Raw genomic sequence first — 69,241 nt, forward strand, 5'->3', positions numbered from 1 at the left:
TCCCCTTTCTAACTAAAAAACCCATCACATGAGAAACAACCTTGTGTAATGCAAATGAAGAACTTTAATAGGGAAGTGCTAATTCTCGCGCATTTCAAAGCAAGTGGTCATTGTGTGTGATCAGAGATCAAAGACTAAATGCACTCCTCTCTCTCTGCCATCAACGAAAGAGCCCATGTGGATAGCCAAACTGTCTATTGGTTTTTCTGTGAGAAGAAGCTATAAGTATGGACACAAGGAAAAGTTCTTCATCTCTGGATTGTTTGTATTCTAATAGGGCAGAATAGCTGAACGAGAAGAGGGAGATCCCCAGAGTTATTCTGGGTAGCCCTAAAAGACTTCTGAGAAAATGGCAGCTCGCTACATCTCTGCTACCATTTGAAATTATAGACTGTGACTCACCTGTACATATATTTGTACCTGCTTTAACCTCTCAATAACTCTCATCAGCCTCTAGTTAGCTTACTACAGAATTAGCTACCTGCATTGTCTTTGGTGTGAGACTAGGATGCAAATCGACCTGGATGAGTGACGGGTCTCTTGGGACTGGGTGTTATCTGAAATATTTTGTGATTTTTGGTATAAGTGACGGTTTATCACATAACACGACTTGCCTGGGTAGCAAAACAGACACTTCAATAAGGGGACTGTCTGTGACTCCATTATAAGACTGCTGTGGTACTTTGGGAGTTCCCATTTATTACTGGGTTGGGGGAATCTAATTATAGAACATACCACCAGTTTGGGGTGTCTGCCCTGCTTTTGACAGTCTGCCCTGAAGCAGGTGTGATGGGTTGGGTCACAGAAACCCCCTTGGGACTGCCACCGGATGTGCTAAGACTACCTCTGACTCCGTTTTCCCTGTCAGCTTGGGACTTCAGAACCTTGTCTTGTTGAGCCAGACACGCTAGCCTGCTGCAAACACAGACCCAGGTCTGAACCACGTCCCCCAAAAGCTGCAGACTTAACTGAAAACGGCTTAGAAAGTGTTCCTGTCTCTAGCACCCGGATACCCACTTCCCAATGGGATTCAAACCCCAAATAAATCCATTTTACTCTGTATAAAGCTTATACAGGGTAAACTCATAAATTGTCCGCCCTCTATAACACTGATAGAGAGAGTTGCACAGCTGTTTGCTCTCCAAGGTATTAATTACTTGCTCTGGGTTAATTAATAAGCAAAAAGTGATTTTATTAAGTATAAAAAGTAGGATTTAAGTGGTTCCAAGTAATAACAGACAGAACAAGTAAGTTACCAAGTAAAATAAAGCGAAACATGCAAGTCTAAGCCTAATACAGTAGGAAACTAAATGTAGGTAAATCTCACCCTCAGAGATGTTCCAATAAGCTTCTTTCACAGACTAGACTCCTACCTAGTCTGGGTCCAGCAATCACTCACACGCCCATAGTTACTGTCCTTTGTTCCAGTTTCTTTCAGGCATCTCTTTGGGGTGGAGATACTATCTTTTGGGCCAGCTGAAGACCAAATGGAGGGGTTTCTAGGGCCTTTTATATTCTCTCTTGTGGGCAGAAACACCTTTGTTCTCCTGTGCAAGATCACAGCAACAAGATGGAGCCTGTAGCCACCTGGGCAAGTCACATGGTACTATGGATGATTCAGCTTTTTGCAGGCCGACGCCATTGTTTACATGTTAGTTTGAACATTCCCAGGAAAGCTCAGATGTGGATTGGCATCTCCCAAAGTCCATTGTCAGTTAAGTGTTTCTTGATTGGACACTTACTGAGAATAAAGAACAGGAGTACTTGTGGCACCTTAGAGACTAACAAATTTATTAGAGCATAAGCTTTCGTGGGCTACAACCCACTTCTTCGGATGCGAAGAAGTGGGTTGTAGCCCACGAAAGCTTATGCTCTAACAAATTTGTTAGTCTCTAAGGTGCCACAAGTACTCCTGTTCTTTTTGCGGATACAGACTAACACGGCTGCTACTCTGAAACCTTACTGAGAATAGTCCTTTCTCAAGAAGCTGACCAAATACTTCACTGAGGCTACTTAGAATCAAACAAGTACATAGCCAATATTCATAACTTCAAATACAAAAATGATATACACACACAGACAGCATAATTATAACCAGCAAACTACAACCTTTCCATAGAGACCCCACTTGGCCTCCTCTGTACAAGAACCGGTGCAATCATAGGACCCTGGTGACAACAATGATCTATACGGTCACAGTTCATGTCAATAATGGGGATTAAATGGACTTTTTGATTCTGGAATTTCCATTGTATGCTCCTAGTCGGTTTATTCCGTTTTTTTAAATAAATAAACGTTTACTAAAATTTACCTGGTCTTTATTTCCATTCATTGGCATATATTACACATCTTGGTCTTAAATTATGCATGCAATTAAATCCTGTGAATTTGCCCAAAGGCTCAGCTACACTGTCTAAATTTGCACCGTGATGGAGTTATGGCCCGGAGCGTTTAGACTGAACTTCTAATCAGCTCACCGGGAATTCTGCGCTCAGTGGTGGCACGGTTGGGCCCGATGTTGCTTAAGTTCCAATTCAAGTGAAACAAAATGACTTGGGCAGTTGATACTTAACAACAACTAAATTATTAGGAATATCCACCCCCCTCCGGAAGATAAATTTGGTTATAAGCATCAAAAAGAAATAACCTCCTGTCTTTGAAATAAGTATAACATATAGTTTGTAACCACTCCATCTCAAAACATGTTCCCAGTTGTAAATTATGAGTTAGCATGACAATTTATCTTATATGAATGGGGAAAAAAGAGGATTCTTGCATAAGTCAAAATAATTTCCAGGTCAAACCCTGATTAGATGGGCCTTTTCTTTAGAGAAAATAGGGGAAAGCACATTAGAAGGTAGCGCCTCACTGTTCTTAAACTGAACGGATCACCTCAGTTGGAAAGGCACAGAGGAAGCCTGGGTCTGGTCCTATTCAGTGGAAAGAGATAAAGGCCTGGGGAAAGCCTGAATCCAAGGGAATTTACGGGGAGTGAAACTCCAGGTGGTCTAAGTATGCTCTCAGTTTCACCAGTGGTGCACATCAAAGGGAATGGAGTTCAGAAGTGAGATTAGAATCAGATCCCCGCTGTCTCAGAAGGCCCAGAAACTCATGTGCAATTCCAACTCTCCCACCTACACCCCTGCTTCCGTTCTCTCTGACACAAACACTTCTAATGCTGCACCCAGTTCAGAAGAGCAATACTTTCCCTCCCTGAGCCACAGAATTTTTTTCTCTAAATGCGTTTGACTCCTCCATGAAAGCGAGGTAGTTAACAGAACTGCCTTTGGCCAGATCCAATCTGAATAAAGGAGGGGCAAACTCCGCTTACGCACCTCAGCCCTGGCATGTAACACACCTGCTCTTCAGGCTGACTCTCTCCTGAGCAAACCACCAGTGGTGCCAAGTTATAGCGTGGGTTCATAAAGTGGGTCAAGAAGCCTCCCAGGGCTTCTGACTTGAGGGGGTTGTTTTGCGTTATGTAAAGTTCAGACATTTGACTGTCCCAACAGGAACTGTGGCCTATAGACAAGCTATTCTAGCAGTCTGCGTTCATTACATCACTGGTTGGCAACGCCACGGTGTTGACTGTTCTGCTGTACTGTACATAGGGGTTTAACACTGTAGCAAGATTGAGACTCACCAGCGCGGCGCCTCCTGCTGGTCGTCCTGGGAATTAGCTCTTCCAGCCCAGAGGGCCCTCTGCAGGCCGGTGTCTCACCTGCTGCTGGCCCTGTGTCCTTCCCAGACAACGGTGCCCTTTGCCCAGGGGTTCTGCCCACCGCATGTACCCCCTCACTCTGGGTCTCCCCTCTCAGGGAAACCCCCAGCTCCCTATCCCCACCTCGCCTCAGTGGCTACTGCCAGTCGCCATCTAGCCCCCACTCACTGGGGCAGATGGCAGTCTGTAAACCACTCATCATCGGCAAGTGGGGATTGGACCAGCTCCCTCTGCCTGTCTCTGGGCTGCCCCACTGCAGCCCCAGTACCTTTTGTGGGCCCTGAACTCGGCCTGTAGCCTGGGGCTCTGCTAGGCTGGAGCTCCCCAGCTCCCTCTGCCCTTCCCCAGCACTGCTCCACCCTAGGTACCCTGCTCAGCTTCCCAGGCAGCCAGGTCCTTCTCTCCCTCTCTAAGGAGCTAGAGCGAGTGTGTTTTTAGTCTCTGGCCCTCAGCCCTCTTATAGGGCCAGCTGGGCCCTGATTGAGCTGGCCCCACAGCTGTGGCCGCTTTTCCAACCAGCCCAGCTTTTCCCAGCCACAGCCCTCTCCAGGGCTGCTTTAACCCCTTCAGGGCCGGAGCGCGGTGACCACCCCACTACAAAAACTAATGAATTAGGGGAACAGATTACATAAAATCTTTGGAGCAGCGATTGTCTTCTTGTTGTGGGTCTGTACACTACCTGGCACAATGGGGTGCTGGTCCATGATTGGGGTTCCTAGGCAGCACCTCAATACAAATAACTAATAGTCAGACTGTAAGAGCCATCTCCCCCAGAAAGTCCCTGCACTGGAGGAGGAGAGGAGCATACACTGTAGCTCTTTATTCCTGCACACATTGGCCAAGGAAAGACGAGCTGAACAGTAGAGGACAGACACTTTGCAGGCAGCTCTGGCCATCAACAAGAGAGGATGGATGCAACAGGAAAACATGGAAACCACTTTAGGTATCAGCCTTTGAAACAAGACTGAGCCCCTCAGTGAAAGCAATGGTCGAACACCGCAAGGGAGAGAACACAATAGAGGGGGCTGCAATACGCTGTGTGGCTGCAAACAACAGACCCTGACGGCATCAGCTAAACGACACACATGGCATATCCCAGACTGAAGCCAGGAACGTTGACTTCAACACCACAGAGCCCCTGCCTCTGGTAGCTAAAGAAGAGCGTTGGTCAGCTGTGGTGTTCATACTATGGATTAGGCCTTCTGGGGTTGCAGTCACGAGCGAGCGACAGTTACGCGCACTTGAGCAGGTCTGACCTACAGCTGGCATCAACACACACACACACACACTTAGCCAATGAAACACACATTGTAGAAATTAAAAGGGGCACCTGATAGCCTGTTAGTGCTCAGATCCGAAAGACCACCAGCAATATTGACTGTATCTGCAAAAAAATGAAGGCTAGTGTCATAACTATAAAGGGAAGGGTAACAGCCCTCCTGTGTACAATACTATAAAATCCCTCCTGGCCAGAGACTCCAAAATCCTTTTACCTGTAAAGGGTTAAGAAGCTCAGGTAACCTGGCTGACACCTGACCCAAAGGACCAATAAGGGGACAAGATACTTTCAAATCTTGGTAGGGGGAAGGCTTTTGTTTGTGCTCTTTGTTTTGGTGGTTGTTCGCTCTTGGGACTAAGAGGGACCAGACATCAATCCAGGCTCTCCAAATCTTTCTGAACAAGTCTCTCATATTTCAACTTGTAAGTAAACAGCCAGGCAAGGCGTGTTAGTTTTATCTTTGTTTTCTCAACTTGTAAATGTACCTTTTACTAGGGTGTTTACCTCTGTTTGCTGTAACTTTGAACCTAAGGCTAGAGGGGGGTCCTCTGGGTTCTTTAAGTTTGATTACCCTGTAAAGTTATTTCCCATCCTGATTTTACAGAGATGATTTTTACCTTTTTCTTTAATTAAAAGCCTTCTTTTTAAGAACCTGATTGATTTTTCCTTGTTTTTAGATCCAAGGGGGTTGGATCTTGATCCACCAGGAGTTGGTAGGAGAAAGGAGGGGAGATGGTTAATTTCTCCTTGTTTTAAGTTCCAAGGGGTTTGGATCTGTATTCACCAGGGAATTGGTGAAGAGTCTCTCAAGGCTACCCAGGGAAAGGAATTAGTACATTGGGAGTGGTGGCAGCGGACCAGATCTAAGCTGGTAGTTAAGCTTAGAAGTTTTCATGCAGGCCCCCACATCTGTACCCTAAAGTTCAGAGTGGGGAAGCAGCCTTGACAGCTGGACTAGACGTGGAGACTGTCCTCTCATCCCTAGAGATGCTCTTTTGAGATCAGCAAAAGGAGAAGTGTGTAGAAGCTGACCTGATCACTGGATAAAGAGAGGGCTTTGTTCTACTGGGCTATTCAGCCAGTTTTTTCTTATGAACACAGGTTTTTAAATGTTTGAATAAATTTGGGAATAGATGGTTATGACAAATTGTGGCCTTTTGCTCTGTTTCCAGAGCCTGGGATGGCAGCTCTGTTATTGGTGGATAGGCCAGGATGAAAGATTCCAACCCAGGCTGAAGTGCAGTGGCTGAGGAGAACTCTATGAATAGAAGACTGGAATAGATGCCTATCCACCATGCTGTTGGTGTTGCCGTTCAGAACCACACCTGAAAAAAATAGAGCACTTCGGGCAAACTCTGGTGTCAACTGAAGTCAATGCTGGGTGCTCACTCAGCAATTTTGAAAACCAAGTTACTTAATACAGGCAACTAAATATATATTTAGGATCATAACTTTAGGCACCGTTAAAAAAAATCCATGACCTGTATTTCAAAGAGCTATGGGCCACCTTTTCAACGGAGTTCATCACATGCCAGCTCCTGTTTGGAAAATCTGGGCTCTCCCCTTGTGTTTAAAGTGGCCAGTATCCAGAAACTCCAGTGGATCTGTGGAGGGCAGAACTCTTTTGGAAATCTGACCATCTAGGTGTCTAAGTGGGAGCTGAGCGGTTTTGAAAATCCAGCCCAACGCTGCTTTGGCTGTATTCTTCTAAGGATACCCGAAGTGTCCACTACAACGGCATTCACTTACTGGGAACAGGGACAGGCCCTACCTTGTCCTGTGTCAAGGACGAACAAAGTTAGCACAGCCGCTTTCTGCTGCCCTAAGAAAAAAAAAAAAAAAAAGGCTTCATTCCCCATCCAGAGTGTGACAGCGACATGAAACAAATTACTGAGAAGTAGAAAATGTGGCTTGCACATTTACCCTTTGATTACAACATTCATTTTGTCCTCTCTGTGTCATCATTTCTAGCAGTTGACACGCTATCCCCCTACGAAGACGCATGCCTGTGTGGTTACTCCTGTTCCTGTGGTCTTCCCTGTTTCAGACACTTCAGCATGTCTGAGCATGAAATCTGATCCACTGTCCTTTGCTGTGCCAATTTTACCGATACAAGAGATTAATGTATTCACCACTTCTCACTGCTTTAATAGACACTGAACCACCCAGTCGCTCTCCTATTTCACCATCTCCTGGCTGTGTAACCAAGCATATGCATACATGGAGGCTTCTACTTATATAGTGGAAGAGTCTAATCATGAGCTAATCCCAGTTTGGGAATCTAGATGGTGTGCAGATAATTTTCTAGTGTCATGCAGCTCTCACCCTGGAAGGAGTTCACTCTTTCAGGATGACCACACAGTTGTGGTTTCTATTTAACTTTGTGGACAGTGCCTAACCCGAGGTGTGAGCCTGGGTTACATTGGGATGAGTGAGTCTCAAATGATTTGAAGGTTCCTTATCTGAAAACTCTTATTATTAATTGTTAATTATTAATCATTATTATTATTGCAGTAGCATCTCGAAACCATAGTCAAGGGCCCCATTCTGGTAGGTGCCATAGAAACATGGAGTAAAAAATAAAAAGACAACCTTTCTGGCCCCATGGAGCCTTCATGGGTTGGAATCCAGGCCCTAAGTCAACAAGAGTTTTGCCATTTGCTTCAGTAGGGCAGGATTTCACCTCTGATGTGTAACGAAAATGTACACAAATGCCTTTGGAGTAGAAAACCCACAAGATCAGATTCCAGCAGGCTCGAGGCAAGCTGGGGGAAGGACTGGGTAGCTGCCTCCTGGGGAAAATGGAAAGACAATAGATAAATGTAGGTGTCCATCATAAAAAAAAGTTGTTGGCCCCTCTCAGATCCTGTTCCCCACTTCATAGTGAAGATTGTCTCCTCTTTCCACCTCTCTGTCCCCATGACTGATCCTTTGCTAGGGCGTGCAGAGGTGCCGTGACAGTCAGCTGTGAAGTGGAGGGGTAACAAGAAGAGCCTGTCTGCGTTGAGTAGGTTGTCTTGCCATGTAGGAGCAGCACCACCCAGGGGATTTCATGAGGCCCCGGGGAAGAGCTCCTCACCTTGTTCTGCTATCAGGCAGCACAAAAAGCAGCACACAGGTAAGAGGAAGGTGATGCATGTGCAGAGCTCTTGTGTGATGGGGAAAGAGCACATAATTGTATTGGGGGGGCAGGGAGGTGGAGGGAGCAGGTTAGTAGCACAAGTGAGAAGTGGTTGGGAGAACCATGGCAGAGTGGACTGGAGAAGAGAACAAGCCTGGGCCTGGGAGAAGGGGGACCCAGCTAGGGATGATCAGAGATGGGGGAATGGGAAGAAGGTGGTGAGAAGCAGATATGGAGAGTGTGGAGACCAAAGAGGATGGGAGAGGGACAGGCAGGGCAGGGATGATGTGTGTGAGACAGAACAGCAAGGGCAAGGGAAGCAGAGGTGGGGAAAAAGGAAGAATGAACAGAAAACAGGGAAAGAGGGGGAGACAGAAACAAACAAGCTTCCCAGTCAGGCAAGAGGTGTTCCCTCTAGAAGAACTTAGACAAGTTTCAGAGCACCGGGGGGCTCAGCCACCTGAGGTAAAGCAAGAAAGCTGGACATGGGGTGGGAAGACAAAGGAGACACACCTGAGGGAGGCGATGTGGAGAGAGCTCCTTTCTCTCTGCGCTTGGCTCGGCTTCCCTTCCCCACCCCCATTCCCTCACCCATTGCATTGGGAGAAGCTGCCTCACCTCTGCCTGCCTACAGCTCCCTGGCAGGCTTCAGGCACTCAGCCTCCTTTTGGCTGCTAGCCGTGCTGGAGAGTTGTGTGACGTGTCTATTGCTGCCTCTGGCTCCAGGGTAATGTGCTTCCTTTATTCTCCGAGCTGTGGTTAAATAATTGGTGTTTTCTTGGTGGCTAACTGCTCTGCATTCTGTGGTTACGCACCATGATATGACTTACTTGGAGTGATCTAGTTCCTATTATTAGCTCCTTCTTTCCCGCCTTTCCTTTTCTCATCACTGGAATCATCTCGGTGTGTCTCCCACAAGGACGTTACGTTTGTTGCTTTGGGTTGGTTCACCACCTCGCTGCGAAACTGGGATGCCTTCTCCTCGGTTCGGTACGTTTGGGGGAGGACACAAAGCACAGGGCCTGCTCGTGTTCTGACCAGTCAGTGGGCCACACGTCCTCCTCCAAAGGGCTGTCTGTGGTAAGTAGGTTGTCTTGCCATGTAGGAGCAGCACCACCCAGGGTATTTCATGAGGCTCTGGGGAAGAGCTCCTCACCTTGCTCTGCTATCAGGCAGCAAAATCACCTTATGCGCGATGCTGTTGGTATCCTGACTCCAGGCCGTCTGGCTTAGTGTAGAGAACAGAGCTGTGGAGTCCTGTCCCCAGACACTGCATCACTCCACTGTCACGACTCTCAGATGAGCGATTTTGGAACCGCGCTCTAGAATACCGTCTACTTTTCTATACAAGGGATGGCACGTGCCTGTCCCCACTAGCCAGGGAGAAGATACCAGGACCTTGCCAGCAACAATTCATTTCAACTTCCCTTGAACGCCTCACAAGTGCTAATCATATTCCTCTTTTGGACAAAACTGGACAAAACGTAGTGAAAAGATCTTAAAAAACAATCGAAAGCGCCCCCAAACCTTTCCATCTCCAGCGTCAGCTCCTTCATAGCACAAGCCTCATTAAAGAACATTACGCACAGACCTCTGCTTCCACTAACAGCTCCTTTAAAGCCTGCAGTGTAATCTCAGGCTTTTTTCTAATACCATTTCAAAACCATGGTAGACAGTGCACGCTGGTTTTGGTTCATGGGGACAGAGAGGATGATGCTTATCATCAGACATTTCCTGTCTTGCTATTTCTAAATGGTTTCCACTGGGCCTGATTTTGACCCCATTCTGATGTGGGCCCGATGTGAAGGGCATTGAGCGCCGTTGCCCAAATTTTGACCCCGATGCCAGGGGATGGAAGAAGGATCCAAATAATAATGGATCCTTGGCCTCTACCCATCACCCATCCTGTCCACGCCTTCCCACCACCTGCGCTGCAACTCAGGCCCAGGTGAGAATACTCTGGTTTGACCCCTCACACCCAGGCTCCCTCGTCACATGGCAGAACCACGTCACTAATTCTGCCTGGCAAGCCTCCACACCTGTGAAGGAATAGGGCTGGGATTCACCGTCATAGCTTTTCTCAAAGTATTCCTGTTTCTAGTCCTGACTGCATCGTTAATGTGACAGTGTTACCGTACAGTCAATTTGTTCTAGATCCCCACTGTGCCTGATCCAGAGAGGACATGAGTCTGTTATTGCCTCCACTAGAGAACCTGGCTTTGATGTGACAACCACCAGCTTGGCTGACAAAACCGGTGTTGGACCTGGGATCTTCAGAGCTAAAAGCCATGAGCTACAGCAGCTTGAGCTACAGTCCCCTAGCTAGGCCTGTAGCAGACTCCTATCCTATGTAGATGGGGCATGGCCGGGGGGGGACCTGTAACACACACTCCCTAGTGGATTACACAAGCCCTACTGGTGTAAACATCCCCACATTGCAAATTCTTCTTCCTTGCACATCAGTAAAATCTGCAGTCTTATTGCTCCAACAGTCATGGAAAGTGAACGCAGAACGGGCATAAGCCTGGCCGAAGGGAATTCAGTTCAAGCAAATGTTTATTTACCATTTTTGCACTCTCAGTACATCTCTAATTTCTCTGTTATTCAGTGTGTGGTAGGTGTTCCTACAAGGCCTCAAAACTAGTTCAGTGTGGATTTAACTTTCAGGCCAAGGTTCAGGTCAATTCTTGGGCAAGTTAGACACTTTGGTCACAGGATTAAGACATTCTGACACGTATAATTGTCCTTCTGCCTTGCATTACGGCAAATGGGTTTAATTAGTTACAACACAGGAAAGTGAACTGGAAGTGACTGAAGAAATAGGCTCCTACTCCCTGAATAATATTGCTGAAGTTACATATTTGGTGACAAGTCATGTTTGCTGATCAAGGAGGTCTTCCTTCTAGATGTAATTAAGCTATCCCAAGGGTGTCTTTTAGCTCCTTCATGCAATGAGTGGCTGCTGCCTCTTTCGTGACTTAAGATTACTTCATTCCTGGAGTTGAAACTCAACTTCACCTTTAAAAAATGAATGTATCTTAAACAGAAGCGCTGATGAACTAATGCTGAATCATATTGGAATTCACCAAAAGGCAAGTTAGTGACACCACTTTTTCAGGATGAACCTTCTAGTAAGTAAGCGTCAGTTGATGTAGTAAGAATGATTTTTCCTTTAAAAAATGCACTGGCAATTTTGTCCCACATGGGATGGGAACTGTCCAGCAAGGACTGTAACTCATGTCAAAATAGGTTTTGCCAACTTTCCGTTCAGCTGTGTGAGACATTACAAAGCTGTTGCTGGAACTACAGTTATTCCATTAAAAGACAAAGTCCCATACTGAACTCTGGCCTCACTAGGGAATATCCCATTGTCCAAGATTTGGAAGTAGCATGGTTATTTTATTAAAAGTGACAGACTGTTTCACAATTCCTAGCAAAAATAGATTCCACTACAGGTGGCTTGGTTATGTTTATGTTTAAACTTAAAGAGCATTTTGTCATATACTAGAATTCTCAGCTATTCTTTTATCACAAAATATATCACTTACTAAATGCAAAAGCAGGACAATAAATAGTTTTGCTTGATGCTTTTTGTGATTTCAGCTTTGTATGATTTGCATGTCTAGTGCATTAGCTAAGTTACCTAATGCAGTAATTATTATTAATTTCTGACATAATTTTGTCGTCATACCTGCTATGGGGCATAAACTACTGCTTACGGGACTTTAAAGTTCTGTTCCTGCTACAGGGCATAAATCATTCTATATGCCAAAATTCCCCCTCTGTAAGAAACATATAAGAAAGTGGACTGCACTGCTCTACCAGCTGTAATTACTGTGGCCAGAATAGGCCCAACATGGATCATCCAAGAGCTTTCATGAAATTAAACTAAAAATAAAACCTGCTCCATTTAAGCATCAATTGTTTCTGCATTCTTTGCCCACCTAAAGCACCAACTGAAGTCAATGGTGAAACCCTGACCCCATTGATGTCTATGAGAGTCTTGCCACTGATTTCAATGAAGCCGGGATTTTGCTCACTGGCCCATTCTGCTCCTACTGAAACCAAAGGGAGTTTTGCTGTTAATTTTAATTGGACCTGGATTGAGCCCCAGAACAGACCTGCTATTGATTTGTTATTTTGAAATGGGAGAAAAGATGTTCGCACAGCCTATTTGCTGCATAAAGAAAATGAAATTGAAAATTTTACCAAAGGAACACACTTGACACACATTGCCAAACATTATAAACTGGGTTGGCAGAAAGACCCACACAATTCTCAGAATTGCTCTAGCTTTGGAAGATGCTTAATAGCATCATTCATGGGGGTTTTTTGGTGCACAGCTACTTGTGTGTATGTCCCCACGGTTTTGAATGTGTGGTAATTGTCAGGTGTTTCTGTAATTTACCCATAAGGTTGCAGAGCAAGAAACGTTTAGGGCTGCCATAGCTGTCAGATTAGATAGACAGTTCACTCACTGGTAAATTACATTTTAGGCATTAGTGTAATTTAAATGAAGAATAAGATTATGTCAATGACCTGGGATGAATGATTTCCCCCCTCCTACTATGTGCTTTCAGTCATTTGCAATAAACCAGATATGCGGTTTTAGCTTCCATAGAGAACAGTGAAATATGAGCTCCTCATTAAATCGCGGAGCAAGACCCCTGGATTAATTTAACAGCTAACTGTGCTTGCTGTGCCAATAAATACATGACCTCCCGAATGTCGCTATAATGTTTACATTCTTAGCTTCCCCTTTCCTGTAAAAAATTATGGAGAGCGTCGGCCTGCAGATTTAAAAAAACAACTGCAGAGTCATCTTAAAATACAAGGCTCATACTGCTTAATATCAAATCATGCTGATGGTGCAGATTGATTGTGCCAATGCTGCTGTCGAGTGTTACAATAAGTGAACTAGTTTCATAGAGGGAGCATTAGAGGCCTAATAAAAAGCTATGCCACTGAATGAGCAGCAATAGGCACTAAGATCCCACGAACTAGCTTGAGGAGGGAGTTAGATGGAGACAGTACATTAAACACGAGGGACAAATCTGCCCTCCGCTACACCTGTTCCCCCGGACTGGCTTCACTGTAACCAAGGGCAGAATTGGATACATGGTGTCATCACCTTTAGCCGATGCACACAGGCCAAACCCTCTGTGCACTATGCGGGTCTGACCCGGCCTTCCTTACACAAGGGTACAGGGTCTGCCTCTCTGCACTGCAAGGCAGCCTCTGTTGTTGTCATTACACATTAATCCGGCAGTAAAATGACGTGTGTATAAGGAAATACTTCCCCAGACTGACCCCAGAGCTCTCCTCACCCCCACCAGAGAAGTGACACTTTGCTCAGGGTTTGGAATTGAAGGCGTTTGAAGGACACAAACTCCAGCAGGATTCTGGGCCGAACTATGTCTTCATTCCCCCCTCAAGCTTAGAAATCACAGGACTGTGCATATTTCAGACCCCCCAGGTTGGTGGCTGCGCCCAGTTCCCGTCCCCTCCCCCTCCCCCTCCCCCTACCCCTCCCCCTCCCCCAGGGCGATTCACTGGCTAGGACAGGGGCCAAACTGTCTGACCCTTCCAGCTGCATGTGACAATCTTCAGAAGTTCAAGAGCCAGGTCGCACCTGCCGGGGCTCAGACATTCAGCCCCACAGGAGGCGCCTGTCAGGGCTTGGGGCTTCAGTCCTGCAGGGAGCGGGTTCTTGGGATGCGCCTTGCCCTGAAGTCCCAACCCCCCCCCCCCCCGCTGGGCAGAAGCCAGGGGGGAGGGGGCACATGGGGGTCACATGCCCCCCTAGACTTTTGCCAGGGTTTGCTGGCCCTGCTCGGTCACATGGTGCCACCGGGCTCCCTCCCTGCAGGGCAGCTGCTGGAACCGGCAAGCTGGGAGCTGTGGCCTGGGAAGAGGCAGCTGCAAACAGCTGGGAGCTGCAGGGGCAGCCGCTGCTTTTGCTGCTGCCTCTCCCCAGGGAGCTAAGGCAGCGGCCCCTCCCCGCAGCTTCCAGCTCTTTGTCACCTGGCTGAGGAGCCGGGAGCTGCGGCCGCTCTGCTCCGGGCGCCCTGGTGGCGCCAGGCGGGATATCCGAGCCCAGACCTTGGGGCGGGGCCGGCGGGGCCCGGCTGAAGCGGATTTCTCCGGCCGCTCCGCCCCCTCTGCCCCGGGAATGTCCCGGCCGGGTCCCCGCGGGGATAAAAGCGGCTGCGGGGCGCTGCGGTGGCTCACAACGGAGCCCAGCCCAGATTCCCCCAGCACCAGCCTCCGCCGCCAGCCCGGACCATGAGCCGTACAAGGAGCTTCGCCCCCGGCAGCCCCCTGCTGCTGCTGCTGCTGCTGGCGGCCTGCGCCGCGCTGTGCCGGGGTAAGGGGCTGGCTGCGCCGGGGTGGCCCCGGGACCCGGGGTGGGGGAGTCTCGCTTCCCACTGGGGCTTGGAAGGACGGATCGGACCCAGGTGTCCGAGAGCCGGCCGCATGCGGGGAGTCCCGGGGGGTGGAAGGGACCCAGGTGTCCGAGAGCCGGCCGCATGCGGGGAGTCCCGGGGGATGGAAGGGACCCAGGTGTCCGAGAGCCGGCCGGATGCGCGGAAGGCCCGGGCCGGAGGCATGGGTCGGACCCAGGGTGTGGGGCGAGCGGTGTCCCCCGGCCGCCCCCCTGCAGAGTATCTGGCCGCCGGCAGGAGCTGAGTCTTTCTCCCCCTCCCCGGGCAGGTGCCCCCATGGCCGGCGAGCTGCGGTGCCAGTGCCTGCAGACCGAGACGGCGGTGATCCACCCCAAGCGCATCGCCAACGTGGAGCTGATCCCCGAGGGACCCCACTGCGGGGTGCCAGAAGTCATGTAAGTTTCGGGGCCCTGCTGCCCCTCCCCCCAGCCTGCGCCCCCCTCCCCGCCCCGCCAACCCTCCGCTCACCCCGCTCTCCCCCTCTGCCTCCCCGCAGAGCCACCTTGAGGGACGGCAGGGAAGTCTGTCTGGAGCCCACCGCGCCCTGGGTCAAGCTGATCGTCACCAAGATCGTGAACAGGTACCTGCCCGGGGTGTGTGGTTGTTTGTGTTGTTCCAGCGGCCCGTGGGTGCAGCTCTAACGCCCGTTGTCCCGTGTCATGGGAGAGTGGGCAGCAGACTCGGTCTGAAGCAGGTGTCCGTGTTGCAGGGGCGAGATGGGCCACTGAGTCTTAACCGGTGGATACTTCTCATTACAAACCGCGGGGCCAAGCTGGGCCAATCAGTCCAGCTCCATTATAGGGGGAGAAACTAAGCCCAGGTGTCATGTAGGAAAACGAGTTTAAATAAGTGTCTGTACTCTTCGCCATTAACCCGGGCTGCTACCTGTGGCTGGTGGGGTCCCTGCCACTAAATGCCATTGATTAGCTGTATCAGCACTGTCCCTACTCCTGGTGACACACACAGCGCCCACGGAGGGCAGCTGGAGGCTAGTGCACAGGGAATGTCACTTGTAACGTGTGTTCTGTTGTCTGACTGTTGCAGTAAAACTACCAAGCTGTGAGGGGAGAAGAGGACATGAACAAGGAACTACAACAGAAACTACCTCTGTGTACAAGGGGAAACCAGTGTGAGAGAGAATGGGAACCTGAGGCTGGATAACTAGCCATGATGAACTCTCTTCTTTTGAAGGTCTGATAGTCCAGCCTGCGCTTCCTTCAACTTCCACGCGTTCCACTGAGTTATTACAACCTGTGCTTATTTATGTATTTATTAATTCATCTCTGTATAGCTCGTCAATGGCTAGGTAGTTTTTTTTGTTTTTTTTTTTTGTTAAGCACCTTAGATCTTCCTGATCACCTGAAGGGATAATGCTGCAGTAGTGGCTCAAGAGATGGCTTGTTATTAATCTAATACACATTCCAAATAGCCCCTCCCCTCAGATCCTCTGAGCAGCTCAGGGTGGGGAGTACTGGGGCGCTGTGCCTTTCCCATTGGGGATGTGCAGGATGCCTGCTGGGTTGTGAATAATCAGAGCTTCAGATTCTGGGGCTGCCCAGCATTGAGCCAAATCTGTAAGATTACGAAGTGAAATCCAATTAGAACAAGCACCGTAATTTGTTACAATCCTGAAATGTGTTGCCAAGGCACATATCCCTGGGACACAGAATCATTTGCTTGGCTAGGTGAAACAGACTAGCAGCGATTCTCCTTTCATAAAGGTTGCTTTTCTGTAAAAATGTGGCTTCCAGTCACTAGCTGTCGTCTCTACAAACTCTTTAGCGCTCTCCTTTGATGTGTTAAATTATTTCTATGCAATTTCAATATTTGGTATTTATGCTGAAGGTTTAAGAACAGTAACGTTCTGAACATCCTTGGACATTTTATGTCTGCATTGTATGACATACTGTCATGTTCTGTGTAGAAGTGGTATTACAAATTGTACTGTACTAAAATATTTTCTGATTAAAAGTGGTTTGAGTCTTCAACTCAGTTAAGTGTTCATGTCCATGTATCTGTCCCAGTGGGACCCCGGGGAAAGTGTGGTGTGGGTGGGAATTGGTAGGATACACACCTGCCTCCAAGCTTCATCCCCTTTCCTATTTTATTTAATGTTTGTCTGCATTTAACAGACTCTTGGGTCCAGCGTTGCAATATTTAAACTCATCATCTACAAACTTCATCGTGAAGGGAAATTGAGCCTCGGAAAGTGGTTTGTGGCTATGAAAGCTGCAAGGACTTGCACATTTGCTTAGCTTGCCATGAGACTACGCATGTGCTTAAAGCACTCTGCAAGATCAGGCACATAATGATTCTTTCTTGTTATAGGAAACAAGACAGCTCCAAGGAAAGAGCCCAGCAGACACTTGCTTTATATATAAAGTAATTTTCAGGGCATGTGCATGCTCTAGCTGCAAATAAAAAAGGGGGGTTGGAGGTGCTTAACTGTAGACATTTGTGAAAGCGCTGTGTCCCTTTCTCTGGTTCCATCCTACCTGCGTTTCATGGAGGACATTCCCAGAAGGAAGTGTTAGACCCATAGGCACAGATTCACTACATCGTCCATGGACATACAATTTAGTGGGTGGAAGATCAAGTGCTGCTTCCTTATGGAATTTGGGTCGAACACCGAGCACGGGGGCCGCTCCTGCTCCCCCTGAAGCACAGGGGAGGCTTGCGGCGTCGTTCTACTACGGTGGGGTCTGGAGCCTTACAACCTGACCCACACAGGACCTGACTACAAGTCCGAGGGTTGGGCTGGTCTGAACTTGCCAACCCGAGACTTTCAGGCTCAGGGCCCGCCGGCCACCTCCCAGGGCTTCATTTTTGCCAGGGCTGAGCCCCAGCACCTCTAGGTTTGACAGTTCATAGCCCGGCACCTCTGGGTTTGCTGGGCAGGGCCGCCCAGAGCATTCAGGGGGCCTGGGGCAAAGCGGGGGAGCTGCGGCCAGGGCCGGCTTTAGGCCCCGCGGGGCCCGATTCGAAGGAGCTGCCGCCCAAGTCCCGCCGCTGTCTTTGGAGGCAGCTCAGTCGCTGCGGCGGAGGAAGGATCCGCTGCCGAAATGCCGCCGAAGACAGCGGCCACGATTGAGCTGCTGCCGCCGACAGTGCCGGGACTTGGGCGGCAGCTCCTTCGGGACGTTGCGGGGCCCGATTCCGGCCCTGGCTGCGGCGCTGGGACTCACCGGGCGGCGGTCCGGGTCTTCGGCAGCACTGAAGGACCCCCACCGCCGAAATGCCGCCGAGGACCCGGACCGCCGCCGGGACAGGGCTCGCGGGGCCCATGCGGAGCCCAGGGCCTGGGGCAAATTGCCCCACTTGCCCCCCCCCCCCGGCGGCCCTGTGGCTAAAGTACGAACATTGCTGGAGCCCCGATACCTCTTTCATTACGAATGAAGCACTGCCGCCGCCTGGCTGCGCTGAGCACCCAGCTGTGAGTGCCTCTCACTTCGCAGCCCCACCGGTGCAGTGCGGGGACTGCCAGCAAGAGTGGGGCCCACAGTTTGGGCTGGTCTCCCTGCCTTGCAAATCAGCACCAGTGAACCCTTAAAGCGACACGCCACAGTCATGTGATCTAGGCTACACTCCTGACTGAATAAGACTGAGTGCCCTGAGTTGGAGATTACTTTGTGCATCTCGCTTGAGCCAGGTTGAAGTCAGCAGCCCCCACGCTATGTCCAAAAGCCCATTTCCCCCCAGCACAGGCGTGTGCCTCTCTCCAGGGGCACAAGGAAAGGAGCAGGAAGAGCGGCCTTTGGAAAGCAATATTCAGAAGGGTTCAATCCAAGGCACATTTGTCATTGTCATCTTTGTGCTCCCGTCAGGAGCAGGTCGGTCCCTTTGGGACACCCACTTCACCCAGGAGTCCCAGGGGACTTGCAAAGCATTAAACAAACATGACCAAGAACAGGATCATTCAAGAGGAAAGATGTTTGTGTGGTTAAGGCACTAGAAAGAAGGGATCAAGGAGAGCTGGCTTCTGTTACACAGGAAGATTGGTAGCGCTGAGGATATTGGGGGAGATGTTTGGGCCCCGATTCAGCAAAGCACTCAAGCACATGCTTAACTCCCATTGACTTCAGTGGGAGTTGACTGACTTACTCTGCTGACCTACAAGCTTAAAGTTAAGCACATGCATTCATGTTGTGTTGAAACAAGGCCTGATGTTCACAGGTGTTGAAAACCCACCACTCCCATTGACTTCACCACTGTTATTTTTACTGTTTTATACTTGGATTTTAAGCTCTTTGGGGCCAGAGCCTTCCCTTCGTCATGTGTTTGTGCAGCGCGGATCACAGCAAGTTAAACCCAGATCCATGCTGGGGTTCTTAGGCCCTGCCACAGGACTGATAGGAGACAGTGCGGCCTATGGGTTAGAGCATTGGATTGGGACTCAAGCTCTGGGTTCTAGCTCTGGCCTGATGGGTGAGCATGAGCAAGTCTGTGTCTCCATTGACAAAGTCGATGAAGAGCCCAAAACAAGAGCTAAGGGGTATTAATACTAATTCTCCTGTTACTATGAAGATGTCCTGACCATACAAAGACTTGTCTAGGTTTAACTTGACACACTGAGTAGTTCCACTGAGTCCACTGGGATTAGTCACAGTGCAGAAGATTAACTCTTTGCAGGATCACAGTTTTAGTCTAATAATCTGGAGACTCAACCATGCCTGAATTAAGTTTTTCATTTAAATTTCCCACAACTCATGTAAGTCTTATTTTAGGTGAATTTTGCTTCTTACTGCACCACTGTAAAGCAAAATAGGTAATTTGGTGCAGAAGAGAACAGTAAATTAAGGGGCTTTAAAACCCTCTATTTCACTGCTTTGATATAACACCGTATTTGTAAGAAAGCTCAGGTCATGGGTAATGATTCCATTTGCTATTTATTCCACAATAATTATATGGCCAAAGCCACATTGCGATGCTGTCAAACGCACAGAGGAAAAAGGAGACAAAAACACCAAATCACTGGTGGGCAAACACTTTTCACAAAGTGATCACTCCATAGCTGACCTCTCAGTCCTCAGCCTAAAAGGAAATCTACACAGCAACATCAAAAAGATGAGCCTGCGAGGTTACATTCATCACTTCACTAGACACTAAAAATCACAGTCTTGATAAAGACACTGTTTTATTACAATAATTTGCCTTTTTCATGTCCTGTGGTTCCTTAAAATATGTCAAACTTCTTCTGCTAAACAATCCTTCCACCTTATATCACTCTAGTTACCTTTCCCAGACCAGTAGAGCTCTGTGTAGTTCAAAAGCTTGTCTTTCACCAACAGAAGTTGGTTCAATAAAAGATGTTACCTCACACACCTTGTCTCTCTAATATCCTAGAACCAACGCTCAGCAAACACGTATTCCCCTGGCATTTTCTTGCCTGGCATCTATTCCACCAATCATGGGGACTGATTCTCTTCTCACTTACACCAGTTTTACATCAGGGTAATTCCACTGATTCTACTAGAGTTACTCCTGAACCACATCAGTGAACAGGGCGTAAGATGAGATCATGCCCATGCTGTTTAGCACTCTGTAAACAAAACAGCACCAAGTTCATCCCCTTTCATCATAGTATTTTACTATTTTCTTAGAGCCAAGAAGGAGTTACAGCAAGCAGAATATAGCCAGAATATAGCCAGTAGAGATATGACTTAACATTCCTAGGCTCATCAAGGAAACCTGCACAACACGTTCAAAAGGCAAACCTGGGAACTTAAATTCATAACTGCTGGATACTAAAAACCATCGATTTAACAGAGACGCTGGTTTCATGGTCCATTACAACAGCTTGGAACAAACCTGCTGCCTAAAATCACTCTCCATAGTCCTAAAACCGCAGAAGTGTTATTGCCCACTTCATTTTAAGTCATCTCTTACAACATGTGTTAATGCCTTATGCTTAGCAATCTGTCCCACCTTGTATTTAGCTTGGACACTCTACTTTATTCTCCAGACCAGTGGTTCCCAAATTTTAACAACCTGTGAACCTCTTTCACTAAAATGTCAAGTTTCGTGAACCCCCTCCTAAAAATGAATATTTCCAGGGATTTTCTCCTTTACCTGAGTATAAATTATAAAAGCAGTGAGCTTGGAAATATAACATTTGTTTTTATGACATGCTTATTACACACTATTTATTATTATTTAGCATTATAGTATTTTTATTACATTATGAAAACGGCAATACTCTTCCAAAATCTCGCTTTCGTAGCTTGTATCACTTTGAATAAGTCTGTTATAAGACAAGGCTCCTATATTTCATCAAGGACTATCAGATGTGAAACAGCAGGAAGGTAATTAAGAAGTCAACTCAAAGACTTCCTCCTACACAAGCATTCAGGTCTTGAGCAGTCCAGGCAAACAAGGCACATTACAACAAAGCTTAAACTTGTTCTTCATGATCATTTTAAAAACAATACTAGCTGCCTATTTAATTTTAAAAACAGCAAAAAATATCCACTCCCTTTCCATTTGTATAAGGAGTCTTGAAGTTTAATTCTCCTCAGTGTGATAGATATGCTTGCTTTGATCTGCTTAGATCTTCTACGGCCAGGGGCTCCGGACTGCTGGCCCCCTGCTGTCCGGGGACCCTAGGGACAGCTCTGTCCGCCATTAGGGAATTTCCCCCCCCCCCCCCAACCTCCTGTAACATTTCACGAACCCCCAGGGGTTCACGAACCCCAGTTTGGGAACCACTCTCCAGACCTACCTAAAGAAGAGCTCGGAGAAGCTCAAAAGCTTGTCCTTTCAACAGAATTTGGTGCAATAAAAAGTTGTAGTTTTACCAAACTTCTCTCTTTCCTACCCTGGGACCAGTACAGCTGCAACAGCCCTGCAACCAATGTCCCCAGGCAGTTAGTCTGTGTGTTCTGCAGTGATTTTGAACAGGGTTACTCTAATAGCAGGGTAGCTGTGTGTTACCCGTTGTAAAGGGGGAAGCTGGGGCTAACTAACAACACAAATAGCCCTATCCTTTAGGAAGTCGCAGGGAAGGCACCGTCTTACCAGCAGCTCATAAGGCGCTCCGAGCCCTGGTCCAGAGTCCCCGAGCTGAGTCAGCAAAGCAAAGGTCCCCAGGAGCCTACACGGCTTCCAGTCAGTCCGCCCCAGCTTCCTTTCCCTCCCCAAGCGGCCCGGCCCCGGGCGGGGCAGGGGGATCCTTCATTGAGCCCAGGCTTGCTTGAGCTGTAAGAGCCGGTGTTCCTGAAAGGGGTAGGACCCCTCCTCCCCACTGCCCCGTCCTACCCAATCCAGTGGTACTAAAGGGTGTGGTGCCTTTACACTGACGCCAACGGGCACGTCTGTGGGTGGCTAGTAGCCTGCCCCACGGGCTACACGTCTGTTGCCAGCACACTGGCTTGAGCAGAAGTAGCAGGGTGATCTGGTGGACCTGGAAATCACCCCTGCCCGCCCCAGGGTGCACATATACACTCGGAGATGTCAAGCTCTTCCCTTCACAGAAGCGACAGAGCAAACTCCTTTAGCAGGGCTCCCCGGGAGCTGACGGGAGCGGGCTGGTTTCAGGGAATGTGACCCCCACAGGTACCCTTCAGAACCGCCCACTAACAGCGGTCTATATCGGCTATGCGTGCTACGTGCTGGGGGGACATTGATGCAGCAGTTGTTTCTGTGTCCCTTGTCCACCTAAAACAGCAAGTGACGGCAATGGTGAAACCCTGGCCCCTCGGAAGTGAAAGGGAGTTTCGCCCTTCGTTATAACTGCAGCAGGACGGGGGCTTAGAACAGAGCTGCTCTCGGTTTGTCATTTGTAAAGGGAGAAAATGGATTTGCACCGCCTGCTTGCTGCACAAAGACAAATCAACCGGAGATCCGCTGGCCGAAAATATTCCTTGAATTCGGTCACTTTTTCTCCTCCTGCCAAATAATGGCACAACAGGGAACACAGGGACTAGTGGGAAACACCGAACCCAAGACGATGGTTTTGACATGTAAAACACCCCTCTGGCTCTCTGTGCCGGTGACAGACCTCGCCCAGCATTGCATTTCCAGCTCCGGCTGCTTTGGTAGGAGGAACGGGATTGTCACTATGCGAGCATCGCCTTCCCCTGGACAGAGCAAACTGTAAAGCAGTTCCACACCCACACGCAGCGCCGCCCCCCGGGTTTGGAGTTCTGGGCAGAGAATGCCCCTTGGGGCACATTTTTATTTCTGAAGCTTGGGTGATATGGGGCGGATCTTGCAGCTCTTAGGGGAAGCTCCCGCTATCTGCAGAGGGGATTTTTGCCTACGGACTGCAGAATCGGGCTCCATTTCTTTTGTGGGCTGAGCTGGGTGAGAGGCGTCTGTTTGTAATGAAACATGAATATCCAGCCACGAAGCTTTCGGTCTTAGGAAACTCGGTTATCAACATTGAAGGGAAACCGCCCCTTGCAGGGCAGGGCATCCCGGGCACGGGCTGTGGATCGCTACTCCGGGAGGGAAGGTGTCCGGATTTGGGGTTCCGGGCGGGGATCCCGGCCCCCGGGCCGAGCCCCGAGCCCAGCCCTTGGCGCGGGGCCGGGGCAGGCGGGGCCCGGCTGAAGCGGATTTCTCCGGCCGCTCCGCCCCGGGAATGTCCCCGGGGTCCCCGCGGGGATAAAAGCGGCTGCGGGGCGCTGCGGAGGCTCAGAGCTGAGCCGAGCCCAGATCCCCAGCACCAGCCTCCGCCGCCAGCCCGGACCATGAGCCGCCCACGGAGCTTCGCCCCCGGCAGCCCCCTGCTGCTGCTGCTGGCCTGCGCCGCGCTGTGCCAGGGTAAGGGGCTCGCTGCGCCGGGGTGGCCCCGGGACCGGGCTGGGGGAGTCTCGCTTCCCACTGGGGATTATGTAAGAGGAGGGATGGTCCCGCTATTGTGGGGAGCTTTCCTGGCTTCTGCACTACCCCGTGAAATGGGCTAGTCGCTCCCACTTCCTTTACCTAGAGGCCTCCCTGCCCTGGAGGACACCCCTTCCACTCTCCGGTCTGGCAGAGTCCTCGTAACCGGACAAGGCTGGGCCCAGGATTCCTGGGGGGCTCGATCCCCAACCCTGCTGTGGTCACCTGGGACAGGGGCTAGGGTGTCCCCACCTCGGGGTACCCTCTCTGCACTGGGCACCTCCCTGACCCACTGATCATTCCATACAATTTAAAGCAAATACAATGTATTAACCAGCAATTAATTTTTAAAAGAATAAGGAAAAATGGGAGAGGTTAAAGGAGAACACATCACCCGGCTCTGTGGCAGGGACATCACTACCAGTGTCTCTGGAACGTCAGGGCCGTTGGCTGGCCCCAGTTGCTCACCGCACCCCCCTCCAGACTGCTCCAGCTCCAGCCCCAGCTCCACTGTTCTAGCTCTGGCTCCACTCTGCCTCAGCAGGGCGGCTGCTCTGCCTCCAGCCCCCTGGGCTGCTTCTCTGGCCCCTTTGGCTGCTACAGCTCTGCCCCCAGGACAGGTCTGCTCTGTGGGCTGCTTCTGTGACTCTGCTCCCAGCTCTGACCGGCTTCCTGGGCTGCTTTTCTGTCCCGTCTGAATCCTCACAGCTCTGCTCCCCAGCTCAGCTTGGGCCCCTGCTCTCTCCTTAGCTCTGCCCCACTCTCTGACCCAGGCAATTCCAGCTCACACGGAGGATGGGACCCTGGTCTCCTGACTCCCTGATTAGCCTGCCCGCCCTGTCAATCAGGCTGACCTGGAGCATTGGCCTCTCCCCATTGTTCCTGGGGACTGTCAGTCTCAGGGTCCTGATTTCCCATCAACTCTTCCCCTTTCTTTTGGTACTGGGACTTAGCCAACCAAAAAAAACCCTCACTGAGTTTTAGTAAGGGGACAACAGTCCCCTTACACTTGGAAGGATGGATGGGACCCAGGTGTCTGGGAGCCAGCCGTATGCGGGGAGTCCCGGGGGGATGGATGGGACCCATGTGTGGGGTGTCCCCGGGCCGCCGGCAGCAGCTGAGTCTTCCTCCCCCTCCCCTGGCAGATGCCCCCATGACTGGCGAGCTGCAGTGCCAGTGCCTCCAGACCCATGCCGCGTTGATCCACCCCAAGCGCATCGCCAACGTGGAGCTGTTCCCCGAGGGGCCCCACTGCGGGGTGCAAGAAGTCATGTAAGTGTCGGGGCCCTGCTGCCACTCCCCCAGCCTGCACCCCCTGCCCCGCCCCGCCAATCCCCTGCTCACCCCGCTCTCCCCTCTGCCTCCCCGCAGAGCCACCTTGAGGGACGGCAGGGAAGTCTGTCTGGATCCCACCGCGCCCTGGGTCAAGATGATCACCACCAAGATCCTGAACAGGTACCTACCCTAGGGGTGTCGCTGTTTGTGTTGTGCTAGCGGCCAGGGCCCCATCGGTGAAGGGCCAAAATCCCAATAACGTGTATATAAGATCTTGACCACAGTCCCTGGTAAGAACCTTTCACATAGGCCCAAATTCCACTGCCTGCTCTGAGGCATGAGGCCTAGTTAACAACGGCCAATACATGGCTAAAGAAAAGCTGGGATGAGCAGGGAACAACCTTGTATGTTTCATCTACACATAAAGCTGAGACAGCATAACTCCAGGTGGAGAGCAGGCATTGGGAGGCTTCTCATGCGTTCTAGGCACATAGCTCACTGAGAGGAGCCTTGCAGGCTACTCCCTGGTTCAGGAAGAGAATACGGTGCATATTCCCCGGATGCCGACCAGAGTTCAGGGCGAGGCCTAACATGATAGTGTGAGTTATGCCATCCTCCCTCACAGATGCCAGTCCCAGTTCACGGAAGCGCATTGGTAACCCATACACAGTTGTCATTGCTGTGTACTGTTTACTATGTTCTTTTTGCTTTAAAACCCTCCAGTAAGATACCTGTGGACCAACCTGCCTTGGCAGACACCGTCATTCCGATGGACCGAAAATAAGGATTTAACTTACCCATTGCAAGGGGAGAATTTAGAGGGATAACACCTGTGTATTAGCAAACATGTTAACCTGAGCTATGGGCAGAGTCATTATGTCATCTTTTAGACTATTGGCCTATTGTGCTAATTTTGTCTTGCTGCTAGAACCTATCCAGGGGCTCGGGAATTCCACCCCGTCGCTTCTCTCCGCCCACTGGCACCCTATATCATCTATTGTAATCAATCATTTAGCCGTGTCTCACTGAGCCTAATAAGCGAAGTGACACTCCACCGGCGCTGTGCGTAATAAACCCTCGTGCTTGACTCTACACGGTGTCGAACTTCTGTTCAATCAATCGGTCCCGCTCTATTGCACGAGCTGTCCAGGGAGAGGCAGACTGAGTTTGAAGCAGGTGTGGGTGTTGCAGTGACAATGGGCCAGATTTTATCAGAATTGTCCATTGGTTATGACTCAGTGGCCCTCTGGGGCCCAGGTTATATGATGGGGTGAGAAAGCCCGGGAGTCATCCAGCATAACAGTTCACATATAATGTTTGTTTGTGCTCTTAGCCATCAAACTGGGCTGCTACCTGTGGCTGGTGGGGTCCCTCCCTGCCACTAAATGCCATTGATTTACCTGCATCATCACTGTCCGCTATTCCTTCTGTCATGCCAGGGCTGTCCCTACCCATATGCATAATACACAGCTGCGTGCTGCTCCAGCCCCTGCTCCGCCTCTTCCCCATGGCCCCGCCCCTCCTCCGCCCCCGTGTCTTTCCACCCCTGCTCCACTCCAGCCCCCCAACTCCACCCCTTCCCCAAAGCCCCTGCCCCACCCCCCCACTCCACTCCACCCCCTCCCCAAAACCCCCACCCTGCCTCTTCATTCAACTTCGACGTGTTCCACTCAGTTATTACAACCTGTGCTTATTTATGTATTTATTAATTCAAGTGTGTGTCGCTATTGAATCTATGCAGCAGCTAGGTATTTTGGGTAAGCCCCTGTCTTTGAGTTCTATCAAAATACATGAAAGGAAATGGGAGTCTTGCTGTTTTATTACATATTAGAGCAGGGGTCGGCAACCTTTGAGAAGTGGCATGCCAAGTCTTCAGTAATTTTGAGGTTTCGCGTGCCAGTAATAAATTTTACATTTACAGGGGCCCCTCGACAGAACCCCAGACTGGCAAAGGGCTGAGCGGGGCAGCGGCAGGGACCCCGGCTGGCAGGGGCCAGTGGACGGAACCCCAGACCACGGCTCCTGCCAGCCAGGGTCCCAGCTGCTGGCGCCGCTCAGCCCGCGTCCGGCCCCGGGTTCCATCTGTCCAGGCCGGCAGCGGGGTGAGTGGGGCCGGCGGCCAGGACCCGAGACCGTCAGCGCAGGCAGCAGACGGAACCCTAGCCCGGCAGCGCACTGAGCCGCTCAGCCCGCTGCTGGTCTGGGGTTCCATCCGCTTGCCCCACTCAGCCCGCTGCCGGCCCGGGTTTCATCCATCCAGGCCGGCAGCAGGCTGAATGGGGCCAAGACCCCGGCTGGCAAGGGGCCGGCAGCCAGAACCCCAGGCTGGCAGCAAGCTGAGCGGGGCCGGTGGCCAGAACCCCAGACCGGCGGCGGGCTGAGCGCCTCAGCCCGCCACCGGTCTGGAGTTCTGGCCACCGCCTCCTGCCAGCCGGGGTCCTGGCCGTTGGCCCCGTTCAGCCCGCTGCCAGCCTAGGATTCTGTTCTCCCAGGCAAGCAGCAGGCTGAGTGGGGCCGGCAGCCAGGACCCTGGCTGGCAGAAGCGTGCCAGTAAAAACTGCCTCGTGTGCCGCCTTTGGCATGCGTGCTGTAGGTTGCCGACCCCGTATTAGAGAGACCATATGATGGTGTGATACAGAAAACTTTATCAGCATGAGTGTGGGATGGTCACACAGCATCACAAATCAGTGCCAGTAAATCCTCTAGACTCCACCACCATGCAATCTTGGACACAAATACAGGGAAAATGAACTAGCACGGAGAGGCTTTGTTCTTACTCATTCTGTGTATCCCTGCACTGGAGAGCTAGCCTGCCTTGCGCACTGTATATCCAACTTCTCAGGATTGAACAGAGGAAAATTCTAACTGGGGTTGGAGGTTTCTTGAAGTGATGTAAATTAGCTTTTCTATAAATAACATTAGTTGGTGCATACAAGACACATTATTCAACTGTTGTTGTTTTTTCGGGTAGCCCAACTGACATTTTCATTTTCACTTTGGACTGACCAGACTACTCAATATATTTTAATAAAGGAAATGTTTATTTTTAAAATACCATCATTACATAAATATTGCATTTTAGTACAGTAGAATTAGCAATGCCATTTATTTTACAGGAACATGACAGTATGTCATACAATGCAGACATAAAATGTCCAAGGATGTTCAGAACGTTACTGTTCTTAAACCTTCAGCATAAATACCAAATATTTAAATTGCATATAAAATATTGAAGAACATTCATATCAAAAGACAGTCTTTTTATGGCTATAACAGTTTAGCTACGGCATGAAAGCCACATTTCCATGAAGATCACTTAACTAGTGTCTCCTTGTCATAGTTATGTGAAACAGACTATGAATCAAACGGCTGATTGTGTCCAGAGACATGTACCTAGACAACAGATTTCAGGACTGTAGCAAGTTCTTGTACTTGCTCCACCTACCTTATTTTGTAATCCTGAATATTTGGCAGCTTCAGAATCTGAAGTCCTGGTTATTCCCAAGCCAGGCACTGCACCCAGGCACAGCTTCACAATGCTATTCATCTTGACGCGATGAGTAGTTTAGAATGTGGATTGGATGAACAATGAGCTCTCTCTTGAGACACTACTGCTCATAATCACTTCATGTAATCAGACAAATATGTACAAGAACAACTTCTCCAAAGACTGAGACTACCTGAATTGCTTGAGCTGTAACAGGACCCAAGACAGGGGCTTACCCCAAATACCTAGCTGCTGAATAAATTCAATAGCGACATATATTTGAATTAATAAATACATAAATAAGCACAGGTTGTAATAACTCAGTGGAATGTGTTGAAGTTGAATGGAGCGCAGGCTGGACTATCAGACCTTCAAAAGAAGAGAGTTCATCATGGCTAGTTGTCCAGCCTCAGGTTCCCATTCTCTCTCACACTGGTTTCCCCTTGTACACACAGGTAGTTTCTGTTGTAGTTCCTTGTTCATTTCCTCTTCTTCCCTCACAGTTTGGTAGATTGACTGCAACAGTCAGACAACAGAACACACGTTACAAGTGACATTCCCTGTGCACTAGCCTCCAGCTGCCCTCCGTGGGCGCTGTGTGTGTCACGAGGAATAGGGACAGTGCTGATACAGCTAATCAATGCTGATGCAGGTAGATCAATGGCATTTAGTGGCAGGGAGGGAGAGGGACCCCACCAGCCACAGGTAGCAGCCCAGTTTGATGGCTAAGAGCACAAACAAACATTATATGTGAACTGTTATGCTCGATGACTCCCGGGCTTTCTCACCCCATCATATAGCCTGGGCCCCACAGGGCCACTGAGTCATAACCAATGGACAATTCTGATAAAATCTGGCCCATTGTCACTGCAACACCCACACCTGCTTCACACTCAGTCTGCCACTCCCTGGACCCTGGACAGCTCGTGCAATAGAGCGGGACCGATGGGGCCCTGGCCGCTGGCACAACACAAACAGCGACACCCCCCGGGCAGGTACCTGTTCAGGATCTTGGTGACGATCAGCTTGACCCAGGGCGCGGTGGGCTCCAGACAGACTTCCCTGCCGTGTTTCGTGGTGGCTCTGCGGGGAGGCAGAGGGGAGAGCGGGGTGAGCGCGGGGCTGGCGGGGCTGGGAGGGGCAGCAGAGCCAGGACAGTTACATGACTTCTGGCACCCCGCAGTGGGGCCCCCCGGGGATCAGCTCCACGTTGGCGATGCGCTTGGGGGGGATCACCGCGGCCTGGGTCTGCAGGCACTGGCACCGCAGCTCGCAGGCCATGGGGGCATCTGCCAGGGAAGAGAGAGAAAGACTCAGCTCCTGCCGGCGGCCCGGGGACACCCCACACCTGGGTCCCATCCATCCCCCCGGGACTCCCCGCATCCGGCCGCCTCTCAGACACTTGGGTCTCATCCATCCCCCCGGGCACTCCCCGCATCTGGCCGGCTCTCGGACACCTGGGTCCGATCCGTCCTTCCAAGCCCCAGTGGGAAGCGAGACTCCCCCAGCCCGGGTCCCGGGGCCACCCCGGCGCAGCGAGCCCCTTACCCCGGCACAGCGCGGCGCAGGCCGCCAGCAGCAGCAGCAGCAGCAGGGGGCTGCCGGGGGCGAAGCTCCGTGGGCGGCTCATGGTCCGGGCTGGCGGCGGAGGCTGGTGCTGGGGATCTGGGCTCGGCTCAGTTGTGAGCCACCGCAGCGCCCCGCAGCCGCTTTTATCCCCGCGGGGACCCGGCCGGGACATACCCGGGGCAGAGGGGGCGGAGCGGCCGGAGAAATCCGCTTCAGCCGGGTCCCGCCTGCCCCGGCCCCGCGCCAAGGGCTGGGCTCGGGGATCGGCCCGGGGGCCGGGATCCCCGCCCGGAACCCCAAATCCGGACACCTTCCCTCCCGGAGTAGCGATCCACCGCCCGTGCCCGGGATGCCCTGCCCTGCAAGGGGCGGTTTCCCTTCAGTGTTGATAACCGAGTTTCCTAAGGCCGAAAGCTTCGTGGCTGGACACCCGCTTCTTCTCCTGCCCCAGTCTCCCCCGCTGCTCGGGCCAGTTCCCGGCTCTCCCTGGGGTGCAGCGCCCATCGCTGCTCCAGTTCAGCGGCACGGCTCTGCCCGAGGCTGCTGTTGCTCCCTTTAGGAGACTGGGTCACTTCTCGGGAAACCCGCACAGCCTTAGCCCCAGCGACCTGCCCCAGCAGCATTAGCTGATGGGAAGCAGTAGGGACCCTGCTTTCTCGGCGGTTATCATTAGTACGCAGCAATCTGCAGGCTTGCGAAACATTGAAAAACTTCCACAGTCAAGGGGAAGCTAAGACAGCAACTCGGCAGTCAGCTGTTACGTTAATCCCCTGGGGTCTGAGCATGAACTCGTAGTTCACTGGTGACTATCGGCGCCAATATTGTAATTCTGGTTTATTGCCTCTGGCTGACAGCAACCCAGGCACAAATCACCCAGTGCAGCCGGTGCTGGGAGAGTCTCATGACTGTATTTACAGACACTAACTTAACCGTGAGTGAGACCTTCTGTCTCTCCAGTCTGAACGTGAGAGCACTTCGGGACAATTCTTGCTCTGGCAACCATATTGGGCAAATAGAGAAGCAGTGAAAATGACCAGACATTCAAAACAGTGGGATCTGTGGGAATTGCAACACACGCAAACAAAGAAGCAGCTGTGCAGAAAGCCCAGGACATATGTCCTTACGCATCTTAAATAGGAAGCAACTGTGAGGCTGGTGTTTTTCTGTTCAAAGTACAGACGCCTCTCAACCAGCTCAGCCCACAAAAGAAATGGTGCCCGATTCTGCAGTCCGTAGGCAAAAATTCCCTCTGCAGTTAGTGGGAGCTTCCCCTAAGAGCTGCAAGATCCGCCCCATATCACCCAAGCTTCAGAAATAAAAATTTGCCCCCCAAGGGGCATTCTCTGCCCAGAACTCCAAACCCGAGGTGCGGCGCTTTCTGACAAATATGGGGCTATGTCAGAGCAGTGAAATAGAGGGTTTTAAGCCCTTAATTTACTGTTCTCTTCTGCGCCAAATTACCTATTTTGCTTTACAGTTGTGCAGTAAGAAGCAAAGTTCACCTAAAATAAGACTTACATGAGTTGTGGGGAATTTAAATGAAAAACTTAATTCAATGGCATGGTTCAGTGTGATCCTGCAAAGACTTAATCTTCTGCACTGTGACTAATCCCAGTGGATTCAATGGAACTACTTGAGTGTGTCAAGTTAAACCTGGACAAGTCTTTGTATGGTCAGGACATCTTCTTAGTAACAGAAGGATTAGTATTAATACTCCCTAGCTCTAGTTTTGGGCTTTTGTCAAAGGAGGCACAGACTTGCTTATGCTCACCCATCAGGCCAGAGCCAGAACCCAGAGCTTGTTCAGGTTCAAAGTACAATAAGCATTTTACCCTTCAGGACTAGAAATAGAACCCCTATGTCATTAGGAATGGGGGTGTCCCTCTTCTCCCAGGGGGGCAGCATTTTCTTCTAACCTTCGAAAGCTCCTAAATTTTCAGAAAGCCTTTGACAAGGTCCCGCACCAAAGGCTCTTAAGCAAAGTAAGCTGTCATGGGATAAGAGGGAAGGTCCTCTCATGGACTGATAACTTGTTAAGAGATAGGAAACAAAGGGTAGGAATAAATTATCAGTTTTCAGAATGGAGAGAGGTAAATAGTGGTGTCCCCCAGGGGCCTGTACTGGGACCAGTCCTGTTGAACATATTCATAAATGATCTTGGAAAAAAGGGTAAACAGTGAGGTGGCAAAATGTGCAGATGATACAAAACTACTCAAGATAGTTAAGTCCGAGGCAGACTGCGAAGAACTACAAAAGGATCTCTCAAAACTGAGTGATCAGGCAACAAAATGGCTGATGAATTGCAATGTTGATAAATGCAAAGTAATACATATTGGAAAACATAAAATGATGGGGCCTAAATTAGCTGTTACCACTCAAGAGAGAGATTTTGGAGTCATTGTGGATAGTTCTCGGAAAACATCCGCTCAGTGTGTAGCGGTAGTCAAAAAAGCGAATGGAATGTTGGGAATCATTAGGAAAGGGATAGACAATAAGACAGAAAATATCATGTTACCTCTATATAAATCCATGGTACGCCAACATCTTGAATACTGCATGCAGATGTGGTCACCCCATCTCAAAAAGCCTATATTGGACTTGGAAAAGGTTCAGAAAAGGGCAACAAAAATGATTAAGGGTATGGAACAGCTTCCGATTGAGGAGAGATTAATAAGATTGGGACTGTTCATCTTAGAAAAGAGATGACTAAGGATGATATGATACAGGTCTATAAAATCATGACTGTTGTGGAGAAAGTAAATAAAGAAGTGATATATACTCCTTCTCATAACACAAGAACTAGGGGTCATCAAATGAAATTAATAGGCAGCAGGTTTAAAACAAACAAAAGGAAGTATTTTTTCACACAACACATAGTCAACCTGTGGAACTCTTTGCCAGAGGATATTGTGAAGGCCAAGACTATAACAGGGTTCAAGAAAGAACTAGATAAGTTCATGGAGGATAGGTCCATCAATGGCTATTAGCCAGGATGGGCAGGGATGGTGTCCCTAGTCTCTGTTTGCCAGAAGCTGGAAATGGGCAACAGGGGATGGATCACTTGATGATTACCTGTTGTGTTCATTCCTCTGGGGCACGTGGCATTAGCCACTGTCAGCAGACAGGATACTGGGCTAGATGGACCTTTGGTCTGACTCAGTATGGCCATACTTACATTACAATAGTGGATCCTAAAAATATGTCCCATACAGAAAAGCGAGTGGAGGTCATTGGAAAGAAGCCTCCACCAGACGTTAGAATTTTTCCTCTCTGAGTCTGAGAAGTTGGGTGCATTGTGCCGAGGTAGGGTCGCTCTCCAGGGTAGGGACACAGAGGAGTAAGGACATAGCAGCTCCAGGAGCGTAACTGGCCTGTAGGTTGTAGCCTAGATCACATGACTGTGGAGTGTCGCTTTAAGGGTTCACTGGTGCTGATTTGCAAGGCAGAGAGACCAGCCCATATTGTGGGTCCCACTCTTGCTGGCAGTCCCTGCACTGCGCCGGTGGGGCTGTGAAGTGAGAGGCACTCACAGCTCGGTGCTCAGCGCAGCAAGGCGGTGGCAGTGTTTAATTTGTAATGAAAGAGGTACCGGAGCTCCAGCAATTTTTTCCCTTTAATAACTGACACAGCAAACCCAGAGGTGCCGGGCTATGAACTGTCAAACCTAGAGGTGGTGGGGCTCAGCCCTGGCAAAAATGAAGCACTGGGAGGTGGCCGGCGGGCCCTGAGCCTGAAAGTCTCGGGTTGGCAAGTTCAGACCAGCCCAACCCTCGGACTTGTAGTCAGGTCCTGTGTGGGTCAGGTTGTAAGGCTCCAGACCCCCCCATCGCACAGGCCGTCTAGTAGAACGACGCCGCAAGCCTCCCCTGTGCTTCAGTGGGAGCAGGAGCGGGCCCCGTGCTGGGTGTTCGACCCAAATTCCATAAGGAAGCAGCAGTTGATCTTCCACCCACTAAATTATATGTCCATGGACCAGAGCCGGCCCCACTGACCCCGGGCTGAGCGGCGCCGGCGGCTGGGACCCTGGCTGGCAGGAGCCGTGGTCTGGGGTTCCGTCCACTGGCCCCTGCCAGCCGGGGTTCCTGCCGCTGCCCCGCTCAGCCCTCTGCCAGTCTGGGGTTCTGTCGAGGGGCCCCTGTAAATGTAAAATTTATTACTGGCACGCGAAACCTCAAAATTACTGAAGACTTGGCATGCCACTTCTCAAAGGTTGCCGACCCCTGCTCTAATATGTAATAAAACAGCAAGACTCCCATTTCCTTTCATGTATTTTGATAGAACTCAAAGACAGGGGCTTACCCAAAATACCTAGCTGCTGCATAGATTCAATAGCGACACACACTTGAATTAATAAATACATAAATAAGCACAGGTTGTAATAACTGAGTGGAACACGTCGAAGTTGAATGAAGAGGCAGCGTGGGGGCTTTGGGGAGGGGGTGGAATGGAGTGGGGGGGATGGGGCAGGCGCTTTGGGGAAGGGGTGGAGTTGGGGGGCTGGAGTGGAGCAGGGGTGGAAAGACACGGGGGCGGAGGAGGGGCGGAGCCATGGGGAAGAGGCGGAGCAGGGGCTGGAGCAGCACGCAGCTGGGTATTTTGCGTATGGGTAGGGACAGCCCTGGCATGACAGAAGGAATAGCGGACAGTGATGATGCAGGTAAATCAATGGCATTTAGTGGCAGGGAGGGACCCCACCAGCCACAGGTAGCAGCCCAGTTTGATGGCTAAGAGCACAAACAAACATTATATGTGAACTGTTATGCTGGATGACTCCCGGGCTTTCTCACCCCATCATATAACCTGGGCCCCACAGGGCCACTGAGTCATAACCAATGGACAATTCTGATAAAATCTGGCCCATTGTCACTGCAACACCCACACCTGCTTTAGACTCAGTCTGCCGCTCCCTGGACAGCTCGTGCAATAGAGCGGGACCGATTGATTGAACAGAAGTTCGACACCGTGTAGAGTCAAGCACGAGGGTTTATTACGCACAGCGCTGGCGGAGTGTCACTTCGCTTATTAGGCTCAGTGAGACACGGCTAAATGATTGATTACAATAGATGATATAGGGTGCCAGTGGGCGGAGAGAAGCGACGGGGTGGAAGTTCCCGAGCCCCTGGATAGGTTCTAGCAGCAAGACAAAATTAGCACAATAGGCCAATAGTCTAAAAGATGACATAATGGCTCCGCCCATAGCTCAGGATAACATGTTTGCTAATACACAGGTGTTATCCCTCTAAATTCTCCCCTTGCAATGGGTAAGTTAAATCCTTATTTTCGGTCCATCGGAATGACGGTGTCTGCCAAGGCAGGTTGGTCCACAGGTATCTTACTGGAGGGTTTTAAAGCAAAAAGAACATAGTAAACAGTGCACAGCAATGACAACTGTGTATGGGTTACCAATGCGCTTCCGTGAACTGGGACTGGCATCTGTGAGGGAGGATGGCATAACTCACACTATCATGTTAGGCCTCGCCCTGAACTCTGGTCGGCATCCGGGGAATATGCACCGTATTCTCTTCCTGAACCAGGGAGTAGCCTGCAAGGCTCCTCTCAGTGAGCTATGTGCCTAGAACGCATGAGAAGCCTCCCAATGCCTGCTCTCCACCTGGAGTTATGCTGTCTCAGCTTTATGTGTAGATGAAACATACAAGGTTGTTCCCTGCTCATCCCAGCTTTTCTTTAGCCATGTACTGTCCGTTGTTAACTAGAACTCATGCCTCAGAGCAGGCAGTGGAATTTGGGCCTATGTGAAAGGTTCTTACCAGGGACTGTGGTCAAGATCTTATATACACGTTATTGGGATTTTGGCCCTTCACCGATGGGGCCCTGGCCGCTAGCACAACACAAACAGCGACACCCCTAGGGTAGGTACCTGTTCAGGATCTTGGTGGTGATCATCTTGACCCAGGGCGCGGTGGGATCCAGACAGACTTCCCTGCCGTCCCTCAAGGTGGCTCTGCGGGGAGGCAGAGGGGAGAGCGGGGTGAGCAGGGGATTGGCAGGGCGGGGCGGGGGGTGCAGGCTGGGGGAGTGGCAGCAGGGCCCCGACACTTACATGACTTCTTGCACCCCGCAGTGGGGCCCCTCGGGGATCAGCTCCACGTTGGCGATGCGCTTGGGGTGGATCAACGCGGCATGGGTCTGGAGGCACTGGCACTGCAGCTCGCCGGTCATGGGGGCATCTGCCAGGGGAGGGGGAGGAAGACTCAGCTGCTGCCGGTGGCCTGGGGACACCCCACACTTGGGTCCCATCCATCCTCCCGGGACTCCCCGCATACGGCTGGCTCCCAGACACCTGGGTCCCATCCATCCTTCCAAGTGTAAGGGGACTGTTGTCCCCTTACTAAAACTCAGTGAGGGTTTGTTTTGGTTGGCTAAGTCCCAGTACCAAAAGAAAGGGGAAGAGTTGATGGGAAATCAGGAGCCTGAGACTGACAGTCCCCAGGAACAATGGGGAGAGGCCAATGCTCCAGGTCAGCCTGATTGACAGGGCGGGCAGGCTAATCAGGGAGTCAGGAGACCAGGGTCCCATCCTCCGTGTGAGCTGGAATTGCCTGGGTCAGACAGAGTGGGGCAGAGCTAAGGAGAGAGCAGGGGCCCGAGCTGAGCTGGGAGGCAGAGCTGTGAGGGCCAGAAAAGCAGCGCAGGAAGCCGGTCAGAGCTGGGAGCAGAGTCACAGAAGCAGCCCACAGAGCAGACCTGTCCTGGGGGCAGAGCTGTAGCAGCCAAAGGGGCCAGAGAAGCAGCCCAGGGGGCTGGAGGCAGAGCAGCCGCCCTGCTGAGGCAGAGTGGAGCCAGAGCTAGAACAGTGGAGCTGGGGCTGGAGCTGGAGCAGTCTGGAGGGGGGTGCGGTGAGCAACTGGGGCCAGCCAACGGCCCTGACGTTCCAGAGACACTGGTTGTGATGTCCCAGCCACAGAGCCGGGTGATGTGTTCTCCTTTAACCTCTCCCATTTTTCCTTATTCTTTTAAAAATTAATTGCTGGTTAAATACATTGTATTTGCTTTAAATTGTATGGAATGATCAGTGGGTCAGGGAGGTGCCCAGTGCAGAGAGGGTACCCCGAGGTGGGGACACCCAAGCCCCTGTCCCAGGTGACCACAACAGGGTTGGGGGTCGAGCCCCCCCAGGAATCCTGGGCCCCGCCTTGTCCGGTTAAGAGGACTCTGCCAGACCGGAGAGTGGAAGGGGTGTCCTCCAGGGCAGGGAGGCCTCTAGGTAAAGGAAGTGGGAGCGACTAGGCCATTTCACCAGAAGCCAGGAAAGCTCCCCACAATAGCGGGACCATCCCTCCTCTTACATAATCCCCAGTAGGAAGCGAGACTCCCCCACCCCCGGTCCCGGGGCCACCCCGGCGCAGCGAGCCCCTTACCCCGGCACAGCGCGGCGCAGGCCAGCAGCAGCAGCAGGGGGCTGCCGGGGGCGAAGCTCCGTGGGCGGCTCATGGTCCGGGCTGGCGGCGGAGGCTGGTGCTGGGGATGTGGGCTCGGCTCAGCTCTGAGCCTCCGCAGCGCCCCGCAGCCGCTTTTATCCCCGCGGGGACCCGGCCGGGACATTCCCGGGGCAGAGGGGGCGGAGCGGCCGGAGAAATCCGCTTCAGCCGGGCCCCGCCTGCCCCGGCCCCGCGCCAAGGGCTGGGCTCGGGGATCGGCCCGGGGTCCGGGATCCCCGCCCGGAACCCCAAATCCGGACACCTTCCCTCCCGGAGTAGCGATCCACAGCCCGTGCCCGGGATGCCCTGCCCTGCAAGGGGCGGTTTCCCTTCAATGTTGATAACCGAGTTTCCTAAGACCGAAAGCTTCGTGGCTGGATATTCATGTTTAATTACAAACACGCGCGGCTGTGGGCGCGCGGCGGGGCAGCCCGTGTGCCCCTGGGGCGAGGAAGGCAGGCTCGGGCCACAGACTGCACGTGTGCTTTGGACGAGCTCTTTCAGGCTAAAGATGAAGGCGCCGTGGCCCAAATTCTTACAACGACGCCGGGGTGGGGGAATGGCCGGAGCAGAGAGCGGGATGGGCCCCGCCCGCTTCTTCTCCTGCCCCAGTCTCCCCCGCTGCTCGGGCCAGTTCCCGGCTCTCCCTGGGGTGCAGCGCCCATCGCTGCTCCAGTTCAGCGGCACGGCTCTGCCCGAGGCTGCTGTTGTTCCCTTTAGGAGACTGGGTCACTTCTCGGGAAACCCGCACAGCCTTAGCCCCAGCGACCTGCCCCAGCAGCATTAGCTGATGGGAAGCAGTAGGGACCCTGCTTTCTCGGCGGTTATCATTAGTACGCAGCAATCTGCAGGCTTGCGAAACATTGAAAAACTTCCACAGTCAAGGGGAAGCTAAGACAGCAACTCGGCAGTCAGCTGTTACGTTAATCCCCTGGGATCTGAGCATGAACTCGTAGTTCACTGTTGACTATCGGCGCCAACATTCCACTTCGGGTTCATTGCCTCTGGCTGACAGCAACCCAGGCACAAATCACCCAGTGCAGCCGGTGCTGGGAGAGTCTCATGACTATGTATTTACAGACACTAACTTAACCGTGAGTGAGACCTTCTGTCTCTCCAGTCTGAACGTGAGAGCACTTCGGGACAATTCTTGCTCTGGCAACCATATGGGGCAAATAGAGAAGCAGTGAAAATGACCAGACATTCAAAACAGTGGGATCTGTGGGAACTGCAACACACGCAAACAAAGAAGCAGCCGTGCAGAAAGCCCAGGACATATGTCATTAAGCATCTTAAATAGGAAGCAATTGTGAGGCTGGTGTTTTTTCTGTTCAAAGTACAGACGCCTCTCACCCAGCTCAGCCCACAAAAGAAATGGTGCCCGATTCTGCAGTCCGTAGGCAAAAATTCCCTCTGCAGTTAGTGGGAGCTTCCCCTAAGAGCTGCAAGATCCGCCCCAATATCACCCAAGCTTCAGAAATAAAAATGTGCCCCAAGGGGCATTCTCTGCCCAGAACTCCAAACCCGGGGGGCGGCGCTGCGTGTGGGTGTGGAACTGCTTTACAGTTTGCTCTGTCCAGGGGAAGGCGATGCTCGCATAGTGACAATCCCGTTCCTCCTACCAAAGCCGCCGGAGCTGGAAATGCAATGCTGGGCGAGGTCTGTCACCGGCACAGAGAGCCAGAGGCGTGTTTTACATGTCAAAACCATCGTCTTGGGTTCGGTGTTTCCCACTAGTCCCTGTGTTCCCTGTTGTGCCATTATTTGGCAGGAGGAGAAAAAGTGACCGAATTCAAGGAATATTTTCGGCCAGCGGATCTCCGGTTGATTTGTCTTTGTGCAGCAAGCAGGCTGTGCAAATCCATTTTCCCCCTTTACAAATGACAAACCGAGAGCAGCTCTGTTCTAAGCCCCCGTCCTGCTGCAGTTATAACGAAGGGCGAAACTCCCTTTCACTTCCGAGGGGCCAGGGTTTCACCATTGCCGTCACTTGCTGTTTTAGGTGGACAAGGGACACAGAAACAACTGCTGCTTCAATGTCCCCCCAGCACGTAGCACGCATAGCCGATATAGACCGCTGTTAGAGGGCGGTTCTGAAGGGTACCTGTGGGGGTCACATTCCCTGAAACCAGCCCGCTCCCGTCAGCTCCCGGGGAGCCCTGCTAAAGGAGTTTGCTCTGTCGCTTCTGTGAAGGGAAGAGCTTGACATCTCCGAGTGTGTATGTGCACCCTGGGGCGGGCAGGGGTGATTTCCAGGTCGACCAGATCACCCTGCTACTTCTGCTCAAGCCAGTGTGCTGGCAACAGACGTGTAGCCCGTGGGGCAGGCTACTAGCCACCCACAGACGTGCCTGTTGGCGTCAGTGTAAAGGCACCACACCCTCTAGTACCACTGGATTGGGTAGGACGGGGCAGTGTGTGTGTGTGTGGGGGGGGCGGTCCTACCCCTTTCAGGAACACCGGCTCTTACAGCTCAAGCAAGCCTGGGCTCAATGAAGGATCCCCCTGCCCCGCCCGGGGCCGGGCCGCTTGGGGAGGGAAAGGAAGCTGGGGCGGACTGACTGGAAGCCGTGTAGGCTCCTGGGGACCTTTGCTTTGCTGACAGATCAGCTCGGGGACTCTGGACCAGGGCTCGGAGCGCCTTATGAGCTGCTGGTAAGACGGTGCCTTCCCTGCGACTTCCTAAAGGATAGGGCTATTTGTGTTGTTAGTTAGCCCCAGCTTCCCCCTTTACAACGGGTAACACACAGCTACCCTGCTATTAGAGTAACCCTGTTCAAAATCACTGCAGAACACACAGACTAACTGCCTGGGGACATTGGTTGCAGGGCTGTTGCAGCTGTACTGGTCCCAGGGTAGGAAAGAGAGAAGTTTGGTAAAACTACAACTTTTTATTGCACCAAATTCTGTTGAAAGGACAAGCTTTTGAGCTTCTCCGAGCTCTTCTTTAGGTAGGTCTGGAGAGTGGTTCCCAAACTGGGGTTCGTGAACCCCTGGGGGTTCGTGAAATGTTACAGGAGGTTGGGGGGGGGGGGGAAATTCCCTAATGGCGGACAGAGCTGTCCCTAGGGTCCCCGGACAGCAGGGGGCCAGCAGTCCGGAGCCCCTGGCCGTAGAAGATCTAAGCAGATCAAAGCAAGCATATCTATCACACTGAGGAGAATTAAACTTCAAGACTCCTTATACAAATGGAAAGGGAGTGGATATTTTTTGCTGTTTTTAAAATTAAATAGGCAGCTAGTATTGTTTTTAAAATGATCATGAAGAACAAGTTTAAGCTTTGTTGTAATGTGCGTTGTTTGCCTGGACTGCTCAAGACCTGAATGCTTGTGTAGGAGGAAGTCTTTGAGTTGACTTCTTAATTACCTTCCTGCTGTTTCACATCTGATAGTCCTTGATGAAATATAGGAGCCTTGTCTTATAACAGACTTATTCAAAGTGATACAAGCTACGAAAGTGAGATTTTGGAAGAGTATTGCCGTTTTCATAATGTAATAAAAATACTATAATGCTAAATAATAATAAATAGTGTGTAATAAGCATGTCATAAAAACAAATGTTATATTTCCAAGATCACTGCTTTTATAATTTATACTCAGGTAAAGGAGAAAATCCCTGGAAATATTCATTTTTAGGAGGGGGTTCACGAGACTTGACATTTTAGTGAAAGAGGTTCACAGGTTGTTAAAGTTTGGGAACCACTGGTCTGGAGAATAAAGTAGAGTGTCCAAGCTAAATACAAGGTGGGACAGATTGCTAAGCATAAGGCATTAACACATGTTGTAAGAGATGACTTAAAATGAAGTGGGCAATAACACTTCTGCAGTTTTAGGACTATGGAGAGTGATTTTAGGGAGCAGGTTTGTTCCAAGCTGTTGTAATGGACCATGAAACCAGCGTCTCTGTTAAATCGATGGTTTTTAGTATCCAGCAGTTATGAATTTAAGTTCCCAGGCTTGCCTTTTGAACGTGTTGTGCAGGTTTCCTTGATGAGCCTAGGAATGTTAAGTCATATCTCTACTGGCTATATTCTGGCTATATTCTGCTTGCTGTAACTCCTTCTTGGCTCTAAGAAAATAGTAAAATACTATGATGAAAGGGGATGAACTTGGTGCTGTTTTGTTTACAGAGTGCTAAACAGCATGGGCATGATCTCAGCTTACGCCCTGTTCACTGATGTGGTTCAGGAGTAACTCTAGTAGAATCAGTGGAATTACCCTGATGTAAAACTGGTGTAAGTGAGAAGAGAATCAGTCCCCATGATTGGTGGAATAGATGCCAGGCAAGAAAATGCCAGGGGAATACGTGTTTGCAGTGTGTTGGTTCTAGGATATTAGAGAGACAAGGTGGGTGAAAGACAATATTTTAAACTACACAGAGCTCTACTGGTCTGGGAAAGGTAACTAGAGTGCTATAAGGTGGAAGGATTGTTTAGCACAAGAAGTTTGACATATTGTAAGGAACCACAGGACATAAAAAAGGCAAATTATTGTAATAAAACAGTGTCTTTATCAAGACTGTGATTTTTAGTGTCTAGTGAAGTGATAAATGTAACCTCGCAGGCTCATCTTTTTGATGTTGCTGTGCAGATTTCCTTTTAGGCTGAGGACTGAGAGATCAGCTATGGAGTGATCACTTTGTGAAAAGTGTTTGCCCACCAGTGATGTGGTGTTTTTGTCTCCTTTTTCCTCTGTGCGTTTGACAGCATCGCAATGTGGCTTTGCCCACATAATTATTGTGGAATAAATAGCAAATGGAATCATTACCCATGACCTGAGATTTCTTACAAATACGGTGGTATATCAAAGCAGTGAAATAGAGGGTTTTAAAGCCCCTTAATTTACTGTTCTCTTCTGCACCAAATTACCTATTTTGCTTTACAGTGGTGCAGTAAGAAGCAAAATTCACCTAAAATAAGACTTACATGAGTTGTGGGAAATTTAAATGAAAAACTTAATTCAGTGGCATGGTTGAGTCTCCAGATTATTAGACTAAGACTGTGATCCTGCAAAGAGTTAAGCTTCTGCACTGTGACTAATCCCAGTGGACTCAGTGGAACTACTCAGTGTGTCAAGTTAAACCTAGACAAGTCTTTGTATGGTCAGGACATCTTCATAGTAACAGGAGAATTAGTATTATTACCCCTTAGCTCTTGTTTTGGGCTCTTCATGGACTTTGTCAATGGAGACACAGACTTGCTCATGCTCACCCATCAGGCCAGAGCTAGAACCCAGAGCTTGAGTCCCAATCCAATGCTCTAACCCATAGGCCGCACTGTCTCCTATCAGTCCTGTGGCAGGGCCTAAGAACCCCGGCATGGATCTGGGTTTAACTTGCTGTGATCCGCGCTGCACAAACACATGACGAAGGGAAGGCTCTGGCCCCAAAGAGCTTAAAATCCAAGTATAAAACAGTAAAAATAACAGCGGTGAAGTCAATGGGAGTGGTGGGTTTTCAACACCTGTGAACATCAGGCCTTGTTTCAACACAACATGAATGCACGTGCTTAACTTTAAGCTTGTAGGTCAGCAGAGTAAGTCAGTCAACTCCCACTGAAGTCAATGGGAGTTAAGCATGTGCTTGAATGCTTAGCTGAATCGGGGCCCAAACATCTCCCCCAATATCCTCAGCGCTACCAATCTTCCTGTGTAACAGAAGCCAGCTCTCCTTGAGCCCTTCTTTCTAGTGCCTTAACCACACAAACATCTTTCCTCTTCAATGATCCTGTTCTCGGTCATGCTTGTTTAATGCTTTGCAAGTCCCCTGGGACTCCTGGGTGAAGTGGGTGTCCCAAAGGGACCGACCTGCTCCTGACGGGAGCACAATGACAATGACAAATGTGCCTTGGATTGAACCCTTCTGAATATTGCTTTCCAAAGGCCGCTCTTCCTGCTCCTTTCCTTGTGGCCCTGGAGAGAGGCACACGCCTGTGCTGGGGGGAAATGGGCTTTTGGACATAGCGTGGGGGCTGCTGACTTCAACCTGGCTCAAGCGAGATGCACAAAGTAATCTCCAACTCAGGGCACTCAGTCTTATTCAGTCAGGAGTGTAGCCTAGATCACATGACTGTGGCGTGTCGCTTTAAGGGTTCACTGGTGCTGATTTGCAAGGCAGGGAGACCAGCCCAAACGGTGGGCCCCACTCTTGCTGGCAGTCCCCGCACTGCACCGGTGGGGCTGCGAAGTGAGAGGCACTCACAGCTGGGTGCTCAGCGCAGCCAGGCGGCGGCAGTGCTTCATTCGTAATGAAAGAGGTATCGGGGCTCCAGCAATGTTCGTACTTTAGCCACAGGGCCGCCGGGGGGGGCGGGGCAAGTGGGGCAATTTGCCCCAGGCCCCGGGCTCCGCATGGGCCCCGCGAGCCCTGGCCCGGCGGCGGTCCGGGTCCTCGGCGGCATTTCGGCGGTGGGGGTCCTTCAGTGCTGCCGAAGACCCGGACCGCCGCCCGGTGAGTCCCAGCGCCGCAGCCAGGGCCGGAATCGGGCCCCGCAACGTCCTGAAGGAGCTGCCGCCCAAGTCCCGGCACTGTCGGCGGCAGCAGCTCAATCGTTGCCGCTGTCTTCGGCCGCATTTCGGCCGAGGATCCTTCCTCCGCCGCAGCGACTGAGCTGCCTCCAAAGACAGCGGCGGGACTTGGGCGGCAGCTCCTTCGAATCGGGCCCCGCGGGGCCTAAAGCCGGCCCTGGCCGCAGCTCCCCCGCTTTGCCCCAGGCCCCCTGAATGCTCTGGGCGGCCCTGCCCAGCAAACCCAGAGGTGCCGGGCTATGAACTGTCAAACCTAGAGGTGCTGGGGCTCAGCCCTGGCAAAAATGAAGCACTGGGAGGTGGCCGGCGGGCCCTGAGCCTGAAAGTCTCGGGTTGGCAAGTTCAGACCAGCCCAACCCTCGGACTTGTAGTCAGGTCCTGTGTGGGTCAGTTTGTAAGGCTCCAGACCCCCCCATCGCACAGGCGGTCTAGTAGAACGACGCCGCAAGCCTCCCATGTGCTTCAGTGGGAGCAGGAGCGGCCCCCGTGCTGGGTGTTCGACCCAAATTCCAGAAGGAAGCAGCACTTGATCTTCCACCCACTAAATTGTATGTCCATGGACGATGTAGTGAATCTGTGCCTATGGGTCTAAACTTCCTTCTGGGAATGTCCTCCATGAAACGCAGGTAGGATGGAACCAGAGAAAGGGACACAGCGCTTTTACAAATGTCTACAGTTAAGCACCCCCAAGCCCCTTTTTTTATTTACAGCTAGAGCATGCACATGCCCTGAAAATTACTTTATATATAAAGCAAGTGTCTTCTGGGCTCTTTCCTTGGCGCTGTCTTGTTTCCTATAACAGCAAAGAATCATTATGTGCCTGATCTTGCAGAGTGCTTTAAGCACATGCGTAGTCTCATGGCAAGTTAAGCAAACATGCAAGTCCTTGCAGGTTTCATAGCCACAAACCACTTTCCGAGGCTCAATTTCCCTTCACGATGAAGTTTGTAGATGATGAGTTTAAATATTGCAACGCTGGACCCAAGAGTCTGTTAAATGCAGACAAACATTAAATAAAATAGGAAAGGGGATGAAGCTTGGAGGCAGGTGTGTATCCTACCAATTCCCACCCACACCACACTTTCCCCGGGGTCCCACTGGGACAGATACATGGACATGAACACTTAACTGAGTGGAAGACTCAAACCACTTTTAATCAGAAAATATTTTAGTACAGTACAATTTGTAATACCACTTCTACACAGAACATGACAGTATGTCATACAATGCAGACATAAAATGTCCAAGGATGTTCAGAACGTTACTGTTCTTAAACCTTCAGCATAAATACCAAATATTGAAATTGCATAGAAATAATTTAACACATCAAAGGAGAGCGCTAAAGAGTTTGCAGAGACGACAGCTAGTGACTGGAAGCCACATTTTTACAGAAAAGCAACCTTTATGAAAGGAGAATCGCTGCTAGTCTGTTTCACCTAGCCAAGCAAATGATTCTGTGTCCCAGGGATATGTGCCTTGGCAACACATTTCAGGATTGTAACAAATTACGGTGCTTGTTCTAATTGGATTTCACTTCGTAATCTTACAGATTTGGCTCAATGCTGGGCAGCTCCAGAACCTGAAGCTCTGATTATTCACAACCCAGCAGGCATCCTGCACATCCCCAATGTGAAAGGCACAGCTCCCCAGTACTCCCCACCTCGAGCTGCTCAGAGGATCTGAGGGGAGGGGCTATTTGGAATGTGTATTAGATTAATAACAAGCCATCTCTTGAGCCACTACTGCAGCATTATCCCTTCAGGTGATCAGGAAGATCTAAGGTGCTTAACAAAAAAAACTACCTAGCCATTGACGAGCTATACAGAGATGAATTAATGAATACATAAAACAAGCACAGGTTGTAATAACTCAGTGGAACGCATTGAAGTTGAATGGAGCGCAAGGCTGGTCTATCAGACCTTCAAAAGAAGAGAGTTCATCATGGCTCGTTATCCAGCCTCAGGTTCCCATTCTCTCTCACACTGGTTTCCCCTTGTACACAGAGGTAGTTTCTGTTGTAGTTCCTTGTTCATGGCCTCTTCTCCCCTCACAGCTTGGTAGTTTTACTGCAACAGTCAGACAACAGAACACACGTTACAAGTGACATTCCCTGTGCACTAGCCTCCAGGTGCCCTCCGTGGGCGCTGTGTGTGTCACGAGGAGTAGGGACAGTGCTGATACAGCTAATCAATGGCATTTAGTGGCAGGGACCCCACCAGCCACAGGTAGCAGCCCGGGTTAATGGCGAAGAGTACAGACACTTATTTAAACTCGTTTTCCTACATGACACCTGGGCTTAGTTTCTCCCCCTATAATGGAGCGGGACTGATTGGCCCAGTTTGGCCCCGCGGTTTGTAATGAGAAGTATCCACCGGTTAAGACTCAGTGGCCCATCTCGCCCCTTGTCCCTGCAACACGGACACCTGCTTCAGACCGAGTCTGCTGCCCACGCTCCCATGACACGGGACAACGGGCGTTACAGCTGCACCCACGGGCCGCTGGAACAACACAAACAGCCACACACCCAGGGCAGGTACCTGTTCACGATCTTGGTGATGATCATTTTGACCCAGGGCGCGGTGGGCTCCAGACAGACTTTCTTGCCGTGTTTCGTGGTGGCTCTGCGGGGAGGCAGAGGGGGAGAGCGGGGTGAGCGGAGGGTTGGCGGGGCGGGGAGGGGGGCGCAGGCTGGGGGGGGGGGCAGCAGGGCGCCGAAACTTACATGACTTCTGGCACCCCGCAGTGGGGTCCCTCGGGGATCAGCTCCACGTTGGCGATGCGCTTGGGGTGGATCACCGCCGTCTCGGTCTGCAGGCACTGGCACCGCAGCTCGCCGGCCATGGGGGCACCTGCCCGGGGAGGGGGAGAAAGACTCAGCTCCTGCCGGCGGCCAGATACTCTGCAGGGGGGCGGCCGGGGGACACCGCTCGCCCCACACCCTGGGTCCGACCCATGCCTCCGGCCCGGGCCTTCCGCGCATCCGGCCGGCTCTCGGACACCTGGGTCCCTTCCATCCCCCGGGACTCCCCGCATGCGGCCGGCTCTCGGACACCTGGGTCCGATCCGTCCTTCCAAGCCCCAGTGGGAAGCGAGACTCCCCCAGCCCTGGTCCCGGGGCCACCCCGGCGCAGCGAGCCCCTTACCCCGGCACAGCGCGGCGCAGGCCGCCAGCAGCAGCAGCAGCAGGGGGCTGCCGGGGGCGAAGCTCCTTGTACGGCTCATGGTCCGGGTTGGCGGAGGAGGCTGGTGCTGGGGATCTGGGCTCGGCTCAGCTCTGAGCCTCCGCAGCGCCCCGCAGCCGCTTTTATCTCCGCGGGGATCCGATCGGGAAATTCCCGGGGCAGAGGGGGCGGAGCGGCCGGAGAAATCCGCTTCAGCCGGGCCCCGCCTGCCCGGGCCCAGCGCCAAGGGCTGGCCTCCGGGAACCCGCCTGGCGCCACCAGGGCGCCCGGAGCAGAGCGGCCGCAGCTCCCGGCTCCTCACCCAGGTGACAAACAGCTGGAAGCTGCGGGGAGGGGCCGCTGCTTCAGCTCCATGGAGAGAGGCAGCAGCAAAAGCAGCGGCTGCCCCTGCATCTCCCAGCTGTTTGCAGCTGCCTCTTCCCAGGCCACAGCTCCCAGCTTGCCGGTTCCGGCAGCTGCCCTGCAGGGAGGGAGCCCGGTGGCACCATGTGAATTTTTTACAGGAAAGGGGAAGCTAAGAATGTAAACATTATAGCGACATTCGGGAGGTCATGTATTTATTGGCACAGCAAGCACAGTTAGCTGTTAAATTAATCCAGGGGTCTTGCTCCGCGATTTAATGAGGAGCTCATATTTCACTGTTCTCTATGGAAGCTAAAACCGCATATCTGGTTTATTGCAAATGACTGAAAGCACATAGTAGGAGGGGGGAAATCATTCATCCCAGGTCATTGACATAATCTTATTATTCATTTAAATTACACTAATGCCTAAAATGTAATTTACCAGTGAGTGAACTGTCTATCTAATCTGACAGCTATGGCAGCCCTAAACGTTTCTTGCTCTGCAACCCTTATGGGTAAATTACAGAAAAACCTGACAATTACCACACATTCAAAACCGTGGGGAACATACACACAAGTAGCTGTGCACCAAAAAACCCCCATGTATGATGCTATTAAGCATCTTCCAAAGCTAGAGCAATTCTGAGAATTGGTCTTTCTGCCAACCCAGTTTATAATATTTGGCAATGTGTGTCAAGTGTGTTCCTTTGGTAAAATTTTCAATTTCATTTTCTTTATGCAGCAAATAGGCTGTGCAAACATCTTTTCTCCCATTTCAAAATAACAAATCAATAGCAGGTCTGTTCTGGGGCTCAATCCAGGTCCAATTAAAATTAACAGCAAAACTCCCTTTGGTTTCAGTAGGAGCAGAATGGGCCAGTGAGCAAAATCCCGGCTTCATTGAAATCAGTGGCAAGACTCTCATAGACATCAATGGGGTCAGGGTTTCACCATTGACTTTAGTTGGTGCTTTAGGTGGACAAAGAATGCAGAAACAATTGATGCTTAAATGGAGCAGGTTTTATTTTTAGTTTAATTTCGTGAAAACTCTTGGATGATCCATGTTGGGCCTATTCTGGCCACAGTAATTACAGCTGGTAGAGCAGTGTAGCCCACTTTCTTATATGTTTCTTACAGAGGGGGAATTTTGGCATATAGAATGATTTATGCCCTGTAGGAGGAACAGAACTTTAAAGTCCCGTAAGCAGTAGTTTATGCCCCATAGCAGGTATGATGACAAAATTATGTCAGAAATTAATAATAATTACTGCATTAGGTAACTTAGCTAATGCACTAGACATGCAAATCATACAAAGCTGAAATCACAAAAAGCATCAAGCAACACTATTTATTGTCCTGCTTTTGCATTTAGTAAGTGATATATTTTGTGATAAAAGAATAGCTGAGAATTCTAGTATATGACAAAACTTGGTTAAGTTTAAACATAAACATAACCAAGCCACCTGTAGTGGAATCTATTTTTGCTAGGAATTGTGAAACAGTCTGTCACTTTTAATAAAATAACCATGCTACTTCCAAATCTTGGACAATGGGATATTCCCTAGTGAGGCCAGAGTTCAGTATGGGACTTTGTCTTTTAATGGAATAACTGTAGTTCCAGCAACAGCTTTGTAATGTCTCACACAGCTGAACGGAAAGTTGGCAAAACCTATTTTGACATGAGTTACAGTCCTTGCTGGACAGTTCCCATCCCATGTGGGACAAAATTGCCAGTGCATTTTTTAAAGGAAAAATCATTCTTACTACATCAACTGACACTTACTTAGTAGAAGGTTCATCCTGAAATAGGGTTGTCACTATCTTGCCTTTTGGTGAATTCCAATATGATTCAGCATTAGTTCATCAGCGCTTCTGTTTAAGATACATTCATTTTTTAAAGGTGAAGTTGAGTTTCAGATGCCGTCCAGGAATGAAGTAATCTTAAGTCACGAAAGAGGCAGCAGCCACTCATTGCATGAAGCAGCTAAAAGACACCCTTGGGATAGCTTAATTACATCTAGAAGGAAGACCTCCTTGATCAGCAAACATGACTTGTCACCAAATATGTAACTTCAGCAATATTATTCAGGGAGTAGGAGCCTATTTCCTCAGTCACTTCCAGTTCACTTTCCTGTGTTGTAACTAATTAAACCCATTTGCCGTAATGCAAGGCAGAAGGACAATTATACGTGTCATAATGTCTTAATCCTGTGACCAAAGTGTCTAACTTGCCCAAGAATTGACCTGAACATTGGCCTGAAAGTTAAATCCACCCTGAACTAGTTTTGAGGCCTTGTAGGAACACCTACCACACACTGAATGACAGAGAAATTAGAGATGTACTGAGAGTGCAAAAATGGTGAATAAACATTTGCTTGAACTGAATTCCCTTCGGCCAGGCTTATGCCCGTTCTGCATTCACTTTCCATGACTGTTGGAGCAATAAGACTGCAGATTTTACTGATGTGCAAGGAAGAAGAATTTGCAATGTGGGGATGTTTACACCAGTAGGGCTTGTGTAATCCACTAGGGAGTGTGTGTTACAGGCCCCCCCCCGACCCCCCCGGCCATGCCCCATCTACATAGGATAGGTGTCTGCTACAGGCCTAGCTAAGGGGCTGTAGCTCAAGCTGCTGTCGCTCATGGCTTTTAGCTCTGAAGATCCCAGGTCCAACACCGGTTTTGTCAGCCAAGATGGTGGTTGTCACATCAAAGCCAGGTTCTCTAGTGGAGGCAATAACAGACTCATGTCCTCTCTGGATCAGGCACAGTGGGGATCTAGAACAAACTGACCGTACGGTAACACTGGCACATTAACGATGCAGTCAGGACTAGAAACAGGAATACTTTGAGAAAAGCTATGACGGTGAATCCCAGCCCTATTCCTTCACAGGTATGGAGGCTTGCCAGGCAGAATTAGTGACGTGGTTCTGCCATGTGATGAGGGAGCCTGCGTGTGAGGGGTCAAACCAGAGTATTCTCACCTGGGCCTGAGTTGCAGCGCAGGTGGTGGGAAGGCGTGGACAGGCAGGATGATGGGCAGAGGCCAAAGATCCGTTATTATTTGGATCCTTATTCCATCCCCTGGCATTGGGGTCAAAATTTGGGCAACGGCGCTCAATGCCCTTCACATCGGGCCCACATCAGAATGGGGTCAAAATCAGGCCCAGTGGAAACCATTCAGAAATAGCAAGACAGGAAATGTCTGATGATAAGCATCATCCTCTCTGTCCCCATGAACCAAAACCAGCGTGCACTGTCTACCATGGTTTTGAAATGGTATTAGAAAAAAGCCTGAGATTACACTGCAGGCTTTAAAGGAGCTGTTAGTGGAAGCAGAGGTCTGTGCGTAATGTTCTTTAGTGAGGCTTGTGCTATGAAGGAGCTGACGCTGGAGATCGGAAGGTTTTTGGGCGCTTTTTTTTTAAGATCTGTTCACTACGTTTTGTCCAGTTTTGTCCAAAAGAGGAATATGATTAGCACTTGTGAGGCGTTCAAAGGAAGTTGAAATGAATTGTTGCTGGCAAGGTCCTGGTATCTTCTCCCTGGCTAGTGGGGACAGGCACGTGCCATCCCTTGTATAGAAAAGTAGACGGTATTCTAGAGCGCGGTTCCAAAATCGCTCATCTGAGAGTCGTGACAGTGGAGTGATGCAGTGTCTGGGGACAGGACTCCACAGCTCTGTTCTCTACACTAAGCCAGACGGCCTGGAGTCAGGATCCCAACAGCATCACGCATAAGGTGATTTTGCTGCCTGATAGCAGAGCAAGGTGAGGAGCTCTTCCCCAGAGCCTCATGAAATACCCTGGGTGGTGCTGCTCCTACATGGCAAGACAACCTACTTACCACAGACAGCCCTTTGGAGGAGGACGTGTGGCCCACTGACTGGTCAGAACACGAGCGGCCCTGTGCTTTGTGTCCTCCCCCAAATGTACCGAACCGAGGAGAAGGCATCCCAGTTTCGCAGCGAGGTGGTGAACCAACCCAAAGCAACAAACGTAACGTCCTTGTGGGAGACACGCCAAAATGATTCCAGTGATGAGAAAAGGAAAGGAGGGAAAGAAGGAGCTAATAATAGGAACTAGATCACTCCAAGTAAGTCAGATCATGGTGTGTAACCACAGAAACCCGAGCAGTTAGCCACCAAGAAAACACCAATTATTTAACCACAGCTCGGAGAATAAAGGAAGCACATTACCCTGGAGCCAGAGCCAGCAATAGTCACGTCACACAACTCTCCAGCACGGCTAGCAGCCAAAAGGAGGCTGAGTGCCTGAAGCCTGCCAGGGAGTTGTAGGAAGGCAGAGCTGAGGCAGCTTCTCCAAATGCAATGAGTGAGGGAATGGGGGTGGGGAAGGGAAGCCAAGCCAAGCGCAGAAGTTGGGTTTGGATAAAGGGAGGCATTCAAGAGATCTCTCCATGCCAAGAGAAAGGAGATCTCTCCACATCCCCTCCCTCATGTGTGTCTCCTTTGTCTTCCCACCCCATGTCCAGCTTTCTTTCTTTAGCTTAGGTGGCTGAGCCCCCCGGTGCTCTGAAACTTGTATAAGTTCTTCTAGAGGGAACACCTCTTGCCTGACTGGGAAGCTTGTTTACTTCTGTCTCCCCCTCTTTCCCTGTTTTCTGTTCATTCTTCCTTTTTCCCCTCCTCTGCTTCCCTTGCCCTTGCCGTTCTGTCTCACACACGTCATCCCTGCCCTGCCTGTCCCTCTCCCATCCCCTTTGGTCTCCACACTCTCCATATCTGCTTCTCACCACCTTCTTCCCATTCCCCCATCTCTGATCATCCCTAGCTGGGTCCCCCTTCTCCCAGGCCCAGGCTTGTTCTCTTCTCCAGTCCACTCTGCCATGGTTCTCCCAACCACTTCTCACTTGTGCTACTAACCTGCTCCCTCCACCTCCCTGCCCCCCCAATACAATTATGTGCTCTTTCCCCATCACACAAGAGCTCTGCACATGCATCACCTTCCTGTTACCTGTGTGCTGCTTTTTGTGCTGCCTGATAGCAGAACAAGGGGAGAAGCTCTTCCCTGGGCCTCATGAAATCCCCTGGGTGGTGCTGCTCCTACATGGCAAGACAACCTACTCAACGCAGACAGGCTCTTCTTGTTACCCCTCCACTTCACAGCTGACTGTCACGGCACCTCTGCACGCCCTAGCAAAGGATCAGTCATGGGGACAGAGGGGTGGAAAGAGGAGACAATCTTCACTATGAACTGGGGAACAGGATCTGAGAGGAGCCAACAACTTTTTTTTATGATGGACACCTACATTTATCTATTGTCTTTCCATTTTTCCCAGGAGGCAGCTACCCAGTCCTTCCCCCAGCTTGCCTCGAGCCTGCTGGAATCTGATCTTGTGGGTTTTCTACTCCAAAGGCATTTGTGTACATTTTCATTACACATCTGGGGTGAAATCCTGCCCTACTGAAGCAAATAGCAAAACTCTTGTTGACTTAGGGCCTGGATTCCAACCCATGAGGGCTCCATGGGGCCAGAAAGGTTGTCTTTTTATTTTTTACTCCATGTTTCTATGGCACCTACCAGAATGGGGCCCTTGACTACGGTTTCGAGATGCTACTGCAATAATAATAATGATTAATAATTAACAATTAATAATAAGAGTTTTCAGATAAGGAACCTTCAAATCATTTGAGACTCACTCATCCCAATGTAACCCAGGCTCACACCTCGGGTTAGGCACTGTCCACAAAGTTAAATAGAAACCACAACTGAGTGGTCATCCGGAAGGAGTGAACTCCTTCCAGGGTGAGAGCTGCATGACACTAGAAAATTATCTGCACACCATCTAGATTCCCAAACTGGGATTAGCTCATGATTAGACTCTACCACTATATAAGTAGAAGCCTCCATGTATGCATATGCTTGGTTACACAGCCAGGAGATGGTGAAATAGGAGAGCGACTGGGTGGTTCAGTGTCTATTAAAGCAGTGAGAAGTGGTGAATACATTAATCTCTTGTATCGGTAAAATTGGCACAGCAAAGGACAGTGGATCAGATTTCATGCTCAGACATGCTGAAGTGTCTGAAACAGGGAAGACCACAGGAACGGGAGTAACCACACAGGCATGCGTCTTCGTAGGGGGATAGCGTGTCAACTGCTAGAAATGATGACACAGAGAGGACAAAATGAATGTTGTAATCAAAGGGTAAATGTGCAAGCCACATTTTCTACTTCTCAGTAATTTGTTTCATGTCGCTGTCACACTCTGGATGGGGAATGAAGCCTTTTTTTTTTTTTTTTTTTTTTTAGGGCAGCAGAAAGCGGCTGTGCTAACTTTGTTCGTCCTTGACACAGGACAAGGTAGGGCCTGTCCCTGCTCCCAGTAAGTGAATGCCGTTGTAGTGGACACTTCGGGTATCCTTAGAAGAATACAGCCAAAGCAGTGTTGGGCTGGATTTTCAAAACTGCTCAGGTCCCACTTAGACACCTAGATGGTCAGATTTCCAAAAGAGTTCTGCCCTCCGCGGATCCACCGGAGTTTCTGGATACTGGCCACTTTAAACACAAGGGGAGAGCCCAGATTTTCCAAACAGGAGCTGGCATGTGATGAACTCCGTTGAAAAGGTGGCCCATAGCTCCTTGAAATACAGGCCATGGATTTTTTTTAACGGTGCCTAAAGTTATGATCCTAAATATATATTTAGTTGCCTGTATTAAGTAACTTGGTTTTCAAAATTGCTGAGTGAGCACCCAGCATTGACTTCAGTTGACACCAGAGTTTGCCCGAAGTGCTCTATTTTTTCAGGTGTGGTTCTGAACGGCAACACCAACAGCATGGTGGATAGGCATCTATTCCAGTCTTCTATTCATAGAGTTCTCCTCAGCCACTGCACTTCAGCCTGGGTTGGAATCTTTCATCCTGGCCTATCCACCATTAACAAAGCTGCCATCCCAGGCTCTGGAAACAGAGCAAAAAGCCACAATTTGTCATAACCGTCTATTCCCAAATTTACTCAAACATTTAAAAAACCTGTGTTCATAAGAAAAAACTGGCTGGATAGCCCAGTAGAACAAAGCCCTCTCTTTATCCAGTGATCAGGTCAGCTTCTACACACTTCTCCTTTTGCTGATCTCAAAAGAGCATCTCTAGGGATGAGAGGTCAGTCTCCACATCTAGTCCAGCCTTCGTTTTTTTGCAGATACAGTCAATATTGCTGGTGGTCTTTCTGATCTGAGCACTAACAGGCTATCAGGTGCCCCTTTTAATTTCTACAATGTGTGTTTCATTGGCTAAGTGTGTGTGTGTGTGTGTGTTGATGCCAGCTGTAGGTCAGACCTGCTCAAGTGCGTGTAACTCTCGCTCGCTTGTGACTGCAACCCCAGAAGGCCTAATCCATAGTATGAACACCACAGCTGACCAACGCTCTTCTTTAGCTACCAGAGGCAGGGGCTCTGTGGTGTTGAAGTCAACGTTCCTGGCTTCAGTCTGGGATACGCCATGTGTGTCGTTTAGCTGATGCCGGCAGGGTCTGTTGTTTGCAGCCACACAGCGTATTGCAGCCCTCTCTATTGTGTTCTCTCCCTTGCGGTGTTCGACCATTGCTTTCACTGAGGGGCTTAGTCTTGTTTTACAGGCTGATACCTAAAGTGGTTTCCAAGTTTTCCTGTTGCATCCACCCTCTCTTGCTGATGGCCAGAGCTGCCTGCAAAGTGTCTGTCCTCTACTGTTCAGCTCGTCTTTCCTTGGCCAATGTGTGCAGGAATAGAGAGCTACAGTGTATGCTCCTCTCCTCCTCCAGTGCAGGGACTTTCGGGGGGAGATGGCTCTTACAGTCTGACTATTAGTTATTTGTATTGAGGTGCTGCCTAGGAACCCCAGTCATGGACCAGCCCCCCATTGTGCCAGGTAGTGTACAGACTCACAACAAGAAGACAATCACTGCTCCAAAGATTTTATGTAATCTGTTCCCCTAATTCATTAGTTTTTGTAGTGGGGTAGTGTCACGGAGTGTGGGGGGACACCAGGCCCTGCACCCCCGGCTTCCTGCGATTCACCATGACTCTCAGCCAGCCAGTAAAGCAGAAGGTTTATTTAGACGACAGGAACACAGTCCAAGACAGGTCTTGCAGGCACATACAACAGGATCCCCCCCCCAATTAGGTGCATCTTGGGGTCCCAGGGCACCACAGCGCCTTGGGGGGCCAGAGCCCCGGCTGCCTCCCAGCCATTCCACCAGCCAGCTCTGAAACTCCCCCTCCAGCAACCCCTCCCACAGCCTTTGTTCAGTTTCCTGGGCAAAGGTGTCACCTGGCTTCTAACCCCTTCCTGGGTTCTCATGTTACATGCTCAGGTATTCTCCCTCATGGCCAGTCTCCCATCCCCCAATGCAGACCATCCTAGCCACACTCCCCTGCCTTCCCAGCCAACACTCCCCACTCAGCATTCAAAGGCCACATTAAGAACAGTCCCAGTTCGTCACAGGTAGTCACCCCGCTCCGGCCCTGAAGGGGTTAAAGCAGCCCTGGAGAGGGCTGTGGCTGGGAAAAGCTGGGCTGGTTGGAAAAGCGGCCACAGCTGTGGGGCCAGCTCAATCAGGGCCCAGCTGGCCCTATAAGAGGGCTGAGGGCCAGAGACTAAAAACACACTCGCTCTAGCTCCTTAGAGAGGGAGAGAAGGACCTGGCTGCCTGGGAAGCTGAGCAGGGTACCTAGGGTGGAGCAGTGCTGGGGAAGGGCAGAGGGAGCTGGGGAGCTCCAGCCTAGCAGAGCCCCAGGCTACAGGCCGAGTTCAGGGCCCACAAAAGGTACTGGGGCTGCAGAGGGGCGGCCCAGAGACAGGCAGAGGCAGCTGGTCCAATCCCCACTTGCCGATGATGAGTGGTTTACAGACTGCCGTCTGCCCCCGTGAGTGGGGGCTAGATGGAGACTGGCAGTAGCCACTGAGGCGAGGTGGGGATAGGGGGCTGGGGGTTTCCCTGAGAGGGGAGACCCAGAGTGAGGGGGTACATGCGGTGGGCAGAACCCCTGGGCAAAGGGCACCGTTGTCTGGGAAGGACACAGGGCCAGCAGCAGGTGAGACACCGGCCTGCAGAGGGCCCTCTGGGCTGGAAGAGCTAATTTCCAGGACGACCAGCAGGAGGCGCCGCGCTGGTGAGTCTCAATCTTGCTACAGTGTTAAACCCCTATGTACAGTACAGCAGAACAGTCAACACTGTGGCGTTGCCAACCAGTGATGTAATGAACGCAGACTGCTAGAATAGCTTGTCTATAGGCCAGAGTTCCTGTTGGGACAGTCAAATGTCTGAACTTTACATAACGCAAAACAACCCCCTCAAGTCAGAAGCCCTGGGAGGCTGCTTGACCCACTTTATGAACCCACGCTGTAACTTGGCACCACTGGTGGTTTGCTCAGGAGAGAGTCAGCCTGAAGAGCAGGTGTGTTGCATGCCAGGGCTGAGGTGCGTAAGCGGAGTTTGACCCTCCTTTATTCAGATTGGATCTGGCCAAAGGCAGTTCTGTTAACTACCTCACTTTCATGGAGGAGTCAGACGCATTTAGAGAAAAAAATTCTGTGGCTCAGGGAGGGAAAGTATTGCTCTTCTGAACTGGGTGCAGCATTAGAAGTGTTTGTGTCAGAGAGAACGGAAGCAGGGGTGTAGGTGGGAGAGTTGGAATTGCACGTGAGTTTCTGGCCCTTCTGAGACAGCGGGGATCTGATTCTGATCTCACTTCTGAACTCCATTCCCTTTGATGTGCACCACTGGTGAAACTGAGAGCATACTTAGACCACCTGGAGTTTCACTCCCCGTAAATTCCCTTGGATTCAGGCTTTCCCCAGGCCTTTATCTCTTTCCACTGAATAGGACCAGACCCAGGCTTCCTCTGTGCCTTTCCAACTGAGGTGATCCGTTCAGTTTAAGAACAGTGAGGCGCTACCTTCTAATGTGCTTTCCCCTATTTTCTCTAAAGAAAAGGCCCATCTAATCAGGGTTTGACCTGGAAATTATTTTGACTTATGCAAGAATCCTCTTTTTTCCCCATTCCATATAAGATAAATTGTCATGCTAACTCATAATTTACAACTGGGAACATGTTTTGAGATGGAGTGGTTACAAACTATATTTTATACTTATTTCAAAGACAGGAGGTTATTTCTTTTTGATGCTTATAACCAAATTTATCTTCCGGAGGGGGGTGGATATTCCTAATAATTTAGTTGTTGTTAAGTATCAACTGCCCAAGTCATTTTGTTTCACTTGAATTGGAACTTAAGCAACATCGGGCCCAACCGTGCCACCACTGAGTGCAGAATTCCCGGTGAGCTGATTAGAAGTTCAGTCTAAACGCTCCGGCCCATAACTCCATCACGGTGCAAATTTAGACAGTGTAGCTGAGCCTTTGGGCAAATTCACAGGATTTAATTGCATGCATAATTTAAGACCAAGATATGTAATATATGCCAATGAATGGAAATAAAGACCAGGTAAATTTTAGTAAACATTTATTTATTTAAAAAAACGGAATAAACCGACTAGGAGCATACAATGGAAATTCCAGAATCAAAAAGTCCATTTAATCCCCAAAACATGCCTGCAACAATCTTTCATTATATTTATGCTCTGGTGCAATTTTTAAAAGGGACCACGTTATCGGACTATGGTGAATTCTTCTTAGAAGGTGAATAGATTTCTTCCATATTTTGTAAGCATGGCTGTTATAGTCTAGTGCTTTAAAATGCAAGACACAATACAAAATGTGTGCAATATAAGGGCTGTGCCTTACAGAGTTTACAGTTGGAAATCAGATGCCATAAATAGGACAAGAATTTAAGGGAAGGAAGAAGAAGAGATTCAGAAATGGCATTATACATAAATTCAAATTCTGTTTGTTTGTTTTTTAAATTGTACAATCTGAAGTCCTTGTCATGCTGTCTGGAGTGACTCACTACCGTGAGTGCCTGCTGTGACATTATTGACATGAACTGTGACCGTATAGATCATTGTTGCAACCAGGGTCCTATGATTGCACCGGTTCTTGTACAGAGGAGGCCAAGTGGGGTGTCTATGGAAAGGTTGTAGTTTGCTGGTTATAATTATGCTGTCTTTGTGTGTATATCATTTTTGTATTTGAAGTTATGAATATTGGCTATGTACTTGTTTGATTCTAAGTAGCCTCAGTGAAGTATTTGGTCAGCTTCTTGAGAAAGGACTATTCTCAGTAAGTGTCCAATCAAGAAACACTTAACTGACAATGGACTTTGGGAGATGCCAATCCACATCTGAGCTTTCCTGGGAATGTTCAAACTAACATGTAAACAATGGCGTCGGCCTGCAAAAAGCTGAATCATCCATAGTACCATGTGACTTGCCCAGGTGGCTACAAACTCCATCTTGTTGCTGTGATCTTGCACAGGAAAACAAAGGTGTTTCTGCCCACAAGAGAGAATATAAAAGGCCCTAGAAACCCCTCCATTTGGTCTTCAGCTGGCCCAAAAGATAGTATCTCCACCCCAAAGAGATGCCTGAAAGAATCTGGAACAAAGGACAGTAACTATGGGAGTGTCAGTGATTGCTGGACCCAGACTAGGTAGGAGTCTAGTCTGTGAAAGAAGCTTATTGAAACATCTCTGAGGGTGAGATTTACCTACATTTAGTTTCCTACTGTATTAGGCTTAGACTTGCGTGTTTCGCTTTATTTTACTTGGTAACTTACTTGTTCTGTCTGTTATTACTTGGAACCACTTAAATCCTACTTTTTATACTTAATAAAATCACTTTTTGCTTATTAATTAACCCAGAGCAAGTAATTAATACCTTGGAGAGCAAACAGCTGTGCAACTCTCTCTATCAGTGTTATAGAGGGCGGACAATTTATGAGTTTACCCTGTATAAGCTTTATACAGAGTAAAATGGATTTATTTGGGGTTTGAATCCCATTGGGAAGTGGGTATCCGGGTGCTAGAGATAGGAACATTTTCTAAGCCATTTTCAGTTAAGTCTGCAGCTTTTGGGGGACGTGGTTCAGACCTCGGTCTGTGTTTGCAGCAGGCTAGCGTGTCTGGCTCAACAAGACAAGGTTCTGAAGTCCCAAGCTGACAGGGAAAACGGAGTCAGAGGTAGTCTTAGCACATCCGGTGGCAGTCCCAAGGGGGTTTCTGTGACCCAACCCATCACACCTGCTTCAGGGCAGACTGTCAAAAGCAGGGCAGACACCCCAAACTGGTGGTATGTTCTATAATTAGATTCCCCCAACCCAGTAATAAATGGGAACTCCCAAAGTACCACAGCAGTCTTATAATGGAGTCACAGACAGTCCCCTTATTGAAGTGTCTGTTTTGCTACCCAGGCAAGTCGTGTTATGTGATAAACCGTCACTTATACCAAAAATCACAAAATATTTCAGATAACACCCAGTCCCAAGAGACCCGTCACTCATCCAGGTCGATTTGCATCCTAGTCTCACACCAAAGACAATGCAGGTAGCTAATTCTGTAGTAAGCTAACTAGAGGCTGATGAGAGTTATTGAGAGGTTAAAGCAGGTACAAATATATGTACAGGTGAGTCACAGTCTATAATTTCAAATGGTAGCAGAGATGTAGCGATCTGCCATTTTCTCAGAAGTCTTTTAGGGCTACCCAGAATAACTCTGGGGATCTCCCTCTTCTCGTTCAGCTATTCTGCCCTATTAGAATACAAACAATCCAGAGATGAAGAACTTTTCCTTGTGTCCATACTTATAGCTTCTTCTCACAGAAAAACCAATAGACAGTTTGGCTATCCACATGGGCTCTTTCGCTGATGGCAGAGAGAGAGAGGAGTGCATTTAGTCTTTGATCTCTGATCACACACAATGACCACTTGCTTTGAAATGCGCGAGAATTAGCACTTCCCTATTAAAGTTCTTCATTTGCATTACACAAGGTTGTTTCTCATGTGATGGGTTTTTTAGTTAGAAAGGGGTTCTATACAATGTACATGTTCGCTATTCCATTATAACAGGATACACATAAGAGAAAATAATGCAAGTAGAATCCCATTAGTTTTCATGAAGTTTAAAACCAAATACGTTCCTGTACATTTAACAATGCATTTATACCATTCTTATACATTTAACTTATTGACCCGTGTAGTAGGGCAGTTACCCCGCTCCTAGTAAAAAGGCTAGGCTGAATCGGGAAGCAGCCACAGGTGGGGCCATGCTCCAATCAGGCCACACCTGGCCCTGTTAGAAGGGCTCAGGGAGGAGCTGGGTCAGTCTCTCTCTTGCTCTGGAGAGAGAGAAGGTCCTGGCTGCCCAGGAGAAAAGGGTACCTGGAGTGGAGCAGGGCTGGGGAGCGGCCAGAGGAGCTGGGGAGCTTCAGCCTGGCAACTCCCCAGGCTGAGGCCTTGGTAAAGGCCTATGCAGGTGTTGGCATTGGGAGGTGCAGCCCAGAGACTGGACTAGCTGCTTCTGCCTATCTCCTTGCCAATGATGAGTGGCCATGACAGACTGCAGTTTGCCCCAGTGAGCGGGGGCTAGATGATGACTGGCAGTAGCCACTGAGGCAAGGTGGGGATAGAGGGTTGGGGGTTCCCCTGGGAGGGGAGACCCAGATTGTGGGGTACTGCTGGGGGCAGAACCCTGAGGAAAAGGGGCACCAGGGTCTGGGAGGGACACGGGGGCCAGTGACAGACGAGACACCGGACAGGAGGAGGCGCTCTGTATGCTGGAAAGCTAATTCCCAAGACAACCAGCAGGAGGCGCCGCGCTGGTGAGTCTCACTTGGCTACAGCCTGGCTTCCAGCTGCGTTTGTCAGTTCTCAGCTGACTCGGTCCACACCGGAGCTGGCACTTGGCTTACCAGCGTCACAGTCCTAATGACTATGTCCTCGCGTAAAAGGGATCTGATTAGTCATTTTGGGCCAAATCCTAAAGTCCTTACTCGTCCACATGTCAGTTTTGACTAGTAAGGATTGCAACAGTTGGCCTTGATAATATTACTTTAGATTCCACTTCATTTCAGTGTAGAGTTTCCTGCCGGGCAGAAACATGAACAAGGACAGGGGAAATTGTGCACATGAAATCCAAAGACAGAATTTGGTCCATAATAAATGAACCATTCATCAGCAGCACAGCATTTTTCATAGAAAAATGGATATTGTGCCATATCTAAATGACATAACACGTCTAAGGTTGCAGGGAGCAATATACACCAGCTCCCTTAAAATGTGATCATTGGAGATTAGACAAAAGCAATATACACTTGTTTGAACAAGTTCAGTACATGAGCTTTTCTTTTGGGGAGGGTGAATTTGAAGCTGATGGAAAGAACAACTGCTGGGTTCACTTTGGGCTCTGTCCAACTCCCACTGGAGTCTGGATCAAGTGTCTCCTCTCTTACAGTTTTCCTATATTACAGGGGTTCTCAAACCTTTCTTTTTGCTGAGCCCCTCTTTGAAAATATTTCAAGCTGTGACGACCTCCCCAAAAAAGAGAAAGCAAATTACTGTACATACCCATAAGTGCATATTCATGCTATTGCCAGCCTTACGGCTGCCCTGCTGCTGCTGACGGCGCTGCCTTCAGAAGTGGGCAGCCAGAGAGCAATGGATGTTGTTACCCCCCCCCGCCCCTGCAGCTCCTCTTTCCCCCAGTGACATTGTTATGATCTCACAACCCCCCTACAATAGGCTTGCGACCCCCTTTTGGGTCAGGACCCCCAGTTTGAGACTAAAACTGCTATATTAGCCAGGAAAGCTTTTTCCTATCACAGTCAGGAGTGTGTGCAGAACATAACTGGTCAGATGTTTTGGGGATTAGCTATGCAAATCATCTTCCCTTGGCTGCTATATACAAAATGAAAATCTAAACAAATTTAGAACAATTGGAGGGCAGCCCGAGTGAGGCGTGTGTAGGGAAGTGCAGCACATTTGCATGCGGAGGTTTCAAGGGGCTGGAGACTGACTACCCTGCTGTACTTCAACCTCATCCTCCTGCTCCCGGCGATGCTGGCACACAGCAGCCTTCCACGCCCTGCTCCACCTCCTCCCCTCACAAGCACAGGGGTACAATCCAGAGGCTTGTATAAAAGGAGAGTTAAATAAGGACGCTCAGACTTATATTTGTATGGATCAGCTCATGTTCTCTGATACCTCAGAGCCTGCAAGAGTGGGATGGAGGAGCCAGGAAGTCCAATAAGATTCCCCTTGTCACATGGCATAGAATATCAGGGTTGGAAGGGACCTCGGGAGGTCATCTAGTCCAACCCCCTGCTCAAAGCAGGACCAATTCCCAGCTAAATCATCCCAGCCAGGGCTTTGTCAAGCCTGACCTTAAAAACCTCTAAGGAAGGAGATTCCACCACCTCCCTAGGTAACCCATTCCAGTGCTTCACCACCCTCCTAGTGAAAAAGTTTTTCCTAATATCCAACCTAAACCTCCCCAACTGCAACTTGAGACCATTACTCCTTGTTCTGTCATCATGTACCACTGAGAACAGTCTAGATCCATCCTCTTTGGAACCCCCTTTCAGGTAGTTGAAAGCAGCTATCAAATCCCCCCTCATTCTTCTCTTCTGCAGACTAAAGAATCCCAGTTCTCTCAGCTGCTCCTCGTAAGTCATGTGCTCCAGCCCCCTAATCATTTTTGTTGCCCTCCGCTGGACTCTTTCCAATTTTTCCACATCCTTCTTGTAGTGTGGGGCCCAAAACTGGACACAGTACTCCAGATGAGGCCTCACCAATGTCGAATAGAGGGGAACGATCACGTCCCTTGATCTGCTGGCAGTGCCCCTACTTATACAGCCCAGAATGCCGTTAGCCTTCTTGGCAACAAGGGCACACTGTTGACTCATATCCAGGTTCTCGTCCACTGTAACCCCTAGGTCCTTTTCTGCAGAACTGCTGCCTAGCCATTCAGTCCCTAGTCTGTAACAGTGCATGGGATTCTTCCGTCCTAAGTGCAGAACTCTGCACTTGTCCTTGTTGACATGACCAATAGCTGCTCCCCTCAGGAGAAAGGAGCTGGGTGAGTGGGACACTGATGAAGCAAGTAAAGCAAACTCTTACCCTACCACAGGCCTGCACAACTTGTAAAGCGGCGAGGGCCATATTACTCCAAAGAAAACAGCTGAGGGCCGAACCCCCCAAGCGCCGCCAACTGCCCCCCCCAGCTGCCCCCCAAAACACAACCCCCCAAGCGCCGCCAACTGCCCCCCCCAGCTGCCCCCCAAAACACCCCCCCCAGGGCAACCTGCCCCACGGAAACAAACCCTCCTTCCCCAGCGCCACCCCACCGAAACAGCAGTATTGAACCTCGGTAATTTGTTATAGTGGGCCCTTAATGTAGTATAATTAAGGTAAAAAAATGTCTTTTTGCTAGAAGTAGAATAAGATTTCCCCCCCCCCCTTTGTAATCAATTGCTCTGTTGAATGAATGAGGAAGGCGTGGAAGGCAGGCACCTCCAGACAGCTGCAACCCTTGGAGAGGCATGGACGATGTAGTGAATCTGTGCCTATGGGTCTAACACTACCTTTTGGGAATATCCTCCATGAAACGCAGATAAGATGGAACCAGGTAAAGGGACATGGCGCTTTTACAAATGTCTACAGTTAAGCACCCCTGCCCCCAGCTAGAGCATGCACGTATATATAAAGCAAGTGTCTTCTCTGCTCTTTTTCCTTGGCGCTGTCTTGTTTCCTATAACAGCAAAGAATCATTATGTGCCTGATCTTGCAGAGTGCTTTAAGCACATGAATAGTCTCATGGCATGTTAAGCAAACATGCAAGTCCTTGCAGCTTTCATAGCCACAAACCACTTTCCGAGGCTCAATTTCCCTTCACAATGAGGTGTGCAGATGAGGAGTTTAAATATTGCAACTCTGGACCCAAGAGTCTGTTAAATGCAGACAAACATTAAATAAAATAGGAAAGGGGATGAAGCTTGGAGGCAGGTGTGTATCCTACCAATTCCCACCCACACCACCCCTTTCCGGGGTCCCACTGGGACAGATACATGGACATGAACACTTAACTGAGTTGAAGACTCAACCACTTTTAATTAGAAAATATTTATTTTATGTGTAACTCCCGCCATTCTTACAATTACTGTGTTTTAGTACAGTACAATTTGTAATACCACTTCTACACAGAACATGACAGTATGTCATACAATGCAGACATAAAATGTCCAAGGATGTTCAGAACGTTACTGTTCTTAAACCTTCAGCATAAATACCAAATATTTAAATTGCATAGAAATAATTTAACACTCATCAAAAGAGAGCCCGAAAGAGTTTGCAGAAACGACAGCTAGTGACTGGAAGCCACATTTTTATAAAGATTGCTTTTCTATGAAAGGAGAACAGCTGCTAGTCTGTTTCACCTAACCAAGCAAATGATTCTGTGTCCCAGGGACATGTGCCTTGGCAACACATTTCACAACCCAGCAGGCATCCTGCACATCCCCAATGTGAAAGGCACAGCTCCACCGTACTACCCACCCTGAGCTGCTCAGAGGATCTGAGGGGAGGGGCTATTTGGAATGTGTACTAGATTAACAACAAGCCAACTCTTGAGCCACTACTGCAGCATTATCCCTTCAGGTGATCAGGAAGATCTAAGGTGCTTAACATAAAACTACCTAGCCATTGAAGAGCTATACAGAGATGTATTAATAAATACATAAATAAGCACAGGTTGTAATAACTCAGTGGAACGCGTGGAAGTTGAATGGAGCGCAAGGCTGGTCTATCAGACTTTCAAAAGAAGAGAGTTCATCATGTCTAGTTATCCAGCCTCAGGTTCCCATTCTCTCTCACACTGGTTTCCCCTTGTACACAGAGGTAGTTTCTGTTGTAGTTCCTTGTTCATTTCCTCTTCTCCCCTCACAGCTTGGTAGATTGACTGCAACAGTCAGACAACAGAACACACGTTACAAGTGATATTCCCTGTGCACTAGCCTCCAGCTGCCCTCCGTGGGCGCTGTGTGTGTCACGAGGAGTAGGGACAGTGCTGATACAGCTAATCAATGGCATTTAGTGGCAGGGACCCCACCAGCCACCGGTAGCAGCCCGGGTTAATGGCGAAGAGTACAGACACTTATTTAAACTCGTTTTCCTACATGACACCTGGGCTTAGTTTCTCCCCCTATAATGGAGCTGGACTGATTGGCCCAGCTTGGCCCCGCGGTTTGTAATGAGAAGTATCCACTGGTTAAGACTCAGTGGCCCATCTCGCCCCTTGTCCCTGCAACACGGACACCTGCTTCAGACCGAGTCTGCTGCCCACGCTCCCATGACACGGGACAACGGGCGTTACAGCTGCACCCACGGGCCGCTGGAACAACACAAACAGCCACACACCCAGGGCAGGTACCTGTTCACGATCTTGGTGATGATCATTTTGACCCAGGGCGCGGTGGGCTCCAGACAGACTTTCTTGCCGTGTTTCGTGGTGGCTCTGCGGGGAGGCAGAGGGGGAGAGCGGGGTGAGCGGAGGGTTGGCGGGGCGGGGAGGGGGGCGCAGGCTGGGGGGGGGGCAGCAGGGCGCCGAAACTTACATGACTTCTGGCACCCCGCAGTGGGGTCCCTCGGGGATCAGCTCCACGTTGGCGATGCGCTTGGGGTGGATCACCGCCGTCTCGGTCTGCAGGCACTGGCACCGCAGCTCGCCGGCCATGGGGGCACCTGCCCGGGGAGGGGGAGAAAGACTCAGCTCCTGCCGGCGGCCAGATACTCTGCAGGGGGGCGGCCGGGGGACACCGCTCGCCCCACACCCTGGGTCCGACCCATGCCTCCGGCCCGGGCCTTCCGCGCATCCGGCCGGCTCTCGGACACCTGGGTCCCTTCCATCCCCCGGGACTCCCCGCATGCGGCCGGCTCTCGGACACCTGGGTCCGATCCGTCCTTCCAAGCCCCAGTGGGAAGCGAGACTCCCCCAGCCCTGGTCCCGGGGCCACCCCGGCGCAGCGAGCCCCTTACCCCGGCACAGCGCGGCGCAGGCCGCCAGCAGCAGCAGCAGCAGGGGGCTGCCGGGGGCGAAGCTCCTTGTACGGCTCATGGTCCGGGTTGGCGGAGGAGGCTGGTGCTGGGGATCTGGGCTCGGCTCGGCTCAGCTCTGAGCCTCCGCAGCGCCCCGCAGCCGCTTTTATCTCCGCGGGGATCCGATCGGGAAATTCCCGGGGCAGAGGGGGCGGAGCGGCCGGAGAAATCCGCTTCAGCCGGGCCCCGCCTGCCCGGGCCCAGCGCCAAGGGCTGGCCTCCGGGAACCCGCCTGGCGCCACCAGGGCGCCCGGAGCAGAGCGGCCGCAGCTCCCGGCTCCTCACCCAGGTGACAAACAGCTGGAAGCTGCGGGGAGGGGCCGCTGCTTCAGCTCCATGGAGAGAGGCAGCAGCAAAAGCAGCGGCTGCCCCTGCATCTCCCAGCTGTTTGCAGCTGCCTCTTCCCAGGCCACAGCTCCCAGCTTGCCGGTTCCGGCAGCTGCCCTGCAGGGAGGGAGCCCGGTGGCACCATGTGAATTTTTTACAGGAAAGGGGAAGCTAAGAATGTAAACATTATAGCGACATTCGGGAGGTCATGTATTTATTGGCACAGCAAGCACAGTTAGCTGTTAAATTAATCCAGGGGTCTTGCTCCGCGATTTAATGAGGAGCTCATATTTCACTGTTCTCTATGGAAGCTAAAACCGCATATCTGGTTTATTGCAAATGACTGAAAGCACATAGTAGGAGGGGGGAAATCATTCATCCCAGGTCATTGACATAATCTTATTATTCATTTAAATTACACTAATGCCTAAAATGTAATTTACCAGTGAGTGAACTGTCTATCTAATCTGACAGCTATGGCAGCCCTAAACGTTTCTTGCTCTGCAACCCTTATGGGTAAATTACAGAAAAACCTGACAATTACCACACATTCAAAACCGTGGGGAACATACACACAAGTAGCTGTGCACCAAAAAACCCCCATGTATGATGCTATTATGCATCTTCCAAAGCTAGAGCAATTCTGAGAATTGGTCTTTCTGCCAACCCAGTTTATAATATTTGGCAATGTGTGTCAAGTGTGTTCCTTTGGTAAAATTTTCAATTTCATTTTCTTTATGCAGCAAATAGGCTGTGCAAACATCTTTTCTCCCATTTCAAAATAACAAATCAATAGCAGGTCTGTTCTGGGGCTCAATCCAGGTCCAATTAAAATTAACAGCAAAACTCCCTTTGGTTTCAGTAGGAGCAGAATGGGCCAGTGAGCAAAATCCCGGCTTCATTGAAATCAGTGGCAAGACTCTCATAGACATCAATGGGGTCAGGGTTTCACCATTGACTTTAGTTGGTGCTTTAGGTGGACAAAGAATGCAGAAACAATTGATGCTTAAATGGAGCAGGTTTTATTTTTAGTTTAATTTCGTGAAAACTCTTGGATGATCCATGTTGGGCCTATTCTGGCCACAGTAATTACAGCTGGTAGAGCAGTGTAGCCCACTTTCTTATATGTTTCTTACAGAGGGGGAATTTTGGCATATAGAATGATTTATGCCCTGTAGGAGGAACAGAACTTTAAAGTCCCGTAAGCAGTAGTTTATGCCCCATAGCAGGTATGATGACAAAATTATGTCAGAAATTAATAATAATTACTGCATTAGGTAACTTAGCTAATGCACTAGACATGCAAATCATACAAAGCTGAAATCACAAAAAGCATCAAGCAACACTATTTATTGTCCTGCTTTTGCATTTAGTAAGTGATATATTTTGTGATAAAAGAATAGCTGAGAATTCTAGTATATGACAAAACTTGGTTAAGTTTAAACATAAACATAACCAAGCCACCTGTAGTGGAATCTATTTTTGCTAGGAATTGTGAAACAGTCTGTCACTTTTAATAAAATAACCATGCTACTTCCAAATCTTGGACAATGGGATATTCCCTAGTGAGGCCAGAGTTCAGTATGGGACTTTGTCTTTTAATGGAATAACTGTAGTTCCAGCAACAGCTTTGTAATGTCTCACACAGCTGAACGGAAAGTTGGCAAAACCTATTTTGACATGAGTTACAGTCCTTGCTGGACAGTTCCCATCCCATGTGGGACAAAATTGCCAGTGCATTTTTTAAAGGAAAAATCATTCTTACTACATCAACTGACACTTACTTAGTAGAAGGTTCATCCTGAAATAGGGTTGTCACTATCTTGCCTTTTGGTGAATTCCAATATGATTCAGCATTAGTTCATCAGCGCTTCTGTTTAAGATACATTCATTTTTTAAAGGTGAAGTTGAGTTTCAGATGCCGTCCAGGAATGAAGTAATCTTAAGTCACGAAAGAGGCAGCAGCCACTCATTGCATGAAGCAGCTAAAAGACACCCTTGGGATAGCTTAATTACATCTAGAAGGAAGACCTCCTTGATCAGCAAACATGACTTGTCACCAAATATGTAACTTCAGCAATATTATTCAGGGAGTAGGAGCCTATTTCCTCAGTCACTTCCAGTTCACTTTCCTGTGTTGTAACTAATTAAACCCATTTGCCGTAATGCAAGGCAGAAGGACAATTATACGTGTCATAATGTCTTAATCCTGTGACCAAAGTGTCTAACTTGCCCAAGAATTGACCTGAACATTGGCCTGAAAGTTAAATCCACCCTGAACTAGTTTTGAGGCCTTGTAGGAACACCTACCACACACTGAATGACAGAGAAATTAGAGATGTACTGAGAGTGCAAAAATGGTGAATAAACATTTGCTTGAACTGAATTCCCTTCGGCCAGGCTTATGCCCGTTCTGCATTCACTTTCCATGACTGTTGGAGCAATAAGACTGCAGATTTTACTGATGTGCAAGGAAGAAGAATTTGCAATGTGGGGATGTTTACACCAGTAGGGCTTGTGTAATCCACTAGGGAGTGTGTGTTACAGGCCCCCCCCCCGACCCCCCCGGCCATGCCCCATCTACATAGGATAGGTGTCTGCTACAGGCCTAGCTAAGGGGCTGTAGCTCAAGCTGCTGTCGCTCATGGCTTTTAGCTCTGAAGATCCCAGGTCCAACACCGGTTTTGTCAGCCAAGATGGTGGTTGTCACATCAAAGCC

General features: G+C 50.0%; 5 protein-coding genes and 1 pseudogene across 5 annotated transcripts; 2 read left to right on the forward strand and 4 right to left on the reverse strand.

The window, feature by feature from the left end:
* Nucleotides 1-14,293: 14,293 nt before the first annotated feature.
* Nucleotides 14,294-15,208, forward strand: LOC135879357 (growth-regulated alpha protein-like; annotated as a pseudogene).
* Nucleotides 15,209-23,257: 8,049 nt separating this feature from the next.
* On the forward strand, nucleotides 23,258-25,449 carry LOC135879335 (interleukin-8-like). The gene is made up of 4 exons (XM_065405289.1): nucleotides 23,258-23,330; nucleotides 24,536-24,662; nucleotides 24,762-24,845; nucleotides 25,389-25,449. The coding sequence occupies exons 1-4, from the start codon at nucleotides 23,258-23,260 to the stop codon at nucleotides 25,447-25,449; spliced, it is 345 nt and encodes a 114-aa protein (XP_065261361.1).
* Nucleotides 25,450-29,045: 3,596 nt separating this feature from the next.
* Nucleotides 29,046-29,893, reverse strand: LOC135879207 (growth-regulated alpha protein-like). Its single transcript, XM_065405113.1, has 3 exons — nucleotides 29,701-29,893; nucleotides 29,315-29,441; nucleotides 29,046-29,235 (listed from the first exon to the last, which is right to left on the reverse strand). The coding sequence occupies exons 1-3, from the start codon at nucleotides 29,891-29,893 to the stop codon at nucleotides 29,046-29,048; spliced, it is 510 nt and encodes a 169-aa protein (XP_065261185.1).
* Nucleotides 29,894-34,995: 5,102 nt separating this feature from the next.
* On the reverse strand, nucleotides 34,996-37,173 carry LOC135879286 (interleukin-8-like). Its single transcript, XM_065405212.1, has 4 exons — nucleotides 37,101-37,173; nucleotides 35,783-35,909; nucleotides 35,600-35,683; nucleotides 34,996-35,056 (listed from the first exon to the last, which is right to left on the reverse strand). The coding sequence occupies exons 1-4, from the start codon at nucleotides 37,171-37,173 to the stop codon at nucleotides 34,996-34,998; spliced, it is 345 nt and encodes a 114-aa protein (XP_065261284.1).
* An 8,987-nt stretch (nucleotides 37,174-46,160) lies between these two features.
* LOC135879407 (growth-regulated alpha protein-like) lies at nucleotides 46,161-46,906 on the reverse strand. Its single transcript, XM_065405380.1, has 3 exons — nucleotides 46,828-46,906; nucleotides 46,407-46,533; nucleotides 46,161-46,305 (listed from the first exon to the last, which is right to left on the reverse strand). Exons 1-3 carry the CDS (start codon nucleotides 46,904-46,906, stop codon nucleotides 46,161-46,163), a joined length of 351 nt encoding a protein of 116 aa, XP_065261452.1.
* An 18,563-nt stretch (nucleotides 46,907-65,469) lies between these two features.
* Nucleotides 65,470-66,214, reverse strand: LOC135879429 (growth-regulated alpha protein-like). The gene is made up of 3 exons (XM_065405406.1): nucleotides 66,136-66,214; nucleotides 65,715-65,841; nucleotides 65,470-65,614 (listed from the first exon to the last, which is right to left on the reverse strand). Exons 1-3 carry the CDS (start codon nucleotides 66,212-66,214, stop codon nucleotides 65,470-65,472), a joined length of 351 nt encoding a protein of 116 aa, XP_065261478.1.
* Between the last annotated feature and the right edge of the window lie 3,027 nt (nucleotides 66,215-69,241).

This window comes from Emys orbicularis, chromosome 5 (assembly GCF_028017835.1).
Source record: "Emys orbicularis isolate rEmyOrb1 chromosome 5, rEmyOrb1.hap1, whole genome shotgun sequence".
NCBI lineage: Eukaryota > Metazoa > Chordata > Testudines > Emydidae > Emys > Emys orbicularis.

Bases quoted from the DNA above. Each gene is read 5' to 3' on its own strand.
- LOC135879335 (XM_065405289.1), top strand. From the start codon at position 23,258: ATGAGCCGCCCACGGAGCTTCGCCCCCGGCAGCCCCCTGCTGCTGCTG. The intron at 24,663-24,761 runs GTAAGTGTCGGG...GCCTCCCCGCAG, and splicing joins TGCGGGGTGCAAGAAGTCAT to AGCCACCTTGAGGGACGGCA. The intron at 24,846-25,388 runs GTACCTACCCTA...AAAACCCTCCAG, and splicing joins ACCACCAAGATCCTGAACAG to TAAGATACCTGTGGACCAAC.
- LOC135879207 (XM_065405113.1), bottom strand. From the start codon at position 29,893: ATGTCCCGGCCGGGTCCCCGCGGGGATAAAAGCGGCTGCGGGGCGCTG. The intron at 29,442-29,700 runs GTAAGGGGCTCG...CTTCCCTGGCAG, and splicing joins CTGCGCCGCGCTGTGCCGGG to ATGCCCCCATGGCCTGCGAG. The intron at 29,236-29,314 runs GTAACTGTCCTG...GCCTCCCCGCAG, and splicing joins TGCGGGGTGCCAGAAGTCAT to AGCCACCACGAAACACGGCA.
- LOC135879286 (XM_065405212.1), bottom strand. From the start codon at position 37,173: ATGAGCCGCCCACGGAGCTTCGCCCCCGGCAGCCCCCTGCTGCTGCTG. The intron at 35,684-35,782 runs GTAAGTGTCGGG...GCCTCCCCGCAG, and splicing joins TGCGGGGTGCAAGAAGTCAT to AGCCACCTTGAGGGACGGCA. The intron at 35,057-35,599 runs GTACCTACCCTA...AAAACCCTCCAG, and splicing joins ACCACCAAGATCCTGAACAG to TAAGATACCTGTGGACCAAC.
- LOC135879407 (XM_065405380.1), bottom strand. From the start codon at position 46,906: ATGAGCCGTACAAGGAGCTTCGCCCCCGGCAGCCCCCTGCTGCTGCTG. The intron at 46,534-46,827 runs GTAAGGGGCTCG...CTCCCCGGGCAG, and splicing joins CTGCGCCGCGCTGTGCCGGG to GTGCCCCCATGGCCGGCGAG. The intron at 46,306-46,406 runs GTAAGTTTCGGC...GCCTCCCCGCAG, and splicing joins TGCGGGGTGCCAGAAGTCAT to AGCCACCACGAAACACGGCA.
- LOC135879429 (XM_065405406.1), bottom strand. From the start codon at position 66,214: ATGAGCCGTACAAGGAGCTTCGCCCCCGGCAGCCCCCTGCTGCTGCTG. The intron at 65,842-66,135 runs GTAAGGGGCTCG...CTCCCCGGGCAG, and splicing joins CTGCGCCGCGCTGTGCCGGG to GTGCCCCCATGGCCGGCGAG. The intron at 65,615-65,714 runs GTAAGTTTCGGC...GCCTCCCCGCAG, and splicing joins TGCGGGGTGCCAGAAGTCAT to AGCCACCACGAAACACGGCA.